General features: G+C 38.0%; 1 protein-coding gene across 2 annotated transcripts; it reads left to right on the top strand.

Annotated features, from left to right (window-relative positions):
* Positions 1-28231: 28231 nt before the first annotated feature.
* On the top strand, positions 28232-34165 carry bmp4.L (bone morphogenetic protein 4 L homeolog). Of its 2 annotated transcripts, NM_001088032.1 has the most exon segments (3): positions 28670-28817; positions 29492-29859; positions 32169-33186. In NM_001088032.1, coding segments are annotated over 2 exon segments (1203 nt in total). In that variant the 5' UTR covers positions 28670-28817; positions 29492-29498; the 3' UTR covers positions 33011-33186.
* Positions 34166-72089: the final 37924 nt, after the last annotated feature.

The following is a 72089-nucleotide window of genomic DNA, read 5'->3' as shown; positions in this document are numbered from 1 at the left end:
ACACTGGTTGAGAGTAGTGCATGCTCTTTATAATGTGGGGCAAAATGATTAGTTGAAGTTGAAGCCATGTCAAAGCTGCATTTCAACAAAACATTTCTGTCAACATTAAATTTATATAAATAAGATTCTGTTAACATTATTTTAAAGACCATTAGTTACTTCACATAAGATGCCAAAAGCCCAGAATCCTATTAAATAAAAACCAAATAAAGATTTTGAATTAAAAATCTAGGCAGGTCATAAAAATTATTATTATTGTTATCTGTAATTTAGCAGCACTGTAGATGGGTGTATACATCAAACTACATACAAATATGTTTTAATATAGCAAACTGCATAAACAAGATTTGCTTTGAGCATTTCATGACAAATTTTGACCTGGTTCAAGTTGCAGATGTTAAAGGAATAACTGCAGTAACTGCAATGTTATAACTGGATTACAGGGATCCAGCTTAACCTTACAAGATTTTGGATCTTCTCGAATAACAGTCAAATGCACACACACCCTTACTATAATAAATAACCAAACACATGAAAAAAAGGGATTTTCCTCTATTGTCTTTGCATCCAAATGTTTCAACTCTTTTCTGCTCCACTTATATCTTACCACTAGTCCTTCCTCCTTGTATATCTTAAAATCATCCATAGCACCTAGATGTCATTCTAAAATATATTTCTATTTTTCATGTCAAATTTTTGTCCTGGAGACGCCTTGTATACAGGCTCTAGTGCAATTTTGTCTTTTAAATTGACTCTTTGCTATGCCTTCCTTTCCTCGTGTCACCTAAGCCCCCTCCAAAAAATGCAGTAGCATTCCTGCACAGTGAGTATTTACTCTAATTTTAAAACCAGAGACCTAGTAATTATGTTGATTGTTTAGCTGCCAAAGGCAGGGACAAGTCAATTTCTATTTAACGCATACCTCCCGTAATATGTTCCATGAATCTTTTGAAATAACCATTTCAAGATATCAAAGAAGATTTTTTTTACTTTTTTCCGTAAATTAAGAAGATACATTTAGTATGAGGTGGGGGCATTTCATTGTGAAAAGGGATTTCTATTTTTAGGTGGAACATGTCACAAATAGAAATGCATACCTGCTGTAATCTCAAAACACTTTTTTTTAAAGGATGTATATGTGGTTTCCAAACAATATTGAAGAAGTAGTAGTTACAGAAGTAGATTGCAGTTCTCTCCCTTTTGCTACTTATTAATATTTCAGTGTAAACCATCCCTACTTAAAAAAAGTCAAATGTCATCTGCATTCCCCCACACACTCCTAATCTATCCTTACTGTTAAACTAAATTGCCAATGAATGGAGTGGAAGCAGCAGTTTGAGATGCACATGTATAAGTGCAAAATTTGTCATAAACATGCTAAACTAGAGTTTCCTGGAGCTCATTTGGCAGAACTGCAGTTGCTTAGTTTTACCAGTTGGAACATGGTCCAGCAATATTTAAAAAAAAAAGATGAATCCATTTTTGATGGCTTTTTTTTTTATTTAAGATAGCACATTTATTGCAAGTTTTAAAAAACTCCAAATTAAAATGAATAATTTAATTTTTCTCAACACAATTCCCAAAACTGACATTCAGATTTACCATATATTTAGTATTTTACATTTTTGCAATGCTTCCTGAAAAGGCATGCATAGTTAATAATGCCACAGAAAATACATGTATCTTTTAATCATTTAAAGGGAAACATAATATATAATTTGCAAAGTACATGCATTCTCTGCATATTTGCACTAATACTTATAAGATGTAATTACCATATTAATTACTTTTCCAAAGTATGAGTTCATATGTCACTAAAATGTACAGGTATCTGCTGCTGCAATACTGACAAAATGGCATTGTGACTATTGAAGTGATAATAAATGGAAGATGAATACTGCGTATGAATAAGATCTGATCTTTAGATAGCTTTGGACGTCTTTGGATCCCTATACAAATATATCAATCAAGCTTCTGATAATAAATCCTATTGTGCATGCTTTTACAAACATATGGCTGTTAAGTTGCAAAGATCTTGCAATTTTGACTGAAGATGAAGTGAGTAGTATGTGCAGTCCCTCTCAATTCCTGTCTGTTGTGTATTTGCATAAATTGTGTTAAGTTTTATAAAGTTAATTACTTTTGAATGATGTCAGAATGTTGCAGCCTTGGGAATAGATGGAGGAGACTGGGAAGCTAGTCTCTCTGTGTGTGTGAAAAAAGATGGTGAACTGATAACAGCCTGTCTGCATTACTGGGATATAACACTGTCAGCCAACGATCTTCCACATAAGAGATGGCCTTTCTGTTTAAAGCTTTCTGGATAATGGGTTACCACATAAGAGATGCTATATATGTAGTAAGCAGGCTAGGAAGCAATTGGATACGAGAATTATTGTTAACCCTAGGGTGAAACTAGAGCTTGCCACAGTCTGCTAGAATAAAATTCTCTATTCATTTCTGTGGGATTTGTGTGGACATATTTATGAAAGTGAGAGTTCACACCTTGATAAAAAACAAACTAAAAAAATAATAGAAAGCAGTGGAATTTCACTCTGTTGGACTATGGTGAGCTCTTGTGTCACTCTTTGGTAAAGATGCCACTAATTGTACAGAGGCTTAACACAGACGGTCAGCCAATTCAGCAGGAATAAAAACATTAACCAAAGACAACTTATTTGTTTGTCAATGATTCGTATGATGATTGTAAAGTTATGTTTGCAAAAAGATGTATTATCTAAACTGCAAAGGGAAAAAATCAGAAATGATGGCTGAGAGGATAACATCAGGGTTCTTTGGTATGAGAGAAAAAGCTTGACTACATATCTGCAGAACAAAAAGTCATCAAAGGGAACTGAATTTATCAGTTACAGAAAAGATATGCAAGGGCAGACAAAGCCATGGGCTAAAGCCTTGTGAGATTCTAACAAAGTATGACTGTGGGAAAATTCACTAGGATAGTCAAGAGTTGATTAGATATATTATGACCTAGGAGCAAGTTGTGTCACGAATATAGATTGAAAGGAATGTGCCTTGAAGAGGTTGGTCTTCTATTGAAAGAATCAGAAATATTCTGTAGAATAACCTTTAGACTTGGCAGAAGACGCTCATTACACACATTGGCCCATACCGTCTCATTAGAATGTAGAGGTTGAAAGACCAAGTATAAAGGGTCAAGTTAGGAGTTAGTGGAAAGGAAGTGATTTAAGAGGTTGTACACAATCTGCCTGAATGGCTTTGAAGTATAGGGCAGAAGAAAGATAGGATGATTTCTACGGAGAATAAATGGGTCAAGAGCGGGAAATCTCAAAAAAGGTGTGACAAATGCATGTTTAACAGAAAATGAAATTGTGGCATTTGAAAGAGAGATTAAAGAGGTGAAATATGATTGACATAGAGTGCAAGATAAGACATTTAGAAAGTGAGCGGCGATAGGATCAAAATAGCAGGCTGTAGGGCCTCATAATGGACAAGAGGGCCAGACACCTCATTCTTAGACACAAGGGCAATGTAACATAAATTACAGTTGTAATATTATATCTTTGATTAAAAAAAACATTGTCTTACCACCAGATGTGTAAAAATTTCGAAAAGTTTATTTGGAGATAGCCATATGCGTTTCCTGTTTCACAAAAAATGAATCATAGATGTATTAATCATATGATGTAGTGTTTGTGAAAACACAGAAGCATAAGGCTGCCTCCTTGAGTGTCTGACAATATGCCTATGGATATGACTGGAGAAAATTCAAATCCTTTATAGTGTATAATACACATAACACAACCCTGCATGTAGAACATTTATTGGTACTTTGTGCCTTGTTATTACCTCCATATACCACCATATGCAGCAATATTAACTCTTACTGGGAGTGAGAGAAGTGTAAAAAGTCAGGTTAGTGCTAATTATGTTGGGGTAGTGGTTGCCTCATGCAATTAAATGAACTTTGCAGGAAGTAGGAAAACAATCTCAAAGTTATAGATATTGGGCACATCATTTAAGTTATCACAACTGATATTTTTTTGGGGGCGCATTAAGCATAACCCCAGGTGCAAGCACTAGAGCACTATGGGGCACAAAATTGTGTTCTGGGCACTATTGAACACAAGATTGAACACAGAGCACTATATCTAATGGTGGTAGGAGCTAATTCTCACCTCCTCCTGATGCTTACCACTGTCCCACTGTAGAAATTAAACTGAGCATTGTTTTTTTTTGGTAAGGGATGGTATTCCTTTAAGAATGTATAAAGAATGGTGTATTCTTTCCATTATAATTATAAAAACAAATCTTGGGTGACCCCTGTGGCACGGTGGTGCCTTTAACAAAAGTATGTTGCAATAATGTTGTTTGCAGTACACAATCCCTCCCTTGGAACAATGCTGATCGTGAGAATCACACAAGGATTGTCACTTGCAAATGAAATGGGGTGATAATCCCTTTCTTTTTCTGTGCATACTAGGCCTCAGATGATTCTCAGCACTGTTTGGACTGTATGATGTTAGGCTCATTTCTAAGTGCAGAAGGGTAGAAAGTTGTGATGGGCATGGAAAAGATAGAATGCTGATTCTATATATATGCTAGAATTTTGATAAGATACATAAATGACCCTACAATGACTGTAAATATTCCTTTAATAGTCTAACCATGGTCACCCCCCTTATTTTACACTTTGTAGGCAAACTTAATTCAGCTATCCTTCTCGTCAAAAAATACTGCTGTAATTAAAGACATCCAAAATTAAAAGCTCTTTTTAATTTACCTTTACCAGGACTCCTCTGACAACAAGGTGGGATATTTTAGTCTGCTACAAGTCTGCCAGCAACAGTCAACTTGTGATCATCCACAAAGTGAAAAATATAAACCAAACCCAAGATTATATTGGGTTTGATTTTTAATCAAGTGGAACACAAAATAAAAATTCACCACCATGTGAATGCAGGGAAATCGTTTGCGTGTAAGAGCCCAAGATATAAAAGCATTAGAGATTACAAAGCGGAATCCTATTTAGGCTTGAAGCCCCCTCATAAAGGCACTGGTCTGGTCACTGTCAGGTTTGGCCATGTAATTGTGGAAATACATTACATTTGAAAAGAAGGATACTAGATTTTTAATACAAACTAATGAAAAAACTCACTGTGTTGATGGATAGCACTATGAGCAGCATAATCTGATTAATGTACCCAGGTATGCCATTAGCACCATTTAGATGCAGCACATTGGTTAAAAAGTCTGGTGTTCAAAACTGCTGTGTGGCCTCAGTACTACTAAATAAATTTCCATGTAAACTACCAATTAAGATGGTAGCCTGATAAAAAACATGGTGTGCTGGTTATGCTAATTATTTAAATACAGCACAACTAGAGTGGTCAATGGGAAATAATTGACTCACACCTTTGGTTTATGTTTATGTATAAAGGATGTCATGATGGGCGAATATGACCCGTTTCGCTTCGTTGAAAATTTGCAAAATGGCGAAAAAGTCAATGGGTGACAACTTTTTTTCACTTATAGGAGTCTACTGATGTTTTTTGCAACAAAGCCTCGCAAAAAATTCACTTATCAGTATGGGGCAGGTTTATCAAAGGTCAAGGTGAATTTTTAAAGAAATTTCGACCTATTTTTTGTGTACTTCGACTAGGAATAATCCAAATTAGATTGGAATTTGAAAAAAATCCAAAAATTCAACATTTATCATGTACTGTCTCCTTAAAAATTTGACCATTCGCCATCTAAAACCTGCCGAATTGCTGGTTTAGCCTATGGGGGGCCCCCTAGAACCTTTTTGGAGTCAATTGGTGGACTTTGAATTGAATTAGTTTCAATGCGATATTACTTCAATTCTATGATTCGAATTCGGCCGAATACAGATCTATTTGATCGAAAACTGACCTATTCTACAAAAAAAAACTTTGACTTAATTTCAGTTGGTCTTTTTGAATTAGTATTTCAAAGTTTTTTCAATTCGAAATTTGACCCTTGATAAATATGCCCCTAACAGTAAGTACTGTTTTTATCTATTCATTTGGCAATGATTACATTATGAAGTTTTGGTAGATACGCTTAGCTAAGGGAATATGCAGAATTTTTCTTGCAGTTTAAAAAATACAACTTTAGGCAAAACTGCTAAAAGTATTAAGTTAAAAATGTAAATTCAGAGCAGGAGATTGATTCACCATTTCTACGGGAAATGTGGATGATCTGCATATATGGGGTAGCTAGGGTTAAGTGTGCCTTTGAGGGGAGGCAAATAGGTAACTGTTTTGTGAACAGCTAGGTGTTGTAGAAGGGCAAAATGGCAACAGGAGGGCAAATGTTAACAGTAATAATTTAGATACAGTAAGTGCTACCCAATCTGCAGCCTTTAGCTGAATAATTTCCAAAACCATGGGTAAGTCAAAATTGCAAAAATGTTCCTGTATGTAATTACCCTTGTTGATTAAGTATCCCATCCATTCTTGCAAGTTGTGCTTGATTGGTGTGCTTTAAGCTAATTGAATTCACCTTCAGTACTAACATTCCCACTGAATTGTGTTTTGTCCTTGGAGGCATTTCCATACATTTACATATTCCCAGTGGTCAAAAAGGGAACAGGTTTGGTCAAAACATTAATGTTTAAAGTAAACTCACTTGTTAAATAGGCTCCTGCATACACAGAGCAAGTGAAACTTTTCTTGGATATTAAAAATCATTCTGGAGCTGTATTACTTTTATATACTCATGGCAATCTTTGGAAATTTGTAATATCCTTACTCTACATTTCTAAAGATCATTGACACTGAACTTTGATAAAGTTATATATCATATTTTATACACTATATTATAATTTTCCTCTTGACACAGTGTTCCTGCTTTTCCACATATTTGTTTTGATTATAATATCATTGCATTACTTATTTAAAAATCTTTTTTTAACTTGTGTTTGAGACAGCTTTACAAAGGATAAATAAAAAAGCAAATTACACTAGCATTCGGTGCTTAAACATTGTTATGCTCCCCGGTCCTCAGCACAAAACCATACCATGATGGTGATATCGTTACTTTCCTGTGTGTATTTTCAGCATTTCAGGAGCAAGGAATCATCACAAATGATATTGCATGAGCAGTGTCGGACTGGGACAACAGGGGCCCACCCAAAAACCTTAGACCAGGGGCCCACCAAAAGACCTTAGATCAGTGGCCCACTCTCAGTACTATTATTCTTCCTCTCCTCACACAACCGGTATTCTCTCATACTATAATACTATAATCTATTATTCCATCTATTTAGCCTGTTTGTTCTAATAGAAATAAAGAATGAAATAGGCCAAATGTTTAGCAGCATGAGGGCCCACTGACACCTGGGCCCATCTGGAGTTTTCCTGGTATCCCGGGGGGCCAGTCTGATACTGTGCATGAGTCAATTTGTGGTGTATGCCAGGTATGGAAAATACTATATATTGGTGTAGCATTTCAAAACATTGATTCCATATGTTTCTGGATGCAAGAATACTTATAACCAAGGAGAGTTCATGTAGATTCACCATTCAAGGAAAAACAGAATTATGGGGTATAAAATACTTTGATCTACTTGCTGGAAACACAAATGCTCTCTCTCTCTCTCTCTCTCTCTCTCTCTCTCTCTCTCTCTCTATATATATATATATATATATATATATATACACTGACGGGTAGGCGAGCAAAGCTCGATCTCCAGCTGTACTTTAACATAATGCAGGGTTCCCATGACACTTTATCATTAGGGGTGATACTCCTCTGCAGTAAGGAATGATCCAACTCCAACTGGCCCTGCTAATTTGTCTGTAGGGCTCTACCATAAGGGACAACAGGAACATGGGGACATTTTTTATTTTTATTTTTTATATTTTTGATATATATCTTTTTTAATTTTTTGCATTTGTTTTATAATTTTTTATGCTCCTGCACCACTTTTTCTTTTTCTTTTCTTTATTAATCATAGATACTGCTAGCTGCACTACGGATATATATGTTTGATATGTTTGGCATTAAGAATTACCACTATGCATCAGATGATGGAAATTATAGTTAAAGATTATAAAAAAACAAACAATTAAAAAAAAAAACAAATAAAAATAGTTACAAAACACATTGCCACATATCATAGGGTATCTTGATTAGGTAGTTACACTTGCAGGTGGCTGCTTTTCTCATTGGTGGATATATTGTATGTCACTTTACACTGGTTCACAGTATATAGGTCTTGTTCAGTGCGGCATGTTATGCATTACATATATTAGATTAAGAGCTAAATTATGTAATTAATTGGAGATGCCCAGTTTCAGTAATTTTGAGAAAGGCCTTGGATAGGGCCAAAACTTCAGACTGAAGTTCTGTAAATAAAGACCAATTTTATTCATCTATAAGTCCTGAGAGTGTGGATTCTTTTGGAGGTAAATATATATATATTTAAAATACTGTACCATGGCATTTAATAAATAACTGCTAATAATGGTAATGCTAATAATGATGTGTCATTTTAAACCTACCCCAGCACTGTTTTCTGCAGGTTTAGCGTACATTTTACAGCAGTTTTTAAGTAGGCAATGAAATACATCTCTGTACAGACAGGCGAGACTTTCACTAATGCAACATCAAGAAACCAAAAGACTAGGGGTGGATTGTGTAATGGATACTGAGAAGCAGTCTTGATGTTATCCTGAGATTACAGATGACTAAGTGAGTTACCACTGCTAATTATAGGTAAACCACAAAGTTCAGATGTGATTCCTTTACTGGTGAGCTCACGAAAAAACATTAGTCATCTCCAATCATTTGGATTACTCAAGAGGTGAAACAGTAGCTCAATGGGTCATTTGCTATGAATTCATACCTGGGTTTAATTATTATACAATGAAGGACTGATAATTTTAGAAGAAAAACCCTTTCACTAGTTTTAACGTTAACACTTAAGAACAGAAATTTCAGTCTCAAATTGGAAAGTAGTGCATCAAATCAATTAAAGTATTCAAGAGCCTCTAAAGTTGAGAGTGAAAAATAGGCTCAGGGAGAAGGTGTTATTGAAAAGAAAGATTGCCTGTACCTTAATTATAAAAATGTCTAATCCTGGTTTAGGAAAACTTTATAGTTATGGTGTTCCAAATTCCACAATCCCTATATTGTTGCACTATTTCAAGGCAAAATTTGTGACTACACATAAGTAAATTTAAATTCAACCTATTGCAGATTAACATCTGTAGTTATCTTTTATAAGCTAAAACTCAAAGTGAGACCTTAGGTATATCTTCTAGATATACCTAAATGCAAATTATATCAGAATCTACTGTGTATATTCACCATCCCTGTTTATTTAAAATTTTCAAACAACAACTAAGATTTACATGCATGTTCTCAACCCATTGTCTTTATTCTAAAAGTACTGAAAGATTGTAAGAGTGTTTAGTGCTATACTAATAGCTCTCTTAACACACACACAAACAAACTCTCTCTCTTATACACATACACAAACACACAAAGATGCACACACAAAGACGCACACAAATCTGAATATCCACACCCTGTGTTTAAAGAGTGCTGATTTGCCAGCATATATACAGGGCCGGCCTTAGGCCTATTGGACCAATTGGGCCCAATAGGGCCCCGCGCCTCTGGGGGCCCCGCACCAGAGGGCAGCACAGGTAATATTTCCCCCAGCACATGATGCAGCCTGGCCTGCCCCCAACTCCTCTCACTCTCTTACCTTGTCTGCCCCTTTCCTTTCTATTTTGTGCCTGTATGCCCTTATTTTCCTAAATACGGGAGCCAGCAACACTTTATCTAGGGGCCCCGCCAACATGGTCCCAATTGGGCCCCACATTTGATAGGACCAGCCCTGTATATATATATATATATATATATATATATATATATATATATATATATATATATATATATATATATATATATATATATATATATATATATTGAAGCAATACGTACAACATACATAAAAACAACTGTGCATGTAAATTATTTAATACAGGTTTGTTTGACAATTTACTGTAATAGTGACAAGCTTGAGAAAGAGTGGGCACTGCTCCCAAAACCTTGCATGGATTTGGGAATCTGCACCAATAAGTTTGATTTTTCATAATTACAGATGAACTGTCATCTGTTTATAGATGAGGATTTTATGTATTGATTCAATAAATGCTTTATTATTTTTTAGTATTAGTTTTATAGAGTGTGGCTCAGTTGAAGAAAATGTTGAGATTAGCAAATTGTCTCCTTAATGCTCCCTCAATTTAAAAAAAATTCTGTAGCCAACTATGTTTTACAGTAAAGTTATTTATATCATGACCTCCCTTTATAAAAAGAAAAAGACTCCAGCATGATTGTTATTCCCTCATTCACTCAAGAAGGAGCTTAAATTGATTTCTAAGTTTGAAATTCTTATGATACTTTTTTATTAGTCCCATTTATTTCACTAAAACCAATCCATGAAGTATTTCAGTAAAATATATTTATTAATAAAACTGTAACAATTTCACACTAGGGGCACAAGTATTGTAAATTGCTTATTTAAACCAGTGACATTTGTTTCTGGAAAATGTCAGTACACATTTTTGTGTGTGTGTGTGTAGCATTAAAATGATTGTGTCTCTTTATTATCAGAAAAAGCATACACAACCATTAGCCACACAACAAACAAATTCTACAGATACGGAAATAAATCGGGAAAACTTCTGGCGCAAATAGCCAAAAGACGCACTCGCCATACATTCATACAAAAAATAAAAACGTCAGATGGATGGACACACGATCCTAAACATATTACACACACATTGACTGACTATTTCAAAACTTTCTACGATAGCACTGCAGATGATCCCCACGATGGTTTACAATTTCTCAGGGAAGCCAACTTGAATAAATTAACGGCCCAGGACAGGGAAATTCTGGACGAACCTATAACAGAGAAAGAAATATTAGACACGATTAAACACTTAAAAAACGGGAAATCACCAGGACCGGACGGTCTGACTGCAGAATTCTACAAACTTCTGTCTCCCGACATAACCCCAACCCTAGTTACGCTATATAACGATACCTTGAAGGGCGTACCTTTATGGCAAGAAGCAAATGTAGCTAGGATAATTTTAATCCCTAAAGAAAGTAAAGACTTGACTGATCCAGCTTCTTATAGACCGATTTCACTCTTAAATCAAGATGTTAAAATTATGACTAAAATCATGGCGGATAGATTACAACAGATACTACCCAATATACTCACCGAGCATCAAGTTGGCTTCCTTAGGAACAGGCATCCAGTTAATGCACTTCGGAAAATCGTGACGGCAGTCTATTATAGCAACCTGGAAAAAAGAAAACACGGCATGTTAATAAACCTAGATGCTGACAAAGCTTTTGATAGAATATCACATGCACATCTACGACGTCTATTAAAATTCCAACATTTCGGCTTAAATATATTCAACTTATACAAAACTTTATACTCCACGCCCACGACATTTCTAACGGTAAATAACATAAATTCCGACAGATTCCCAATCAAAAGAGGTACCCGACAAGGATGCCCTTTATCGCCACTTCTTTTTAACATTGCCATAGACCCGCTACTTCGACATATAATTCAAAACACATCATTTAAGGGTATACAAATCGGCCAAACTAACCTCAAAGTTACAGCCTTCGCAGACAACATTTTTCTCTTCCTCGGGCAACCTAAAACCGACATACCGGTATTATTAAATATCATACAGAGATTTGGGAGCATTGCTGGATTCCAAATAAATTTAAATAAATTGGAAGCACTTCAACTTCACCATTCCGACCCCACGGACTGGCTCCCCCCACTTTCCCTTTAAAAAGACCAAAAATAACATAAAATACCTAGGGATCATGATTCCATCACACCATAACCGTCTATATGAGCTAAACATTAGGAAGATAATTGATGAAATACAACAGGAAACACTACAATAGAAACATTTACACCTTACCTTTCTAGGCAGAATACATTTAATAAAAATGATCATATTTCCAAAGCTTTTATATCCCATACAAATGCTACATTATTACATCAAACCCACAGATATCAAACGAATTAACCATATATTCTGAACCTTTATTTGGAACAGAAAACGACCCAGAATCAGCTTGTTCAAATTGGAACAACCCAAAGCTCAGGGGGGAGTCAATCTCCCCAATATTACAGATTACAACACCGCAGCACTACTACGATATGCAGGGAATTGGCTCTTCCATAAAGATCAATACGCAACACCATCCCTAGATCAATACTTAAGCAGAGACTACTCTCTTAATTATCTACTACACGTTTCGCCTACCGAAACCCCCTCATGCCTCCGTGACAACCCTCTATTCGCAGACACATACAAAGCGTGGCACACTACTAGGAAAAAACAAGGTCTATCACCGACTGTATCTCCATGTTTAACCTGGATAGGGAACAAACAATTTCCCATAGGCTTACATAACCCGATACTCTTACAATGGCGTAACAACGGATTTTCTATCCTCAAAGACTTATTAACGAATGAATACTCCCCAATTACTCAAACACAATTTCTAGAAAAGTACCCATACACTACGCAACACGTATTTTTGAGACTTCAACTCCTTCATTTCACGACCCACACCTTGCCTCACTTAAATGACAAAGATAAGGAAGACCCACTTTACAAATTATGGAAAAACACAATGATCAAACAATCCACGTAACAAATATACCAGACTATACGGACAATAATAGACACAGGAAATGAGGACAACCCAATCTTTAAATGGACCACGGATATCCCCGACATAACACAATCAGATATTTTAAACTATCATATGAGAACAATGAAGTTACTCCCAGCGAGTAGATATCAAGAGATGTCCCTTCAAATTCTACATAATTCCTATCTTACCCCACTTAGAAGGCATAAAATGGGAAATCTCTCCTCTGACGACTGTCTGCGCTGTTCCTCACCAAGAGCTGATTTACTACATAGCCTCTGGTCATGCTCGAAACTGCAAACATTTTGGCAAGAGGTAGTCACATACGGTAGTCAGATAATCGGGAAACCCCTCCAACCACTAATTGAATGGGCATTATTTATTCATACTACATACTATACCCAGCTGTCGAAGTCTGAGAAAAGCCTGATGGGCAGATTAGCTGCAGCGGCGAGAAAAACGATCTTACAACAATGGTTGACTGCGGAATCCCCATCTATTCCGATAGTCAAACAAAAATTACACCATTTATTCCATATGGATTGGTTGGAAGCAATGACCAGAAAAGAACACAATGCTTCAAAATTCTTTTACACCTGGATGCCGTACATAATATCACTCCCACATCACACTAGATATCTTACGGTCTACACATTTAGACAAACAACTTGGTACGATGAGGAAACGCTCAGGGAACACCCACTAGTGATGGAGTCATCCCAATACCTCGACAACTGGCAACGCGAACAAGACAGGCTGGTTTTTGCTCCCCCCAGGAGTCATCAGATAAACAGATTATTGGCAACTACCCACCGAGTCCCTCTTAAGATCTAATGTTGTATTTAGAGCTGTATGTTTTGTTAATATTGTTGAAAAATCATCTTTGAACACTGTTCAGCTTCCGCAATATTGGTTCTAGCTTATATCATTGCAACGAATGAACATATTTTATTTGTGTTGTAAATGAATAAAAACATGTTGGAAAAAAAAAAAAATGATTGTGTCTGCTTGGTTAAGGTCTACTGGGATTGATAAATAACCTTTACCACAGATTTAACTGGACCATATGAGGTATTAATAAACATATTACACTTCCTATTTAGATATTAAAGTAAAACTGTGAGAGCAGAATTTAAAATCCTACCAACCCTAAAAACTTCTTGTACATTGTGTTACAGAAACATTCAGTTTAGTATTACACTTTGTTAAGTATTTCCTACAGTATATTGTACTTTATTGCCAAAATATATAAATAATATATTTACATGTATAAATGCATATATGGAAGTAGTTTGAATGTTCTTCTCCTGCTTGTATGGGTTTCCTCTAAGTACTTTTGTTTTCGCCCATGTTACGACTACATACAGGCAGATAATTGTTATAAAATTGTTATAAAATTGGTGATACTGTGTGTATAATATGGACCTTACCTTACAACAGCTTCATCTATTTTCTGTATTTATTATTTATTTTAATTAATGACAATCCTTAAAAGACACTAAAAATGGAAATTTTTTTTCATTCATATTTCAGTATATTAAATGAAGCATTAAGTAATATAGGTTTATTTCTGCTATAGTTCTATAAGCCCTTGTCACTATTAAGAACATTTTTAGTTCTCAATTGCTTGACCCTAATAACCCATTTTCCTTAAGGACCCCATCTAAGTTTCAGAATACTTCCTTGCCTTAAAGGGGAAACTTGTCCTATGATCCATGCCAACAACACGTTTAAATTTCAATACTCATTAAAATCATTTTCAAACTCTGTGCTTAGTAAAAAAAAAAAGTGATTTGCAGTAGTTTCGCTGCAATACATGGGGTTACAAGATTTGCTATTACACAGTACATTTCCAGGGCAATATCTACCCTTTCACTGGCAAGCCTGTAACAAATGCACATTACAGTTCATTATTGTTCTGTTGAAAGGACAAGGTAATATTTCTAAAAACTTTGATGGTAAATTCCTGTGAACAATGTTCATTGTTCATGTTTCTATTTGTGTTCCTTGAATGAAAGTTTACGGCTCTTCTATTTTAGGGTGAGATAAATAATTTGTTGGTAATTGATGAAGATTAATAAATGATCCCCAACCAACTTTTGCCATTGTTACTCAAATGTGCATTGGCAGTTAAGGCAAATGGACAAGAAGATCTACCTTTGCTGATCTACCTTTGTTGTTGTATTACATGGCTCCTGTTCAACCTTCCCTACCATTCTGCTGCATGACTTCACTACTCTTTGTTCTGCTTTTTTACCAGTGGTGAAAATTGCATTCTTAATGGGGTTGTTCACCTTTGAGTTAAGTATTAGTATGATGTGGAAAGTGATATTCTGGATCAATTTGCAATTGGTTATTAGGTTTTATTATTTGTGTTTTTTTAATTATTGAGCTTTTTATTCAGCAGCAGCTCTCCAGATTGCATTTTTTTGCAATCTGGTTGCTAGGATCCAAATTTCCATAGCAACCATGCATTGATTTGGACAGGAAACTGGAATATGAATAGGAGGGGCCTAAATAGAAAGATGAGTAATAAAAAGTAGCAATAAAAATACATTTGTAGCCTTACAGAGCATTTGTTTTTAGATGGGGTTAGTGACCCCCATATGAAAGTTGGAAAGAAAAAAAGGCACATAAATCAAAAAAAGACACCAGTTGAAAAATAGCTTAGAATTATCCATTATATAACATACCAAAAGTTATCTCAAAGCTGAACCACCCCTTTAAGGTCACCATACTCGTGCCGACAGAGCTTATTGTGTATGGCGCCCTCAATGTGTTGATCAATGTGTTGATTGGCCAGTTTTAAAAATCCTGTTGGATTGAGGACCACATTGGTTCGTTAATGCAGTCCTCCCAAAGTGGTCCTCGATCCAACCGGCCGCATTCTCCAAGTTGTGAACCAATCGTTGTGCCCTAGGGTCCACGATCGGATCAGACCAATATTGGAGAGAGGTCCACTCTTTGGCAAGCTTGACAAATGAGCAGATCTCTGTATGTATGGCCAGCTGTAGGTTGGTCTGGGCTGTAAGCTTCTGGTGTTCATTATGGTGTATGCATGAAATCCCCTGCTGTTCCAAGGACCAGACCATCTAGTTCAGGAAGGAATGCAATTAGATAGACTCAATGAAGCTTTACTTTCTTTTTATAAACACATTATTTCAACTATAATTCCAAAAACTGTCCAGCAAGCTAAATATGAGCCCAAAAGGCTAATGACGCTGATGAACATTAACTTTCAAGCTAAACTTATTGGCCTAACATAAGAAATTGTCTGACTGTGAATTTTTTTAACAGCATCCAATTGCCGAGAGCCAGTCTGGCCATTCTACAGGCATGTCTGCCAACACAATTCTTGCTTAACACTCATTAGAGCACTGACAGTAGTTAGTGTTGTCTGAGTGACATATTTACCTAATTCACCAGCACAGCAGGATTACAAAAGGATGTGAAGAGATTACAAGGAGACAGGAATGGGAATTTCCAATGAAAATTGGAATGGTTTTGTCACATTGCACTAGCCTAAGGTTAGCGGCACACATATGGCATATTTATCAAAGTATAAAACTAGAGCTTGCCACAGTTCTCCACAGTGAAATGTTGCAATTCTTTAGTCATTTCTATGGGATTTTTAAAATAGTATTTATCAAAAGGATGAGCTTTCACTTTCAGCCATGGAATAATATTGCCCCAACTTTTACTCTGGCGAGCTCCAGTTTCCCACTTTGATTAATGAGCCCCTTTGCAAAAAACCCAATCTTCTGTGTGAAAATGTGTACTTTTGCAGTTCTGCACAGATATGCGCTCTGTGTGTGCCCTGACAGGCCAATGTCTGCTGGTCAGTGCACACAGGACATGAAGTGGATTGGCATATTCTCTGACTATGTTTACACAGAGTATGGCCTCTATAATTTCATACAACAATGTGTATCATTTGAATGTAACCTTTTGTTTTTATCAATGAGATGCAAGAATACGGTCACATTTTTAATTAAGTTATGAATAAGGATAAGTAACAAGGGAGAAATAAGACTGTCCAATAAAGTGTGACCAAATTTACAATGATACAAAGGTTTCCCCTCTACTTTTATACCATACCATAGGGATGTACATTAGGGTGCATACAGCAGTACATTTTTTCTGTGTTAAATATTCAGGTATTTATTTATTGTTACTAAGAATGCTAGTACAGGTATTGGATCTTATATCCAGAATGCTTATGATCTAGGGGTTTCTGGATAAGGGATCTTTCCATAATTTGTATCTCCATACTTTGTCTGCTAAAATTATTACATTTTTTTTGTTTTGCCACTAAGTATGGATCAAGTACAAGGTACTGTTCTATTACTACAGAGAAAAGGGAAAGCATTTTTAAAAAATGTGAATTGTTTGCTTATAGTGGACTCCATGGAAGACGGCCTTTCCGTAATTTGGAACATTCTGGACAATGGATTTCCAGATAAGGGATCCTATACCTGTATGTGCTAAGCTAAAGTTTTGAAACACATTATTTTTGTCACAATTTGTGAATGTCCACACATTTGATCTGAGATGTGTAAATACAGTACAGCACTAGTGATGGGCGAATTTGGGCTGTTTCGCTTCGCCGTAAAATTCGCGAATTTCGCGAAACGGCGAAAAATTCGCGAAACGGCGCCGGCGTCTCGTTTTTGACGCCGACGACCGTTTTTCCGACGCCGGCGACCGTTTTTTCGAAAAAAAATTTTTGACGCCGGCGAATTTTTGGTGCGAATTTTCACGGGCGTTTCGCGAATTTATTCGCTGGCGGCGAAACGCGCAAATTCGCCGCGAATTTGCGCCTGGCGAATAAATTCACCCATCACTATACAGCACTGAAAATCTGAGACTTGTCAATCTAAAAGAAAGAGTATTGTGTTGAGAATTTGGTATAACGCAGCTATTTTTATAGGAGTGTTTTGTAGATTAGTTAAAGGTAGAAAGTGAAAGTGAGGAAGACGTGTCAAAAATCAGTAGGTAACTTGCCCTAATATTGTGCTGTTATAAAAATTATTGATTTCTAGAGGTGGATAAAGAGTGGTTCTGTTATTCAAAATACTTTCATAGTCTTCCAAAGGGTAGGCCAGTATAGAGAGCGGTGAAGTCTTCCAAAGTGTAGGCCAGTATACAGAGAGGTGAAGTACTAGTCAACTGCAGTATATGTGAAGAAGTTTACATAACAGGTAATTTGCCCTTGAGTTGATGAACGGAGTATCAGGTTACTGATACACTCTCTCTGTATCACACTAAGGGGCACATTTACTTAGCTCGAGTGAAGGATTAGAATGAAAAAAACTTCGAATTTTTTTTTTTGGCTACTTCGACCATCGAACGGGCTACTTCGACCTTCGACTACGACTTTGAATAGAACGATTCGAACGATTCGAACTAAAAATCGTTCGACTATTCGACCATTCGCTAGTCTCTTTAAAAAAAACTTCGACTACCTACTTCGCTACCTAAAACCTACGGAGCACCAATGTTAGCCTATGGGGACCTTCCACATAGGCTTTCCTAGCAATTTCTGATCGAAGGAAAATCGTTCGATCGATGGATTAAAATCCTTCAAATCGTTCGATCGAACGATTTTTCCTTCGATTGTTCGATTGAACGAATTGCGGTAAATCCTTTGACTTCGATATTCAAACCATAGTAAATGTGCCCCTTATTATACTGGGTTATTAACAGACCACTTTTGCCTGTCACAGACATTCACCCCTTCTGCCAAGCCCTCTATACTAAATTCAGCCTCAGATGGCTGCCATGATTAAAACAACTGGTTTGGTATTAGCCTAAACCTTCTAGTTTGAAATGCATCAAGTTTGTACATTTTGCCAGTAAGCAGCCCACTGAATAACACTGTTATAAGCTTCATGTTCTAGTATCAAAATGTTATATTACTAAGGTGTGCCAAATCACAGGAAGGTATGGCTCAAAAAATTTAATTCTTTTCTTTTAAAGGGGTAGTTCACTTTTACATTTACTTTTTGTGTGTTATAAAATGGCTAATTCTAAGCAACTTTTAAAATTGCCTTTATTTTTTACAGTGTTTTAATTATTTGCATTCTTCTTCTTCTTCTGTTTCTAGCTTTCAAATTTGGTCAGTGACCAATTCTAAAATGCTCATTATCAAATCAAATGCTCATTATGGCTGCACATTTTAAGTTCTTGCTACTTTTTATTATTAATCTTTCTAGTTAGGCCCTCTCCTGTTTATATCCCAGTCTCTTATTCATACCAATGCATGCTTGCTAGGGTAATTTGGACCCTAGAAACTGGACTGCTGAAATCACTGGACACTGGAGAGCTGCTGCATAAAAAGCTAAATAACCCAAAAACCACAAATAATAAAAAATGAAAACCAAATTGCAAATTGTCTCAGAATATGATTCTCTACATCATACTAAAAGTTACTTTAAAGGTGAACAACTCCTTTAAATTGCCTGTCAACACTTCACATAGCAAAGTATAGGAAATGTTCTGACTATGGCAGATGCAAGCATTGACATGTAGACAATACTCAGAAACACAGAAACTGGCTAAAAGAGTGGAGGCCATCTGCCACCAAGGTGTTTCGATCACCATTGTTCTCCACAAGCACATGGTGATGGAATATTATAACACGTGTTACAATAAACAAACAAGGGTTATAGAATTAACAGTCAGAGTAGAAGATCCTGCTTGGAAGCACATAATTGTGTAGCCTGTGCATACAGTAGGCATAGGCATCAGGTCCCCTACTCTGGTGCGTACAGAAGATTTTGGGATACTGCAAAGTTCGCCTTAATAATAGTTTGCAAATGCTAGGCACCTATGCTTGTTGTGATTGTAAATTCAAAGACTGAAGTAAAAAAGATGTAGGAATATTTCTTGGAGTGACAGGTACCCTTTAATAGTTTAAACTTAATTCAAGAGGAAATTTAAAGGCAATGAGGGGTTTGGTGTAGGGAAGCAGTTGATTGGAGGAATGTAATATGAATCGCTATGAAAAAATTGCTTGCAATGCATTCACAATGCAAATAAGTTGTCTCATTGCAAACAATTTAGCCTTTGCGAACAATTTGAGAACCTTTTTCCAAGCACAACCGTAGAATAGCGTTTGCAAATGTTATAGTTTATGATAGTGTGCAGTGTATGTAATAAAACTTATAAAAAGTTATGTTTCCTCCAAATTTTACACCACCTTCAAGCAAGTCTTAAAAGTTTACAATGCGCAATTAAGATTCGCAATGCAATACAAGCCTAATGAAGAATATTACATTGCAACATGAAAACTTTTATTCTTATTTGTGCGCAAATTAGTTCTCTTTGCAAATGTTACATTTCCCCGATATGTCATAAGATAAGTGAGAAAAGTGAATAAGCCTAGTAGCTGCATTTATATCGGACAAGTTTTAAAAGACAGTAGATTTAAACACCTATAAGGGTGATGGCAGATAGGGTGATTTGTCACTCGTGGTTAAATATGCTGCATCATATCTCCCGAAAATGCTTTCCCATCAGCAATAAAGTAAATCACCAGTGGGAAAACATTTGTGGTGCTGAGGGGCAGATTTACATATGGTCGAATATCGAGGGTTGATTAACCCTCGATATTCGACTGCCGAATGTAAATCCTTCGACTTCGAATATCGAAGTAGAAGGATTTACCGCAATTATTTACCGTAATTAAAATCGTTCCCCATAGGCTAACATTGCTCCTCGGTAGGTTTTAGGTGGCGAAGTAGGGGGTCGAAGTTTTTTTTAAAGAGACAATACTTCGACTATCGAATGGTTGAATATTCGAACGATTTTTAGTTCGAATCGTTCGATTCGAAGTCGTAGTCGAAGGTCGTAATTCTATGGTCGAAGTAGCCAAAAAAAACATTCGAAATTCGAAGTTTTTTTTATTCTATTCCTTCACTTGAGCAAAGTAAATGTGCCCCTTATTTTCCAAAGAAGCCTGAAGTTTCCTCACAAGAAACTTATGCATTTGTGCTAGTGCTGGTATGGGATTTATTATCTGGAATGCTTGGGACCTGGGGTTTTCTGGATAAGGGCTCTTTTCGTAATTTGGAATTCCATATATGCCATAAATTAGAACTGTTGCATTGTGACATGACAAATTCCACTTTGCACACTGCACTTGCACTCTTCAATGAACCCTAACAATCCATTTTTCTCATACCTTACAATTTCAGTTTGCGGCAATACCTTTTTTCTTATCACTTTCACTAGTAGGTAAAATGATATAGTGATGTGAAGGACCAATAAGTAGGAGGAGTGCAGTGTTATGTATTGTTTAACCAAACTATAGCTTGTGTGTTGCACCTCCTAATGACCGTTCTGAATCAATATTGTATCCAATCAGGTGCAAGATTAACAAAAAAAAACATACCCAAGCAATAAGCAGTGGGTTTTTACTTTTGTTACACCACATTCATAAGGAAAGATAACATATAGCAATTTAGCTAATGCTGAGATACAAACCCAATCATTGAATAATAGCAATAAAAGGCTGAACAAGTAGGTACTGATTTAAATGTAATTAAATGTCGCTACTGGTGCCATTTTTGTATGTATCTACAGTTATCTAAATGAATAATACAATTTCACCTATGTGAAGATATTCTTAACTGTGTATACACTTTTTCTTTCAGAATACCAAATTGTATTGAGTATAAAATCTATTTGGTGTCCCCACAGGAGTTAATCCGACTCTAACAGAATCTAACTGATGTTACATTTTAGTCATTCTAGCCAAGTGAAGCGGATTTGAAAGCACAAAGAATGAGGTCAAAGTGGCATAGATAATGCTTCATGGGTTAGTGACCCCTCTTAATGTTGATTTTGGTCCCACTAGCACTTGAAGATTGCTCCATATTTTTGCAGTGAGTCATTGACTGTTCTGGTAAGTGGGGCACAAACTGAAAAGGCTAAATGTTAAACACCATTTCAGGAGGTTATGTAACAGCTCAGCGTCAGTCTCACTCCAGTTGATCGATTGTTTGTCTTGTAAATATGGCTGTCCATGATCCACAAAAGGATAAAAGGTGCTATCACCCAAGGTAAGATGTATGGTGTGTATTAATTTACAACTTTTATGTATATGTAAATAGATTTGAGTTTTAATAAAGGGGCAAATTACTTTCTACAAAAGCTGGGGCTATTTCTTTATAACAGCTCTAGAACGGTTGATGCAGAACTTTTTAAGGAATAGTGGAAAATGTGTACAGCACCCAAAACCTCCAGCAGTGTCAGTCTGTGCAGATGGTCTTGCAGAATAAAGGGGTCATTTACGACCTCCGAGGCAGTATACAAAAAATGGACACTTTGCACACTGCGTTCTCCTGTTGCAGAACTGCATTCAGAAATAACATGGCTTGCAAAGAACAGGATAAATCAACACAACGGGTACCAGTAATAAACATATAAACAACTCACAGTCAATCACATGAAAATGCTATATTTTACATCATATTATGAAAGTGATGCGTGTACATATTATTAAGAAAAGTGTGTGCTACAACTTGTGTGCAATTTAATGAAATGGATAATAATTTCCGTTCACACATCATGGTGTGTAACATGCTTCTAACTCTGGAATAGAGCATTATGGAATAGAGCATTATGTGTAAAAAATAAAACCCAACATATTGATTTGTGCCCAAATGTGACACAAAGAACAATGTTCTGTTCTATTTTGAGTCTTTACATTTCTATGATTTATACTTTTAGATTGTAAGACGACTCCTAACCCTAAAGACACTTGACAGAAAGTTTTCTTCTATTTTATCAAGATAATCTTTGGGGCAAGGTGGCTTACCTGTGACTATTTAGCTTTAGCTGAACTACAACACTGAAATACACTATAATCTTATTAGAAGACTAGAATATAATTTTTTTCCAGGGTGCCAGGGGCTACTAATTGCAGATTGCTTGAAATCCAAGCAACAGGTACGCCCTTTGCCCTGTTCAAAAAGCCTTTCAATACTGACATTTTCGTTTTATTTCTTTAATTAGTGGCATCCCCTGATGCATTTGAGACTTCTCCTGGGAAGGGATGTCACTTTGATCACTTAACACTTCTGCTGATGTCATTGAGTGGGAATGGCTTGATGTGAAAAGGGAGGGCTGCGTCGATGCCAATGGATAACTTTCAGGCAAGACAGAGCCTTCACTATATATCTTGCAACTGATGGGATTAAAATGAGCTGTCCTACCAGTAAATGCCCTCCTCCCTCCCCTACCTTACCTGCTGCATGCCTACTTTTTTGAAAGATGATGCTGGAAGATGGGGTAAGAATTTAGGTGTGCAGTATGCAACGTGAAATTTGAAGGTGTTGATTAAAAAAAACATGTATCTCCCTAGTTGTGATGGAACTACACCCAGCATTTGAGTATGGAAGACATAGATCAGCAACTGTTCTAAGCCATAGTTTGGAGATTCCATTCAAGAAAATCACTGCAACATGAAACCTTAGTGAAAGTCTGACTGCTTTTGATCCATGCCTTTGCTTTTCAAGCCTACAAGGATTTATGTGATCCAATGCAAAAAGGTATTAGCTATGTCTGTTTTGAATGGGTTAAAGCAGGAATTACAAGCAGGGGAGGGGATGTGATGCATGGGAAGGGAATGACAGACAGTTAACTTGTGTCATTACCTTGTGTATTATAGTCAGGTATGCACCAACATCCTCTCTCTAATGAGAGCACTTCTCTTACTTGTGATCTGCCTTTTTTACATATTTGCTTGGATTTTGTAACTTCCGTCTGCACACAGAAATGTTCTTAATTACTCAGAGGAAGCATGTGTGTGTGTGAGTGTGTGTTTTTTGATGTTCTTAGTATAGCTTTCAGTGTAAGATTTCAGCTCTCCCACAGTCCTATAAATCAGGTTTAGTGCACAGATCTCCTGTTGCATGTTTGCTAATCGTCATGTGTCTGGTTTGAATTCTTGCATACAGGAAACCCATGTTCTCTTAAATGAGGGAAAAGTAAAACTGATGTTTTAGATTCTTGATTTACGCATTATAGCCTGGTATTTTCATATGTTTGGAATGGAGTGTTGGTATGTATCATGATGAAGTAATTTATACACTGTGCATTTTATTTTAGAAAGGCAAGTTATGATCTCACACATATATATATATATATATATATATATATATATATATATATATATATATATATATATATATATATATATATATATATATAATGTAAACATTTTTAATCAATGCATATTTGGAATACTATATTTATATATATCACTATTAGATCAATAATTACTTGCACCAGGATAAATATTGCTGGATTCCTCACGTGTTCCTTTAAGTATCCTGTACAGTCCGATTATAACCGCAAGGAACACCATCTGATAATCTCACCTCCCTTGTAAATACTGTAGACCTATCCAACAAATCAAAACATTGCATCTGCTGTTTCATTCAAATGAAATGTAACATTATATTAATTGAAATTCCACAGTATATAAATATAAAGCTTGTAAGATCCCCATATACCTAAACCGTGGAAGGATCTTGAAAATGAGCATTAGTCAAGGCCTCCAATGAGCCCCTACAGGAGGGTATGTGGCTCTCTTGTTATGCTCCTGAAATCTGTACACAACCTGAATATATAGTGGTTCCCAGGAAAACTGTTTTAATCTATGTTCCAATGTTATTATAAAACTCACATTACACATTCTGCCTCTGGCTTTGCACAACAGATTGGCTGTAGTCTGCACCAAGAACCCAAACTGCATCACTGGGATTTAACTACAACTCCCTCTCCCAAACCAGGCTTGGGCATGCCACTGAACTGTGCGCTGGGTAGAATGATTGAAACTATGATTTCTTAAATGCTGATATTAAGCTTAAAAGCAGTGCTGGGGTCTTTTGTTTGTTTCAAAAGTAACATCTATGTCTGTGTCTATTTTTGGTCTGTTTTGTATGTATTGAGCTGCATTTATACACAAATCCAGATGATAAACTATTATTATTTTTTCTAAACGATGATGAACTGTCCCCATGATCAGTTTTCTTTTGTCTAATTTTGATCAACGCCATGCAAAATAATGTCATTGCAACATGTATATATCCTCCTTGCTCTAGATTATTCTGTCATTTTATATTAATCCAAGATTACTGAGACCACATTACTCTTTTATTTGCACAACTGCTTTATCATTTGTCGGTTATATGTTGATGTTATGCAATAATTTAATCCATTCTTCTATTATCATGTAGAAGAGCAGAGTACATGTTCTGTACTATATGATCTTAAAAGGTCAGCCTGATTGATAGTAATTGGTGTTAAGTTAAATATGTACTTTTTCATGTTGAGTTTAAAGTACAAAGATTCTGAGTGGTTTATATATATATATATATATATATATATATATATATATATATATATATATATATATATATATATATATATATATATATATATATATATATATATAAATATATATATATATATATGTTATCATTCTAGTTGTCATCCTAAAGAACATATTATTGGTCTGTATAATGTGCTCACTATACATGATATGCTATATGTGTTTTTGTTGTGTACAGATGTACAATGACCATAATTTAATTATCAAGAGCAAAAGGAACCCCTACCTATTGGTAACTAAATTGTATATATAGAGAGAGAGAGAGAGAGAGAGAGAGAGAGAGAGAGAGAGAGAGAGAGAGAGAGAGAGAGAGAGAGAGAGAGAGAGAGAGAGAGAGAGAGAGAGAGAGAAAAACTCTAACAATTGAGATAAAATATATATGTCCTTTGTTATTTTGTCTTGTCCCCTAAAGTGCCTCTCCAATGCTGCTGGGGGCCTGGACAAAAGTCCTCTTTGTTGTATCTAAAATCAGACCCTTTCAGCTTAGTCATTCCTGTCTGTTTGTTTACACAGAAAAGTGGACATTCAACCAAATTTAATAATTTGTAGGTCTATGGCACAACTGTTATGTGCCATAGGTCTAAGGGTAGTCAACGGCCTTATTGTATCAGACAGAATGTAGTATGCCGACTGTAGCTGTTAAAATTGATTTGCATCCAATATCCATAAGATTCCCTGGAGAGGTGCAATTTATGAGCCAGTTGGTATGACAGTACAGCTACTGAACTGTAACTCTTCACTGCAGTCACATTTTATGGTCTGTATGAATGAGCGATGCTGTTAAATATTCCTGAAAAACTTTGCTCTTTTGTATATGTGCGCACACAAAAAATATGAGGTTCACAGTGGCCACCGCATTAAACTTGATACAATGTATGTACAACGTTTCCAGGCAAGTATGCATTATTCAGTAACTGCTCTGAGCCACAGCATGTGCTAGAAAATGACAGAAGAATTTTATTACATACAGCTAAAAAATATCTACGTGTTGGCATTCCTTGATCTGACTACTTAATGGTCGTGGTTATATTTGACTGCTACTTTAGTAGCCAGTAATGATTTGCACAGATAATGCATATGTATGCGAGAATGAAAATAACAAAATACAAAGACATTGTGGCATGCTCAGAATGTTGCTTCTGTGCTTATCTGCATATAGAAACAGCAGCTGCAATACTGCTTACTTTAACTGACACATTCTCTATTAAACTCATGAAATTAGCGCAATCTATAGCTGATAGGACTGTTTTATTGCAGTCTATAAAGAATGCATCGGCTGGCAGTGGCACAAGAAGTACGGTGGCTCCCACGCATACAAAAAAATGAAAATATGTAGCACAGCATGTATGTGGAATGCGAACCATTGGTTTTAATGCTAGTAGTTACTTTACATTTGTTCTTCTAAAAAAGTTATGTCTCCCTAGACTTCTGTAAATCATATGCAGTGTTAAATGTAGTAAAGTGTGCTTCACAATCAAAATAAAAGTGATAGGACTGTGAATAGAAAAGGCAAGGGTGTCTGGCCAGTATAGTTAGAGTCAGTGTGAGACTGGAACCGAAGAAAAAGCAGATAAGTGGGAGGAGGTAAACAAGGTAAGCAACACAGATCAAGATTCTAGATGTAAAGTCAGAGAGAAGTCACAGGATGAAGATTTTTGTCTCCGGGACAAATGGCTAATTCCTAATGACTTGCCTAGAAAACCTGGTGAGTGACAGAAGGGTGTGCAGTGTGCTGGTTTTGTCTCTGGCACCGAACATTATCTACCTTACAATTCCAAGTATTGCTTCTTTTATACTGCCATAAATACCTGATGTGATGGGTTATGATTACTTTTCACACCGTTACAGTGAAAAAAAAGTAGAGGGCTATGCACAAGAAACGATTATATTCTCTAGGCTAGAGTGGTGTAAATCAAAGCAAAGGTGGGGGATACAGTATGTTAATGAGATTTAGCAGTGTTTTAAACAGATTATGCACCATTATGATCATTTGAACTTCCTATAATAAAAGCTATTTATTAGTTTGGGGAAGCATTTTTAAAAGAAAATCCATGTAATCAATACCTGGAAGTAATTGTGATGTACAGATATGGGATCTATTATCCGGAAACTGGTTATCCAAAAAGATATTAATTACGGGACGGCCATCTCCCATCGACTCCATTTTATCTGTCACCCAAATTTTTTATTATATCCTTTTTCTCTATAATAATACAACAGTACATTGTACTTGATTCAAGCGCATGTATTATTAATCGTTATTGGAAGCAAAGCAAGCAGATTGGAAACGCTTTTCTAGTAGACTAAAGGTATGAAGATCTAAATTACGGAAACAACCATTATCTGGAATACCCCAGGTCCCGAGCATTCTTGATAGTACTAAATCTGCCAGTATTATAATACAGATGATCTGTCAGTTCTGTTTAGCCATTACCAGATAATGTGAAATATGGTGGAATAAAATTCTTTAAAGGGGAATGCACTGGAACAACCAGACAGGAATGTGTGTCCAGTAGCTGATTGTTTCCCCATAGGTGACAAAGTCCTGCACCCCCTCCCCCATAAAGCTATACTACTGTATGTTAAAAATGACACTGAATAGATATCAAGGTGCCAATTTATTCACAGTATTCTTGATCTTTACAGGGGAAGGAAAATGTAGTTATATATAGAATAAAATAGCATGTTGCCCTCCATTCGGAGAACACCTTCCCCCTTAATTCTGATCCACACAGAATACAGTTTATAACCAACCTTATTTGGCTGGATGATAGATAGGCTGAAGTACTGGAATTTATTTCTATACTTTTTAAAGGGAGGACATGAGGGGGTGTAGATTGGGAGGGGACTGAGTAAGGTGTTGGAAGGAAATCGAATTTACAGGCATGATTGTTGCACATTGGCAGTAGTTGAAGAAGTGAATGGGGCTGATATACCTGGGCAAGGGTGATTGTATATGTTTGTGCTGGGGCTCCTGGTTATTAGGGCGAGATACTTCTGTGAGAATTAGCAGACGTGTTAAGGAGTCGGGTTAGCCCCGTTGTCATAGAAACTTCGAAGGCTGAGGTGAGCAAGGGGCGCCCTTGCATTACACCTTCATTTATTGAGCGCCCCAATGGCCCTTTAACTCTTTCTTGGTAGAATAGGATTGGCACGACCATTACAACGACAGCCTTAATTAGTCATACAGAAACATGCCAGGTGTTTCACGTGAGCGCTTTCACTCGCCCCGTGACACAGGCAAGCAATTGGTTGTCGCTGAGGGAAAGTGTAGGACAGTCAGGCTTTTATTACAAGCAAAGTACGCGCGATGGCAATTTCATTAACACGAGATTAAAGTAGAAGGAGCGCCGATAAAAGCGGAAAGTCGGCCCGTTCCTGGAATCACCACACGCACACTCGGACACAGCCCTCCCCTAATATAGGCCGCAAGGTGGGCCGGCCGCCGACTTGATTGACGGGTTCCCGGAGCGATTTGCCCCCCACGTGATCCGCAAAAGGGGCTGGGAGTTAAAGTAGAGTGTTGCTGGCTGCGCTCTCATTATATTCCAATATTCATTTTAGGAGCCAGTTCCTTAGTATCATCTGCAAACTGCGTCCCGAGCCCGTGCACTGAGCTTTTCCACCCATTTCTGTCCAAGATTGGCTGTCAAGAATCATGGACTGTTTTTCTATGCCTTGTTTTGTGTCAGTGAGTAGACTTTCTGTTCCTCTTGTATTTCTCATCTTCTCTGTTCTTTGCCTGTAGCTGTCCCCCTGCATAGGAACCCCCCACACACGGCTCTGGCTACTTCCTGCTGCCGACCCGACAATCAGTTGAGTCGCCCCGACGCGCTCTAGGACACAAGTGTGCTGCCCATGTACAACTGCAGGTGTTGGAGAACTACAAGTACCAGCATTCATTGGCCAGGCTCGCGGAATTAGGGGGTGTAGCGTGTTGTAGTTCTTTAGCAACTGGATTGCCGAGCGCTTGGGCTGCAGTGGGACTGATAACATGTATCACAGCTGGAGCGCGGACATATCGCAGGCTATCGGGTTGCAGCACATGATCCAGCTGCTCGGAGCGCCGGCACTTGTTGCACAGGGGCAAATGGCAGAGGCATTTCTATAGCGACTGCTGCCAATTGCGGGAGACGCTCTCAGTCAGATTAGCAACAGGATGGCGGTGACTATCTGATAATGAGGGATGTGACTGGACACAAGTTATAACTCAAGACCCCCCCCGCCCCGGGTGCCTCTGTGGAACTGTCCTTGTCCTATTATTTGCTTTCATCCCGCTCTATCACTTGATTTTTTTGTCAGTCTAATCCCCCGCAGATCCTCCCTATTTATTTGCATGTATTTTGTTTGTTGTGCACCCTCCAGAGACATCATGATTCCTGGTAACCGAATGCTGATGGTCATTTTATTATGCCAAGTCCTGCTCGGAGGCACTAACCATGCCAGCCTCATACCTGACACGGGCAAGAAGAAAGTAGCGGCCGACATTCAGGGGGGTCGGAGGTCCGCTCAGGGCCATGAGCTCTTGCGGGATTTCGAGGTGACGCTGCTGCAGATGTTCGGCCTCGGCAAGCGGCCGCAGCCCAGTAAGGATGTGGTGGTGCCCGCGTATATGCGCGACCTGTACAGGCTTCAGTCGGCGGAGGAAGAGGATGAGCTGCACGATATCAGCATGGAGTATCCTGAGAGACCGACCAGCCGCGCCAACACTGTGAGGAGCTTCCATCACGAGGGTGAGTAGCCGCACTCCATTCTCGCCCCACATAGGCAACTTGTTAAATAGGACGGACTGTACCACCCGCACTTACCTCTGACTCCCTGAGCTTCCTAACGCTTGGGTACCGCAAACCTCTCTCACTCCCCTCAAACTATTTCTCTCCCTGCCCTGAGCGCTCCTCGTTCATCTGTGGGGACCCCATTGCTTTACTACTATCCCTGTGGAGAACTCAAAGTCTAACATCATGTTTATTCAGGGCTAAACTTCCCAAACTCACCCTCTGTATTTTCATTCAGATTAACATGGTTCTTAGTCCAATATATTCCTTTTATACGTCTGAGGGTTTCTATTATATTTCTATATTATTTTCTGAACATATTTTATGTTATTGATAGAAAAGTTACCTCAACCGACACCAAATTATTTGCATTATCCATATATTCTGAATTCTAGTATAATGTGGGCTAATCCATTATCCATATCCCCTCTACATTAATACATTACCCCCATATGACAGTCACAGACCTGCAATTCCTTCTCTCTCCTTTTGCTTCTTACTTCACTCGCCTACATGGGATATTTCAGTTATTTCTAAAACTCGATTAACATTTTATCAGACAAATCTTTGATCACATAAATGCCATGAATGTGCTCCACATACGCATATCTAATTATCCCTAATTGTTCTTGGTAGCTTACAGTGCAAGGAGAACCAGCCTATTTCATTATATGTCCTTGCATTTACATGTTAATATGAATAAGGCTAAACAAACTAACACATAGTGCATTGTTACGGCCTAAAACAAAGGTGCACACATTAGCATTTGAAACACCTGCCTAGACCTTATTTTTAAAGCTGCCGTAAGGTGTGAGTCAGTACTTACACTGTGTAACATCCTTTCAGTCAGTTGAGTTTGCAAATAGTTTTTTTTGTTTTTCAATTTCCTATAAAACTATTATAGGGAACCTCAACATTCTCTTCTGACAACAGAAAGCCATAATCTTATATTTCACATGAAGCCGGCTTCCAGAGGGCAAACTGTAGTGCCTTATCTCGACCAGGGCATTTGGAAACAAATTATTTTAGAATTAAAGGCGACCAACGCCATGGCTGTAATCTTGTCCTGGTGTGGTCTCTAAGCAGTTAAGGCTTGTAAGCAGACTCCTGGGAACCTCCCTTACTAACTTGCTGTTTTGAAATGTACTAGAATTTTTTTTAATGTTCCTGCCTGGTTCTCCTATGGAGAGTTACGCTTGGACTGTGACCCATCATTCTGAAATCCATGACTCATAAACATGTTCTGCAGTGGGTTAGATGCATTAGAACAGCAAACTAAATGTGTAGCAAGTAAAGGCTTCAGATATTTATTCTTTAATCTCTTAAACATGTCCTACAGGTCTTGTCTAATCCTACTGTGAGGATCGGACCAGTTGGGTTGGTTTTACGTTAGACCATCTAATAGTAGTAATTAAAAAAAAAAAAAAACGTCACTGCAGCGAAATGGTGAAACATGACATTTTGTCAGTGCGTGTTTTTTTTAAATGGTCATCTGATACTGCTCCAGTTCTTAGATATTTGATATTGAAAAATCAGTAAGCCCTTAGCTACGACTATTAAACAGAAGCCTTATAAGGTAATACTTTATGAGTGATACATTTTATTGGTTATATCACAATAGGACAAAAAATGGATATATCTGCTAAATTTATTTTATAGGACTATTCTGAAGTTTTATGAGCCGTTTTATGAGTTCTCCTGATCAAAGGAAAAGGCGTTGCTGCCTGTTTTTCCACAAGTTTTAATACTCAAAGTACTTTTAGTGTACTTAATATTACAGCTGTGTGTTTGTAAGGTTTGTTCAATAGAGCCCTGTAAACTGATCCAAATGTTTCCTAGCGGATGTTTCTTTTCCAAAGTAAATCTGAGTTATTAATCCACAGCATCATTACTGTGTTGGAATTTACTTTTTTCCTTCTGTAATATGATCAACAAGGCATGCTCTATGTTTTCAAATCGCTGAAAATCCCAAGCAATACACTTCAAAAACTCAAAAAGAAGTGTTGTACACGACCTATTCAACTTTAGGTCTACCTACGCTGCCAAGTGAATTTGAACATGGAGTTAGTTAACGATGTGGTATGCATCACAAAAGAATAAAAAAATATTACCGAAAAAAGCAGAAACATGTTAGTATTTGTTTAGTTGCATGCAGTCATCTCTGAAGGTCTCTTGTTTCGGAAATTCTAGTAGGCCAAGGTAAATACATTTCTACGCTGTCAAAGTGGAGTTAAGAAATCTCACTTTGCTTTCTTTTTCTTTCACAGAGCATTTGGAGAATCTACCAAGCACAGCAGAAAATGGAAATTTCCGTTTTGTGTTCAACCTCAGCAGCATTCCAGAGAATGAGGTGATTTCTTCAGCAGAACTGAGACTCTATAGAGAACAAATAGACCATGGTCCAGCGTGGGATGAGGGTTTCCACCGGATAAATATATATGAAGTTATGAAACCCATAGCTGCAAATGGACTCATGATAAATAGGCTGCTGGACACGAGACTAATCCACCACAATGTGACACAGTGGGAAAGTTTTGATGTAAGCCCTGCAATTATGAGGTGGACCCGGGATAAACAGATAAACCATGGGCTTGCCATTGAGGTCATTCACCTCAACCAAACCAAAACTCATCAGGGGAAGCATGTAAGGATAAGTCGATCATTATTACCTCAAGAGGATGCAGACTGGTCGCAGATGAGACCACTTTTAATTACATTCAGCCATGATGGCAGGGGACATGCACTGACCAGGAGGTCAAAAAGAAGTCCAAAACAGCAGAGACCCCGTAAAAAAAACAAACATTGCCGGAGGCATTCTCTTTATGTGGATTTCAGCGATGTGGGCTGGAATGACTGGATTGTGGCACCTCCTGGATACCAGGCCTTTTACTGCCATGGAGATTGTCCATTTCCCTTGGCTGATCACCTAAACTCAACTAACCATGCTATTGTACAAACTCTGGTAAACTCTGTTAACGCAAGCATCCCAAAAGCGTGTTGCGTCCCCACAGAACTGAGTGCTATCTCCATGCTTTATTTGGACGAATATGACAAAGTCGTCCTTAAAAACTACCAGGAGATGGTGGTGGAAGGGTGTGGGTGCCGTTGAGTCTGAGATCCAAACAATAAACTGTTAAGGGCTGGACTTCTTTCCACTGAACATTCACCTTGACCTTATTTATGACTTTTATGTGCAAAAGTTTTGACAATATGATCATATATTTTGACAAAATATATTTATAACTACGTATTAAAAGAAAAAAAAATAAAATAAGTCATTATTTTAAACATAAGCTACTTCTTTGTACAATGTGTTTATAAATGTACATTAGGATGAATATGGATTTATATGGGAATAGAGTATTTTTTCTATAAATTACCTTGTGTTAATATTTATTGGCAATATGGCTTAAACCCCCGGTCCCCTTGTAAATGAATGTAAATTAATCTGAGGCATATTGCTGTCTGCATGTCACAGTTGGATTTAAATTCCCAGCTTCTGGGAATAGAACTACTTGACTTGCTAACCTGTGTGTATGTGTTTTTTTCTAATTCATTTGCATGGAGACTCTGAAACACCTATGTTGTTATGCTAAAGTCTATCATACCTCCCACCCTCCTGTTGTATAGTTTAAGTTCAAAGCTATGCATAGTTTTTTGTTTTTTTTTTTAAACCGAGGTTAGCAAAAGGGCTGTTAAGTAGAGAAGTACTTTGGAAAATTATTTTTCTTTAAACATCAAAGGTTACAGGATTCTTTTGAAGGTTTAAGCACATTAAAAATGAACACAGACTTGACAAGTGATATGTTTAAAGTTGACAGATGTTTTTATTTGTATTTTTTTTTTACCATAAAGAAAAAAAATATCTAGAAATTTCAAATAAATCTGAACTTATTTTCCATAGTAAGATGTTCGTTTTTTGGGGGCTTGGAAGTCATCCGAAAAAAAAAAATTCTGTCCCTAAGCTCTTGTGTATAAAGCCCTACTGTATAAGCACAGGGGAAAAGATTTTGACATTTGTTTGTTAATTATTAAACTTCTCTAAACCATAGAAACTAAAAAAAGGGTACAGCTTAGATGAAACCAATAAAAATTGCTAAGTGGAAAGTTTGCCAAAGCCTCAGCTTCCTGGAGAGTGCAGGTGGAGCGACCAGATTAGAGCCTCAGGCTAAGGCAACAAGACTGCCTGCTGCTTTTATGTTGTAACTCTTCAGAAAGGACCCTTTTAACTGTATTGAACTTAAATAAATTGTTTTAAAAGAGACTGAACTCCATTTTCCCTGTTTCTTACCCCTTTTCCCAAACAAAAATAAACAATTTACCATTGAACATATAAATAGTCTTTTCCACCAACTTCTGGAAATAAGCCTTAATCCAATGCCATATATATATTCCCCTTTATAGATGCACCATTTCCATTTATCAGAGTAGTAAAGAAGATAGTAAAGAAGATAAAAAGCACTGTTTTGTAGCTATTTGCTCTCTGCTGTTTCCTAGCTATAGAAGATATCTTTTATCAGGAAGCAAGATGCTCAGAATAAAACAATTCCCTCAGTTTGCTAGACACAGCAACTGGAGTAAAGGTTTATAAGTGTATGACAAGAATGCCAGACTTTTGGCCCTTTGGTTGATAAGAACTGGGATGTTGGGAGTAACAGCTGGTAAGCCTTGTGTTTGTCAGTCTTCCGCACAGTAATATTTCAGCATTCCAATGTATATTGTAACATGCTCATATAAAAACCAATGGCATATTTTAATTGTTGCTTTAATTTTGCTGTGTGGTTATTAGGCCCAGGAGCCGTAATATAAGGCTTTTTAGATGTTTCATCTGAATTATATCAATTTTTCCAGTGGCACTATCATAGAATAATTGAAGCTAACTCAAAAGAATATAAAGAAGACCGGGGTGTGAGTGTGGGGGGGTGTACATGGGCATTTATTTGTTTGGCACTTGACATCTTAATCTACTCTCTGTTTCCTTCCAAATTGCTCTTGCCTCATGATAACCATTATTCATTTTTATAAGTGATACTGAAGTCCTGGCAGTGGTGCAGAAATTATAATATGTTTTCTCCAAGTGAAATTTACTATTGATTAAGTGAATTCAATTTTAACACTCTTGTAATAAAATGTTCCTACTGCATTCCCACCTGCAGCAATCTGTTTCAAAGAGTCTCATTCGCATTAGGGCATTGTCAACGTCAGGGGTAGCAAAACTACCCCCGAAAAATCCCCTTTCATTGCAGGTAAACCCTTTAATTGTGTAATCTCACAGAAGCTTGTAAGAAGGCATTATCTCTCAATTGCCCACAGCAGGAAGGCATTTTTGGGCATTTTGTTGCAGCATCACAAGTAGAGCTGGTAAATGTTTTCATTTTACCCCATTTGCTAAGACGAAATAATGTGCAAAAATTACCTTTCACCGGTATAAATCACCCGCCTACAGTTATGTAGTCCTTATGGGTGTGATGGCAATGTTTTTTTAAGTACAGTTATGGGATCCGTTATCCAGAAAGCTCTGAATTATGGAAAGCCGTCTACCATAGACTCCATTTTATTCAAAAAATCCAAATCCTTTTTCTCTGTAATAATAAAACAATACCTTGTACTTGATCTAAAATATAATTAAACCTTATTGGAAGCAAAACCAGCCTATTGGGTTTAATTAATGTTTACATTCTTTCACATATGAATATCCAAATTACAGAAACATCCATTGTCCAGAGAACCCCAGGCTCCTAGCACTCTGGATAACAGGTCGTATAACTGTACCACGTGTGCATGTGTTATGTGGTTGCATCTTTGGGAAGGAGATATCCAAATACAACAATACAGTGGCATGTTAGTATATTTATTGCAGCTACTAATCTTTTGAGCTATTTATAATCCCTTTTAAATGCACATATATTTATAAGGTTTTATTAAGCCATTCAAACAGAATGACTGTAGTAACAGCCCTACTTTATAAAGAATGACATTTACAGGTAGATTTGCTTTATTTTGCGTAATGGTGAAAGGTAACATTCAGATCTGTGGCCCTTCACTTGCTGGCAGTCATAGTTTGGAGTAAACAGAGTGAGGGTTATCTATTCATGCTAAAAATATGTGATGCTTTAATAAGGTTTCAAACCCAGAACCGACTCTTCCCATATTAAACAGGTTGCTGGAAGTACTGAAATACCAATAACCCTGTCATAAAAGCAAAGTTTTTATTTTTACCTGTTAACAATGTGGAATAGATCAGTTAAAAACATGTTTTACTTTACTGCTGGAATAGTTATTGGCACTTGTTGTGCTTGCATGGGGAAATCCAGTTCCTGGAACTCTTGTCGGTTTTCCTTTCTGGCAAACTGCAGAAGGCCCATCTTGCTTAATGGCAGGAATTCCATGTATGCTTAAAGAATCAGAGCCACACAAGGCAAAGCTGGTTCAGTTAACATTTATCTGAATGGCATTTATGCACTGTTACTTGGAATGCCCGAGGCTGATTTAACAGTGAAAGCAAAAGAGATAAGTAAAAGTATTCATGAAACTTATACATGAAATAGAAATTTATGACACCTAAACTTGTTGTGGAAAGGACACCAAAAAGCTGTGTAAAAATGAAAATGTTTAATAAATGTGGCAGTATCCCTTTCAGCACGTTAATATACAGTAGGGGGGGGTTAACCTATTAATTGTTGGAAAATTAATCCATTAGGTAATGTATTATAAAATCTACGGGGCTGGAATAAAGTTCCATCAAAGGATATATAGATTAAAAAGTAATATAGGGTCAAATTAAAGGAGCAGCATAAACCCTTTTACAACATAAAATATAACTTCCACTTGAAAGCAGGTGTGCAGAGTGAAGCGAAGATCAGTTTGAAATGCCTGCTTTCATGTTTTTCGACCATTCTCTGCGTGCTTGCACTCAGGTGGAAACTGTACTTTTCAGTGCAGATAAACAGAGATGCGGAAGAGAGAAGATCTGCTTCTCTCCGCCTACAGAAAAAACTCAGGGTGACAGCAGCTGAGCCAAAGCTCTCTGTGCCCTTGCCCTAAACTTGAAAATGAAACACTTTTATTTTCTAGATTATAAACCACTTACTGTTTCTGTAGTTACTGATTAAGAGAAGCTAGTAAAACAAATTACCATAACATATAAGTTCTCTGTACAGTGCACTGCTTCTTATTTCAAAGCCTAACAAAGGCTGCATGTTACGGAAGGGAAAGGTTTTTTTTTTTATACAGAAATGATTATCTGAATTTCAACAGGAGAGGTGGGGGGTTGTCAGGTAAAAACAAAACAATTAGCAATTAGCAAAAAACTAGGAAAATATCTTGTAGTTAAAAGAATAGTCAAAATGATGCACACCCTCTGCACATGAAGCAATATTGGAAGGGGATTACAGATTGGTTATCAAAGTCCATCCGTGTGGAGGGAGGTGGCTCGCCGGGTGGCCTCTAAAGCAAATGAAATAACCCTGCTACTGCATGTGTTCTGCCATGTATACTTCCCCCGCCGTAGGGATCGTCTGCTAACCTTCATATAAAACTACACCCGACAGTCTTTTCCATGTCTTTGTAATGTATGCGTACATAATGCCTGTACTCTGATGTATCATTACTAATTAGTATGTATGCAATTTTCTGTTCCTACTAAATAAAACATGTCATTGAGCAAAAAAAAGAATAAACAAAATACATTTTCATCACGTCTATTCGTAATTATTGGGCTCATGTTGAACAGGTATATCTAGGTGTATACTGCCCCTATAATAAAAAAATATATGTTGTGGCATTTAATTATAGACATTAATACATAGTTAAATGTGTGAATGTATCTAGTCATGATACATCCTCATATACACACATGCTGTTTTTCATGACGCTGGGGAAGCTATTTTTCTTTGTACTCCTAACTTCTTTGTCGAGAGCTGTAATCTGTTATAAGAAGACAAAGAAGAAAGTGATAAGATAAAGCTTATCCTTAGTTTGCTGAATTGCACAAAAATGCAGTATAGTGTTTGAGTGGCTGTCACACATTTCTTTAAATATTAGGACATCACAGCATAATCTTTCATATTAAATATTCAGCTTTAAGATTGTGGCCATATAGGAGTTTACTTTCCACATATTTTACCTTAAACAAATAGAGCATGAGGATATTGCTTATTGTATGCTCAGGACATTCCTTTTCTGCATATTTACATTTATGTTTGAGAACTGCAGTACTTCTGAAGAAGAATTCTCTGATGATATTCATACATGACTCCTAGAGATCACAAATAGGTTGTGCAGTTGATGCTACAGTCTAATGAGTATTCTTCACTTTCTTCAAAGGCAAAAAGGAAGCAAACCTTATACATATTATAGCCATTTACAGAGGGCAAGGTGCATGTGTGAGAGTGCTAAATGCTAAAATCAATGCCCTAAGTGCCTCTAGCTGAAATCAGTTGCTTTGTATTCTGCAGTCTCCTCCAACACCAAGTTAAAAGCAGGTTGTGAGTACAGGGCTTCCTAACACTCTGCTTCCCACAGCCTTTCCTGGGTTCCGAACAACATGCATCTACGGACACCCATATGCCACATCCTATTCTTCCATCCATAGATGCAGTATGTTCAGCATCAATTATATTGGACAAGCTTCAACGTGCAAATGTATGTTTGATCCCATTATTTGCCCTTTGCAACTTGCTCCATTATTGTAAATTACTAATTTTCCCTTTAAAGGAGAAGGAAAGTTTAAAACTAAGTAAGCCTTATCAGAAAGGTCCACATAAATATAGAGGTAAACCCTCAAAGTAGTGTTGCTCTGAGTCCTCTCTCAAAAGAAACACTGCATTTCTTTCCTTCTATTGTGTACACTTGGACTTCTGTATCAGACTTCCTGCCCTCAGCTTAAACCTCCTTGCCCCGGGCGTGAGCATGCTCAGTTTCCTCCTCTTCCCTCCCCCTGCATTCTCTGCTGTAATCTGAGCCCAGAGCTATAAGTGAGCAGGGAGAGACTCAGAAAGGAAGTGATGTCACAGCAAGCTAATACTGCAGCTACTATCCTAAAGAAACAGAGAGCTTCTAAAGCTACAGAATAAATATAGCTTTCACTATTGCAGATAATGTATTGGCAATAAAATGTCTCCGTAGCTTTCCTTCTTTAAGAAGAGGTTAAACCATTTTTATACAAAAAAAAACAAACAAACTGCCTACTTACCATATATGGCTGTGTTGCATTTCAGAGTGCTAATTTTGTAATGCTGTCAGTCGTTACCATGTTACCAAGCCTAAACATTGCAACATACCCTTTGAAATTAAGGCAAGAGGGTGTCCTTTATGGCCAGAGACACCATGCAACCTTTTATCATTGTGATAATGATTCAGCCTTATACTTTGCAAACCTTTTGTCACGGTCGGCACCCTAAATTCAGAACCAATGCTAAGCACCCTGTTCTCGACTCCTGCTTCCACCTTTAACAGCCGCCTTCCCCCTTAGGGAGAAGCCCATGGCTAATTGGCCAGGTCTTATTAAGAGAGGTGCCAAGCGAGGGGTTCTGAATGAGCAAAGGGGGACGACGGTTAAACAAAGTCTTTTGGGCAGACGGTCACGGTACAAGGTGTAGACAGAAAGCGTAGTCAGATCAGGCCGGGTCAGGGCAGGCAGAGTACAAATGGAGTCAGGCAGGCAAGGGTCAAACCAGGAGATCAATCAGGAGGGATACTGAATAGAGGAGTCAGTTAGCTGGCAGGGTCAGGATTTCGGAAGTCAGGATCATCACAAACAGGCAGGGGTCACAACAGATAATCAGGAATCAGAAGCTTAAACAGCACAGAGGCACCAGGAACTCTTTGGAAGAAACCTATAATGGGCAAGGATTTATACACAGGAATTCCCTTTTATAGTGATTGAGTTTCACGCCAATGCGTGCTGGCGTCATCACACCAGCGCGACTGTGCCTTTAAATCTCACAGAGGTGCGCCATGCTCCCTAAGGAACCGGCACCTGAGGGAAGGAAGACCAGTGTGGTGGGCGTCCCCGCTGAGAGCGCGGCGGGCGTCCCCGCCGGCCCACTAAACCACCAGGGTGAATAACCCTCACATTAACCCCCCCTCGAGGAGGGGCCACTGGACCCCTAGGTTTCTCAGGAAATTTAAGATGAAATTGTCTCCTGAGACGATCAGCCCTTACATCACAAACAGGAACCCAAGAATTCTCCTCAGGGTCATAACCCTTCCATTGAACAAGATATTGCAACTTACCCTGCACAAGGTGGGAGTCAAGGAGTTCTTGGACTACGAATTCAGGCTGACCTTCTACCAACACTGGGGGAGGAAAGGATTGTTGGCGTACCTGTGTGGCTGGTTTTAACAGAGAGACATGAAAAGAATTAGAGATCTTAAAATTATCAGGTAGTTTGAGACGAACAGAAGATAATAATGATTATTTCAGTAGGGATATGGATATTAATAAACCTAGGTCCCAACTTGAGTGAGGGAACCTAAAGTTTGACGTTTTTTGTGGATAACCATACTGAGTCTCCTACCTGATATTTGGGTGCCTCTCTATGAGACCTATCAGCTGCCCTTATTTGAGCGGCCATAGCTGCAGAAAGAGAATCGTGCACCCCGGACCAAATCTTGGCAAATTGTTTGACAGAAGAATTGACAGAGGTTTCAGAGGATAATGAACCAGAAAAAGAAAATGCTTTGGGATGTAAACCATTAACAATTAAAAATGGAGATTGACCAGTAGAAGCATGAGTTGCATTATTCTGCCCAGGGTAATAGTTCAGCCCATGAGGATTGGTTGTTAGACACATAACACCTTAAGAATTGTTCAGGGGACTGATTAACCCTTTCAGTTTGACCATTGGGTTGAGGGTGGTATGCGGTAGAGAAAGACAAATCAATCCCAACCAAAGAGCAGAATGCTCGCCAAAATGTAGAAACAAACTGTACCCCTCTATCAGAAACAATATTGACCGGAAAACCATGTAACTTGAAAATATTAGAAATAAATAACTCAGCCAAAGTCTTAGCAGATGAGAGGTGTGGGAGGGAAATGAAGTGACTCATCTTGCTGAACCTATCCACTACCACCCAAATCACTGTTTTCCCATGAGATGAAGGGAGGTCAACAGTAAAATCCATAAACAGATGGGACCAGGGTCTGTCAGGAATAGGTAATGGCCTTAGAAATCACTGTGACAGGTTTCTAGAAGACTTTGACTTCTGACAGACAGGGCAAGAATTAACAAAACTTGTTTAAAAGAAGGCCATCACACATTGCGAGATAATAAAGACACAGTCTTAGAAATACCAGGATGTCCTGCCATTTTTGAATTATGAGCCTCACCCAGAACCCGTTCCCTTAAGTCCTCACTAATAACCTCCCAGAGGGAGTTTCTACAGGGGCAGAAGATTCAACTGAAGACATTAGCTTGGCAAGGTTGGTTATTGGATGCCTTTGAGAAAGGACCGCCCCGGCCCCAACCTCTGAGGCATCTACCTCAACAATAAAAGAAAGAGTGGTATAAAGGTGATGGAGAATGGGAGCAGACACAAATTCTTTTGATGAATTGAAATGAAATTGAACAAGTTTTTGATGAATTGACGATAGTAATTAGCAAAACCTAAGAAACTTTGGGTTGTACGTAAAGAAAGAGGCTGAGCCCAATCCAGTATGGCCTTAACCTTCCCAGGATCCATTTCTAGACCCTTACCGGAGATATTGAACCCCAAAAATTGAACAGAAGAAACCTCAAAGATGCATTTCTCAAGCTTCACAAATAAATAATTTTTCCTTAACCTGAACAACACCTCCCGGACATGTTTTTGATGGTCACTCAAGTTAGAGGAAAAAATTAGAATATCGTCAAGATATACCACTACGAATAACCCCAGCAGATCCCGGAAGATGTCGTTGACACATAACAGGAGGAACACTGCGGGGGCGTTGCAAAGACCGAAAGGCATAACTAAATATTCGTAGTGGCCATCCCTTGTATTAAAGGCCGTTTTCCACTCATCCCCTTCCCTGATACGAATGAAGTTATATGCACCTCTAAGGTCAAGTTTGGAATAGATTTTAGCATTCTTGACCTGATCAAATAGTTCAGAAATCAGTGGAAGGGGATAGCGGTTTTTGATGGTTATTTTATTAAGGCCCCTATAATTGTTACATGAGTGAAGACCTCCATTCTTCTTGCCCACGAAAAAGAACCCAGCACCAGCAGGAGAACTAGAGGGCCTTTCTTTGATGTACTCTTTCATTGCTTGGGCTTTGGGCAAAGAAAGAGGATAAGTTCTCCCTCTAGGGGGAGTAGACCCAGGAATGAGGTCAATTGGGCAGTCATAACACCTATGTGGGGGTAAAGTTTCTGCGGCTTTTTTTTAGAAAACACATCTGAGAAATCAGCATAAGCCATGGGTAGACCCTCTAGGTATGTGACTGCCACCAATTGAGGAACACTTATGCAAGAGCCCTTACATTTTTGACCCCATTGAAGAATTTCCCCAGTTACCCAATCAATATGTGGGTTTTGTACCTGTAACCAAGGTAAACCTAAAATTAGAGGAGAAGAAGAAGAACCCTCGATAACATAGAAGGATAACTCCTTAGAGTGCAAGTTGTTAGTGCACATGGACAAGATCGCAGTCTTTTTGGTTACCAAACCTGACCCCAAAGGCTTTTTGTCAACGGCTAAGATTCTCATGGGGGGACTTAAAGAAGTTAGAGGAATATTAAACCTTACTGCAAAGGCTGCATTCAGAAAATTCCCCGCCGCCCAGAATCCACGAAAGCGGAAAACCTTAACGGAGCCCGGAGGCCGGGTTAGATTAACAGGTACCATGATCCTAGAGGAAAAATGGAGAGAGGAAACTTCTCCACCCAAATGGAGCTCCCCTTCTCCATTTAGGCTTTGAAGTTTCCCGACCTCTTAGGACACTGGTTAAGAAAATTACCATTTTCTCCACAATAAATACACAGACCCTGAGACTGCCTGCGAGCCTTTTCCTCAGGGGTTAGATGAGTTATGCCCAATTGCATGGGTTCCTCCTGAGGTAGAGGCACAGAGGGGTTAGATGGCTTAATAATAGCAAACCCAGTAGGAAAGGAAGTTCACTTCTCACCCCTTCTCTCCCTCTGTCTTCTATCTACTTGGATGGCAATAGACATTAGATCATCCAAATTAGTAGATAGAGGGTAGTTTACTAAGCTGTTCTTGACAGTATCAGAGAGCCCTATCCGGAATTGGCTACGAAGAGCCATGTCATTCCAACCTGTTTCTACAGCCCACTGGCGGAACTCAGTGCAATACACCTCTGCATCCAATTTCCCTGGAAAGGTCTGATTCCAGAGCTGCCACAATTAACTCACCCGGAATGATGGGCATACACTCACTAGGTTCAGATAGGTTAGATTCAAAACTCCTAGAGAGTGCATCTGCCTTAGTGTTTTTGGAACCAGGCCTGTATGTGAGAGAGAAATTAAACCGGGTAAAAAAATAAAGCCCATCTAGCCTGCCTAGGATTCAACCGCTTAGCAGACTCGATGTACAACAGGTTTTTGTGGTCAGTAAAGACCGTTATAGCATGTTTAGCCCCCTCCAACAAGTGTCACCATTCCTCAAAGGCCCATTTGATAGCCAACAATTCTCTATTTCCAATGTCATAATTGGCCTCGGCAGGAGAAATCTTCCTAGAGAAGAATGCACAAGGATGCACCTTGTTGGTTATTGGATGCCTTTGAGAAAGGACCACCCCTGCCCCAACCTCTGAGGCATCTACCTCAACAATAAAAGAAAGAGTCGTATAAGGGTGACGGAGAATGGGAGCAGACACAAAATCTTTTTTGAGAAATTCAAAAGCTTGAATAGCCTCGGGAGGCCACATACTTGGATCTGCACCCTTTTTGGTTAGATCCGTGATTGGAGACACCACCAAAGAGAAGTTTTTGATGAATTTACGATAGTAATTAGCAAAACCTAAGAACCTTTGGGTTGCACGTAAAGAAAGAGGCTGCGCCCAATCCAGTACGGCCTTAACCTTCCCAGGATCCATTTCTAGACCCTTACCGGAGATATTGAACCCCAATGCAGTTCTCAAGTTTTGCAAATAAATAATTTTTCCTTAACCTAAACAACACCTCCCGGACATGTTTTTGATGGTCACTCAAGTTAGAGGTAAAAATTAGAATATCGTCAAGATATACCACTACGCCTACCCGGAATTGGCTACGAAGAGCCATGTCATTCCAACCAGTTTCTACAGCCCACCAGCGGAACTGAAATACACCTCTGCATCCCGTTTTCCCTGGCGTAATTTACGAATTGCGGTATCACAGATGATACACGATCCGGGTCATCGTAAAGTATCACCATAGTGTTAAAGAAGGTTTCAAGGGAAAACAGGCAGGATCAGAGGAGGGTAATCATAGGGCCCAAATTTGAGGGTCACCCTGTAATAGGGTCATTACAAACCTCACTTTTTCCTCCCCAGTAGTAAAGAAGTGAGGGAAAAAACTCAGGTATAGTTTGCATGCCTCCTGAAAGACAAAAAATGTGGTTCTATCCCCACTAAATTTTTCAGGGAAAGAAATTTTGGGTTCATGGGGTTTATGAATATTACCCGACACAGCATGAGGACCCACTTGGACGGCAACAGGAGGTGAAACTACTGGACTTGGCGTCTGTTGCGTAGCGTCCAGTCAGGTAATGAAAGCCTTGCATTAGATAATCTTTCTTTCGCTCTTGGTCTTTCATGCGCTGTAGCAGAGTAGTGAGGAGCGCTTCAGTGGTAGAAGGAGCAGTGGCAGCGTGACCTTCGTCTTCCATTGTGGCCCGTTATAATGTCAGGGTCGGCACCCTAAATTCAGAACCAATGCTAAGTACCCTGTTCTCGGCTCCTGCTTCCGCCTTTAACAGCTGCCTTTCAGCTCGGGAGGAGCCCACGGCTAATCGGATGCCGCCAGATCTTATTAGGAGAGGTGCCAAGCGAGGTGTTCTGAACAAGCAAAGGGGCACGACGGTTAAACAAAGTCTTTTGGGCAGATGGTCACGGTACAAGGTGTAGACAGAAAGCTTAGTCAGATCAGGCCGGGTTGGGGCAGGCAGAGTACAAATGGAGTCAGGCAGGCAAGGGTCAAACCAGGAGATCAATCAGGAAGGATACGGAATAGATGAGTCAGTTACCAGGAAGGGTCAGGATTTCGGAAGTCAGGATCGTCACAAACAGGCAGATAATCAGGAATCAAACAGCACAGAGGCACCAGGAACTCTTTGGAAAGAAACCTATAACGGGCAAGGGTTTACACACAGGAATTCCCTTTTATAGTGATTGAGTTTTGCGCCAATGCGCTCTGGCGTCATCACGCCATCGAGACTGCGCCTTTAAATCTCGCAGAGGCGTGCCGCATGCGCCCTAAGGAACCGGCACCTAAGGGAAGGAAGACTGGCATGACGGGCGTCCCCGCCAAGAGCACGGCGAGCGTCCCCGTCGGCCCACTAGACCACCAGGGAGAGTAACCCTCACACCTTTTACTGCTTTTTATCACTTAGTATGAAGCAAAATTATGTCATAGCAATTCCAGGACTGGATCATTATCTAATGCAATGAAGCTCCACATACTGTTGTTATATATACAGGGCCAAAGGTAACCATAGATATGCCATTATTTCACATCCAAATGGGACACTGGTCTCACCAAACACCACATACATTTCTTTAGCGTTTAGGGCAAGCTTGAAATTGTAGTTTGCAACAGCTGGAGGGTGTATAGATTGGAACTTTTTATTCTGGAGGAATCTGCTCTAACCTGGCCGGGTGTGGGCTGGCTTATCTCATTAAGCAAATGTATTTAACATAATAAGTATAAGTTTGTCATGACAAGCCTCACCCACAGTGTCCCCACCAAGTTGTCTGGGTAAATGGTTTCCAGTTATGCCCAAGGGCCTCAAGCATAACTTTCCTTCTACAGATTTTCCATACCCATTTGACATTATTAATCTAATCAATAACTTATTTCAGAAAATGAAGTGTATTAGCCTACTATACATTAATAACTTTTTTAGCGACTAATGCGAAAATAATATTACAAAATAACTTTAAGCATTATCTTTCAAACAGTTTCTCCATCCTTTTCTAGAATAGTGTGAGGTGGAACATACTAATTATTATTCCACTCCCACTTTAAATACTGTTTGTATGGAAAGGTAAAACATTGTTTACTATGTTTGTACTATATTGATAATGATGATAATGATGCATTGTGTATCAGGCTTCTATAATTCTGTGCACACAATGAACAGAGACCAATACTGGAGCTTATGAAGGGGATTCTGGCAGCGGTCGTTAACATGGAACCCTTAAATTATTTATGTTTTGCAAAGGAGACATTTTTCTTGTCTTGCAAGCATTGCATGCATGATGAAAGATCTGCTTGTAAAATTGTTTTGGATTTAAACATTTTATTAGTCAATGAAAAAAAATGGCAGCAAGACATTTTTACAGGGCATATATATGTTTTTCTCTTTTATCAGCTTTAAACCCCTTCCCCCTACTGCTAACATTGGGTCTTTAAGGTGGATGTATTGCCTGAGGGTCTGGTGGCAAACTGCTGTTCTTTCTTTGATGCTTGCATATCAGGCATAACCATGCAATAGAAAGAATTTCATTTTAAAGTGGCAATAAGCTAAAAGGGAGAGAGCTTTTCAGCTGTTTGACAGAACAATTACGTACCTTTCAACTGATCTGCTTAACTCCGATAACCCTGACTGCAGAGATAATTGTCTATTACCTTAATATTCCTGAACTCTTTAATTCCCTGCTAGTTTGCAAGTCAAAAATAAACAAACATGGCGTGACTGAACTAAACAGTTCCACCACATTTCATCTTTCAGCTAGCTGACTCAATAACGGTACTTAAAGTCAAAAGCTGTGACGCAGTAGGTTGTGTGAATTTTTATTTACCATCTGGGTGATTTTTTTTTGTTGTAAAGTACTTTGTGTTTTTCTCACTGGAAAAAATATAATATGACATAAGATTATTATTATTAACATGTATTTATATAGCGCTATCATATTGCGTAGCACTGTAAAGTTAATGTGATTATACAACTAAATCACATGAATTATATACATAGAACATATGGAGTTACATACATCACAATCAATACCGGTACAAAAAGGTGAGAAAGGCCCTATGCAAGGCAATACACTCTAAAGGGAAGGGAGTAATACACAAGGTGTGGGAGTGGGCAAGATCGAATTAAGTGGGTGAGAAATGTGGTACTGTATGTGGTGTTGTGTTTGGTAGTTAAGCAGAGTGAGGGTAGGCTTTTCGAAAGAAGTGCATTTTCAGAGATTTCTTGAAAGCAGAAAGGTTGGGAGAAAGTCGGACAGACCGTAGGAGAGAGTTCCAGAGAAGGGGTGCTGCACCTGGCAAAGTCTTGAATGCGAGAATGTGAGGAGGTAATGAGAGAAGAGTTGAGTAGCAGGTCAGTAGAGGAGCGTAGTAAGCGGTTGGGTGAGTATATAGAGATGAGTTCAGAGATGTAGGGTGAATGTCAGGGTCATTAATTTGAATTTGATTCTAAAAGGTAACAGAAATCAGTGCAGGGATTGACAGAATGGCGTGGCAGAGGAGGAGCGGTTGCTGAGGTATATGAGCCTCGCAGCAGTGTTCATTATGGATTGGAGAGGTGACAGTCTCTGGAGGGGAAGGCCATTTAAAGAGAGTTACAGTAGTCTAGACGTGATATGACGAGAGAGTGAATAAGAATTTTGGCAGCATCTTGGGTGATAAATGATAGTATTTTGGATATGTTATTTAGGTGGAAGTGACCTGGTTTAATAAGTGACTGGATATGAGGAGTGAATGACAGGGCAGAATCTAGGATAACCCCAAGGCACCGAGCCTGGGGAGAGGGGGTGATAGTGGAATTGTTAGCTAAGATGGATACTTCCGGGATGTTACTGGTGTTAGTTGGAGGAAAGAGAACTATTTCAGTTTTAGAGAGGTTTAATTTAAGGTAGCGTTGTGACATCCAGGTAGAGATAGCGGACAGGCAGGAGGAGACTTGAGTTAGGAGTTCTGGGTTGAGATCAGGAGATGAGAGATAGATCTGAGTATCGTCAGCATAGAGGTGGTAGTGGAAACCATACGAGTTGATTAATTTGCCGAGGGAGGAAGTATAGAGGGAGAATAGTAATGGTCCCAGGAAAGAGCCTTGAGGAACCCTGTCAGACTTACCGAACCAGGCGGAACCACGGATGAGGAGAAGCTGAAGCTGGCGTGGTACGAAGGCAACCCTTACGGCTCCCCCACTAATACACCCTTGGCTGGGGACTAGGGAGACCAATGGGGGTGTAGTATGGGAGCCTGTGGTTAGTGAAGTGTAGAGTCTTGTGCCGGGAAGTACCGTGAGCGAAGATTCAGGATACAAAAGTACGTTGAAAATGGCACAGCGGTTTGGGTGTAATGCCACAGGAGTTGGTATTTCCCAGTAGTGACGTGAAGACAGAAGTGGGTAGCCAGCAAGTAAACAGGTTCAATCCGGTCAATTTAACACGACTTAGTTATAAGCAGGCAGAGGTACAGACGCAACAGTCAATCAAGGGTTAACCACAGACCGTAATCAGAGGCAGGCAGAGGTTCGGCAACAGGAAATCAGTTCAGCAAGGCACCAGGGTTCAAGCAGAGGCGAGGTCAAACGAGAAGCAGAAGTCGGCAACAAGGAGTCAGAAGATCCAGCGAGGTACCAAGGGTTGTCACAGAAGAAGAGTCGAAAGCAGTAGCAAGGGTCAAAACCAGTATTTCAAGTTGAATAATTCAAAGGCTTCTTACAACAGCTTAGAGCGATGTCCGAGCACTGAGAGGAATTTGGAACGGACAGAAATACCAACGCCGGCGTCAGACGCTGCGCACGTTTGGCGCGCTTGCGTCGGCGTCATTACGTCGCGACGGACGCGCGCCCGCGTCGACGCGCGTCCTCCATGATGACGCTGGAACGCACGCTGGAACGCACGGACGTGCGCAAACGGTAAGGGCCTGACAAACCCCAACAGAAAGAGGTAGGGGAGAAGATGCTACTCCGTTGTAGGAGACACTGAAGGAAAGATTGGTGATGTAAGAAGAGAACCAGGACAGGGCTGTGTCAGGAAGGCCAAGCGAATGGAGGGACTGGAGGAGGAGTGGGTGATCTACAGTGTCAAATGCGGCTGAGAGATCAAGCAGTATTAGTAGTGAGAAATGATTGTTGGCTTTAGCGGTTAAAAGGTCATTAGATATGTATGATATTTCTGCATTGGTTGAGACTGGTACCGAATTAATGACATGTTACATTTTAATTTTCATATTGCTTGATATCTGAAGGCTACCAAACAAAACAGTTGCATAATTAAGAAACTATCCAATCTCTGGAGCAGCTTCTGCATTGCTTTATCTGCCAGAATCAAGACAAATGGGCAGAATATTTCTTTGTCTTCAGCCTGTGGACTCTTCTCCTTCTTTTTGTGTGAATGGCTCTTATCCGGCTGCTGGGGGCGGTTTGTAAATCACTTATATTCCTATGGCCTCTGGTTCCCAGTTCATCAGATCTGAGAAACTTGTCTTGTCTTCTGCCTACCATGGCTCTGGGCTACATTATCTTCAGGCTGTTCCTCATATTAACATTAATAGTCTTCCAGCAACACCTGACATAGATGGTCAATGAACTGCACCAGACAACAGTCTTTTCGACTGCTGGAGAGGATGAAATACAAGGGAAGTGGGGAACATGTTTGAAAACGTCTCTTGTATCAATATTGTTTTGTCTTGAACTTGATTTCCACCTTTCTGCTCTGCAGGTGGTTCCTCAGTTATTGATTCGTTTTCAATTTCTCGCCTGTTCAATAAAGCTATCTACCTGTGAATCATTTCAGCCTCCTATTGGACTGACTATATCTCCCAACAATTTTAGCTACTTCATTCTGCAACAATAAGATGACCTTATGTCTTGCTAATTTTTTCATTTCAGGTTATAATATACTGTTACCAGGGTCTTTGTTTCTTTTGTTTTCAATGCTTTGTGTTTTTCATATTGTTTTAAATTAATTAGATGTTTTGTCAGCCATACACAGGCCAATCCCAACAATATCCATCCAATTGCCCGCAAGCCAAATTTATTGATACCATACAGGGGTGTACAAACGTAATGGGTGCCTTTCTTTTGTTCTGTTCATTTAAGACAACATGAATGATCAAAAGTGAAGAGGAACTGTGGCATGTGCTGTACATCAAGGGAAAGCATTGGGATGCATGTCTGTACTGTTATAGGGCTGTGGTGGCTGGTACAAAAGTCCAAAATACAAAGTACATCATTTATTATTAAATTCATTGTTTAGTTTTAATTCTACCTTAAGGTTGAAAATAGAGACAATTGAATCATTCACTTGTAGCTGTTCAGGCCAGGGTAAAGCCTCATAAGTATGGAGTGCAATTATAAGCTTTAGACCTTTCTGGATAGAATTGAAAGGGGTCGGTTCCATCAGTATGGTTTGGTTCTGACATCTTCTCTATCCAGGTAGTTTCCCAGCTATTGAGTTGGTTTTCCAGCTCAGACCTGTTCAACAAAGTTACCTGCCATGCATTGGTCACTTATAAGGGGAACTTGAGAGGCAGGGAGCTACTTGATAGGGATCAAGTAGCTCCCTGCCTCTCAAGTTCCCCTTCCATTTCATTCCTGCTGCCCTTATCTCTCAACAGTTTTAGCTACTGCTACAATAAGATGACCTTATGTTAATATGTTAGCAGGGGCGATTCTTGCTATAATGCCGCCTGAGGCGGCCTTCTTTCGCCGCCCCCTTCCCTCCTCCCAGCACTAACCTTTATAGCGCCGGAGAGGGCAGGGGCGGTCCGCGACGATTCGTGCAGAGAGCGCAATAGCGCTCTCTGCGCTAGAAGAGCCGAATTTCCGGTTTGAAAACCGGAAATTCGGCTCTTAGTTACCAGGAGCGGCATTTTTGCCGCCCGTGGCAACCAGGGGGGCGCTGCCGCCTGAGGCGAGTGTCTCAACTCGCCTCATTGGTGGAGCGCCCCTGTATGTTAGACATATTTGTTAGTTCATGCAATGATTACATGTAAACAACCGTTACTGGTTTAGCTAACCAGGAACCTTGTTGGTTTTCGACCAATTTTATGATAATAAATATTTATCCTCTCTTTTGATTACACAATATATGTTAAGAATCCTCTTACCTGTGCAGCTTTTACCTTTTAAACCCCCTCTTGTAAAATATGAGGATATTAGAAGTCAATTTGAAGTTCCATAACCTGTATAAAAGCACTTGGCCTTGTGCTTTTATATGGTCATTGAACTCCTTGGTGACTTATAATACACAATAGCCATGAATATCCTGTAAATGATATCCTTATAAACGGTGAATAGTGATGTCATTAGTTATAAACAGTGAGTAGTGATGTCATTTTCTTCACATGACACAAACTTGTGTATTATAATAAATAAAGTACACCTTGTTGGAAAATATGAGGATATTAGAAGTAAGGATATTAGAAGTAACCTCGGAGTTCTGCCTCATGCTTTTATATGGTCATGGGACTCCTCGGTGACTTATAATATCCTTATATTTTACAATAGGGGGTACTTTATTCACTATATATTTTACAGTAGGGGGGGAGAACAACGGAAATTAATGCATGTAAATCTGCCGGCAAAATGGTGTGCATGTAAACAACATAATTTCAACCTATCCTTCCCTGCATCATGAAATTGGAATTACAGGAACTCTTTAGTGACACCATTCTATACTTAACTTTGCTCAGGGGTCTTCACATTTTTTCACAATCATTCCATTTAATCCAACATTGTGGGTTACATTAGCTCAGCTAAAAACTGTAAACTTGCCAGTGAAAAAAAGCCACTATTTATTATATTTTGAACATTTTGTTCATGAAAAATATTGTTCCCACTTGTAAGTAGAAGAGAAGGGGTTATGTCTAAATGAGAAATATCAAAATGATCCAACCTATGCAGGCAAATATTTTCTAACAGGTTTCTCATTGGTTTTGGTCTGTTTTGGATGCCAGTAAGGTGGTCGAGTGCTTGAGTTGTCTCTGACCACAGTTTCCCCACATTCTTTGGCAATGATAAAATGGAAATATGTGTAATATTTTTAAATCACTTGAGAAGTCAATGTGTACTTCTCTTAACATGTAACGTGAAGGCAAAATCTCTTACAAACAAATGTTCTTTGATCTCAGGGATTCAACTTGTAGTTTATGAAAGGGCTCCATACTGTTCATAAATGATTTAATCTTAAAGGGCCCATTTCTAAACTACTGGTATCCAGTGCATATGAATATAATACATAGCTGTAGGGAAAACACTCAAAAAGTGCTATATTGAGCAGTATTTAGGTGGTGCTCTAATAGCAGGTTGCAAATACTAAAAACTGATATCTTGTGCTTTTTTTCAAAACACGGCACAGAGTCTTAATCCAGACAGTACAGAAAATATGTACTTACAGTTATATTAACCTAAAATGTTTGTATTCCCCAGAAGCAAAACAATTTACCTAATTTCCCCTAGGTCTCTCCTGGTGATAGTTGCCCGGTGCTGGCTGGAGGGGTCGGCGCCTCTCCCAGAAATATCAGCAAAGAAGATTAGCCAAACAACACAGGCTGGTGTAGCGGGGATCTCCCCTGCACATTTATTTCGTCAAGTGATGTAACGTTTCGGGGGCGTGCCCCTTCATCAGACATGCAGATTCACTTTCAAACAGTGTTTAAAAACCCTTGGTGATTTGCATAATTAACACAATGATTCAAAATATGAGTGAATAAGTTAAGCAAAATGCATTGTGAACAGTACGTACTAAGTGGACATTTTTATCAAAAAACTTTAGAGACATTATAAGCACTTAAAAAAGCTTTTTAAGAAGTTTTAAAAGACATTAAAACTTTTTTTGAAAAAATGATTTATGTGAAAAAATAATAATTAGTCCCAATTTTCAAGTGATAAAAAATCCTCTTCTATACAGGACGATCCTTGCTGCAAAAATTCAACAGTTGTGCAAAAATTGTGCAAAAAAAGCTTTTTTATATAATAATTAATAAATATAAAGAAGAAGGTCCAAAAACCTAATGAATAGGGAAAAACATAAATACAATTGTGTGTGTTGCACAAAAACATTATTACAGTATAAATGAGTCCAATGTATAAGACTATCTTACCCTATCCATAAGCTGTCCCTGGATAGTAGGCTGTTCAGTGCAATTATCTATAAAAAATCAGAAGTTAGTGCTTCAAACTGGAAACATTTTATGTAAAAAATACAAAGAAACAATTTCTAAAAGCGTTAAAAATTGGATACATTCCAAAAGCACTTATAAGTTGGATACATTTTAAGCTACAGATAGCAGTTCATATTATACTCCTCATTTAACCCACGTGGATATTTAGTTTGCAATTGCCAAATCCAAAAGCATTCCTTTTGTAATAATTTTCTTTGTATTTCTCTCTCATTTTTTCCATATATTTTATCCAAAATTTGCCATCTTAACTGGGCTACCCCATGTCCGTTTTCCTGGAAGTGGCGTGCCAATGTGGTTTCTTTTTTCTTTTCCTTCCCTGTTTTATCCTTATATTCCTCTTTAGGGGGCTTGTAGTTACGTATGACCGATTTATGCTCGTTTAATCTAGTTTTCATGTTTCTACTTGTCTGTCCTATGTAGGCTAGCCCGCATGGGCATTTAATACAATAAATAATGTTGGTACTGTCACATGTATGGAATCCTTTTATTTTATGTTTAGTTCCCTTAAGTGGATGTTGTACTACCTCTCCTTGTATGATACCATTGCAATGGCTACATTTCCTACAAGGAAATGTTCCATTGACCTCATTGCATGATAGTATTCTCTTTTTGATCTCTTTGTTTGGGTTTTATACGGTCTCCTACCGATTTTCCCCTTTTATATGAAAAAAGGGGGGACTGAAAAAATATTTTACCATATTTTGGGTCAGCTTTTAATATTCCCCAATATTTGAGGATTGTTTTACGCACATGTCTAGCATTGGTGTCATACAAGGAAATGAAAGGTATTCTATTTTGTGCCATCTTGTTTCTGTCCTTCTTTATTAAGGTAGCCTGTCTTGGTGTATTAAATACCTCTTTGGTTGTATCTAGCAAATTTATTTCATCGTAACCTCTTTCTGCAAACTTTTTTATCATTTGAGACGATTCTCCTTCAAACAAATCATCATTGGAAGTGATTCTCCGCACTCTGGTTAATTGACTGCGTGGTAACCCTTTAAGTAAAGCCGGAGGGTGGAAACTGTCGGCTTTGAGCAAGGTGTTTCTATCAGTCGGCTTTTTATACAAAGATGTGACAAATTTACCCTCAGAGTGTGTCACATTGACATCCAAAAAGTGCAATGTGTCTGGATGATATTCCATAGTGAATTTGATGGTCCCATGGACCCTATTAAGGTGATCCAGGAATTTAAGTAACTTATCTTTACTGCCACACCAGATGAAAAACGTGTCGTCCACATAGCGCATATAGTGTCGAATATAGCCACCATATTCAGTATTAGCCAGGATATATGTATTCTCGAAGAAATCCATGAACACATTCGCATATGTGGGCGCCATGTTTGCCCCCATTGCGCAACCTTGCAGTTGCAAGAAAAATTCATTTTCGAATTTAAAATAATTTTTTGATAACACCATTTCGAGGAGTGTACACAAAAAACTAATTTTGTGATTGGGACAATTTGTACGAGATAGTAAGGATCTGACACATTCCACCCCTTCATCGGTAGGGATGGATGTGTACAGATCCTTAACATCCAAGGAGCACAGCAGAAATTCACCACCTGGCAGCGTTATACTTTTCAGGTTATTCAAAAAATCAGTAGTATCCGATAGACAGTATTTTAAACGAGATCTAACCTCCAGCAGTTGAGAGTCAACATAAATCGCTAAAGGTTGTAGGATAGACCCAATGTTGGATACTATAGGCCTACCAGGTGGAGTTTTTAAGTCTTTGTGAATTTTTGGTAAAAAATATATGTACGGTACAGTAGGATATTCACGACTTAGCAGGTTGGACATTTCATCCGTAATAATACCTTCCATGACTGCCGCATTCAAGTATATATTTATCTCTTTTTGGAAAACATCAGTGGGGTCTGCTTTTAGTTTTTTATAACTGACTTCATTATACAACTGTCTCTGTGCCTCTTGGATGTAATCGCACTTATTGAGGATAACCGTGGCTCCCCCTTTGTCCGCTCTGGTAATGATGATGGATTCATTTTGCTCCAAGGTAGTGAGAGCACATTTTTCTTGTTTAGTAATATTATTATCATTACCAGAGCGGACAAAGGGGGAGCCACGGTTATCCTCAATAAGTGCGATTACATCCAAGAGGCACAGAGACAGTTGTATAATGAAATGTCCAAGTCGTGAATATCCTACTGTACCGTACATATATTTTTTACCAAAAATTCACAAAGACTTAAAAACTCCACCTGGTAGGCCTATAGTATCCAACATTGGGTCTATCCTACAACCTTTAGCGATTTATGTTGACTCTCAACTGCTGGAGGTTAGATCTCGTTTAAAATACTGTCTATCGGATACTACTGATTTTTTGAATAACCTGAAAAGTATAACGCTGCCAGGTGGTGAATTTCTGCTGTGTTCCTTGGATGTCAAGGATCTGTACACATCCATCCCTACCGATGAAGGGGTGGAATGTGTCAGATCCTTACTATCTCGTACAAATTGTCCCAATCACAAAATTAGTTTTTTGTGTACACTCCTCGAAATGGTGTTATCAAAAAATTATTTTAAATTCGAAAATGAATTTTTCTTGCAACTGCAAGGTTGCGCAATGGGGGCAAACATGGCGCCCACATATGCGAATGTGTTCATGGATTTCTTCGAGAATACATATATCCTGGCTAATACTGAATATGGTGGCTATATTCGACACTATATGCGCTATGTGGACGACACGTTTTTCATCTGGTGTGGCAGTAAAGATAAGTTACTTAAATTCCTGGATCACCTTAATAGGGTCCATGGGACCATCAAATTCACTATGGAATATCATCCAGACACATTGCACTTTTTGGATGTCAATGTGACACACTCTGAGGGTAAATTTGTCACATCTTTGTATAAAAAGCCGACTGATAGAAACACCTTGCTCAAAGCCGACAGTTTCCACCCTCCGGCTTTACTTAAAGGGTTACCACGCAGTCAATTAACCAGAGTGCGGAGAATCACTTCCAATGATGATTTGTTTGAAGGAGAATCGTCTCAAATGATAAAAAAGTTTGCAGAAAGAGGTTACGATGAAATAAATTTGCTAGATACAACCAAAGAGGTATTTAATACACCAAGACAGGCTACCTTAATAAAGAAGGACAGAAACAAGATGGCACAAAATAGAATACCTTTCATTTCCTTGTATGACACCAATGCTAGACATGTGCGTAAAACAATCCTCAAATATTGGGGAATATTAAAAGCTGACCCAAAATATGGTAAAATATTTTTTCAGTCCCCCCTTTTTTCATATAAAAGGGGAAAATCGGTAGGAGACCGTATAAAACCCAAACAAAGAGATCAAAAAGAGAATACTATCATGCAATGAGGTCAATGGAACATTTCCTTGTAGGAAATGTAGCCATTGCAATGGTATCATACAAGGAGAGGTAGTACAACATCCACTTAAGGGAACTAAACATAAAATAAAAGGATTCCATACATGTGACAGTACCAACATTATTTATTGTATTAAATGCCCATGCGGGCTAGCCTACATAGGACAGACAAGTAGAAACATGAAAACTAGATTAAACGAGCATAAATCGGTCATACGTAACTACAAGCCCCCTAAAGAGGAATATAAGGATAAAACAGGGAAGGAAAAGAAAAAAGAAACCACATTGGCACGCCACTTCCAGGAAAACGGACATGGGGTAGCCCAGTTAAGATGGCAAATTTTGGATAAAATATATGGAAAAAATGAGAGAGAAATAAAAAGAAAATTATTACAAAAGGAATGCTTTTGGATTTGGCAATTGCAAACTAAATATCCACGTGGGTTAAATGAGGAGTATAATATGAACTGCTATCTGTAGCTTAAAATGTATCCAACTTATAAGTGCTTTTGGAATGTATCCAATTTTTAACGCTTTTAGAAATTGTTTCTTTGTATTTTTTACATAAAATGTTTCCAGTTTGAAGCACTAACTTCTGATTTTTTATAGATAATTGCACTGAACAACCTACTATCCAGGGACAGCTTATGGATAGGGTAAGATAGTCTTATACATTGGACTCATTTATACTGTAATAATGTTTTTTTGCAACACACACAATTGTATTTATGTTTTTCCCTATTCATTAGGTTTTTGGACCTTCTTCTTTATATTTATTAATTATTATATAAAAAAGCTTTTTTTGCACAATTTTTGCACAACTGTTGAATTTTTGCAGCAAGGATCGTCCTGTATAGAAGAGGATTTTTTATCACTTGAAAATTGGGACTAATTATTATTTTTTCACATAAATCATTTTTTCAAAAAAAGTTTTAATGTCTTTTAAAACTTCTTAAAAAGCTTTTTTAAGTGCTTATAATGTCTCTAAAGTTTTTTGATAAAAATGTCCACTTAGTACGTACTGTTCACAATGCATTTTGCTTAACTTATTCACTCATATTTTGAATCATTGTGTTAATTATGCAAATCACCAAGGGTTTTTAAACACTGTTTGAAAGTGAATCTGCATGTCTGATGAAGGGGCACGCCCCCGAAACGTTACATCACTTGACGAAATAAACGTGCAGGGGAGATCCCCGCTACACCAGCCTGTGTTGTTTGGCTAATCTTCTTTGCTGTATTCCCCAGAAGACATATTTATCTGCAGATTTGCATCTAGTCATTTGAATGGTAGCTGCCGTATTAAATGCTCTTTTAAGTACACTATATAGCATCCAGCAAACCCAGATTCAACCTCTACACTGCCAGATAAAAAAGTGTGATTCATCATTCCAACAAATGTATTTCCATTTCCCCAGAGTCCAGTTGCAACATGCTTCATATGACCACATTCCAGGCAATGTTTAGAACTGCATTTGGTGATTTTAGGTTTTTAGCAACTGCTCCACTATAGAAATCCAGTTTGTGAAACAAACAAACAGTTCAGTGCCAACATTGCTTTCAGGTGCAGTTTGGAGCTTGGCAGTGAGTGTTGCAGCCATGGACAGATCTTTTTTATGTGAAACACCTTTCAGCACTTGGTGGTTCCGTTCTGTAAACTTGTGTAGTCTACTGATTTATGGTTAAGGACTTGTTGCTTCTAGACATTTCCACTTCAACTTTATAGAATAATTGACTGGGCAAGGTATATTAGGACATATATTTGGCAAACTCACTTTTTGGAAAAGTGCCATCCTATGACACAGGCATTTGAACGTCACAGAGCTCTCCAGTACAACCTAATCAACTGTAAAAGTTTGATTGGCAGCGATTTAATGGCAATATGATGGATTTTATCATCTGTAATTAATGAGTATGGCCAAAATATCCAAACCCATTTAGCAGAAGGGGAACCCACATACCTTTGACCATGTAATGTATTGGTAAAGGAACAGCAACACCAACAAAAAAAACAAAGTGTTTTAAAACATTGAAAATATAATATTGTGTTGCCCTGCACTGGTAAAACTGGTGTGTTTGCTTCAGAAACACAACTGTAGTTCATATAAACAAACTGATGCGTAGCAATCATTCAAGGCACAGGTTACATAACAGATAATAGATGCACTCTGCAGAATACCATTGTATTACATTGTGTATTGCCATTATATTAAATTGTGTATTGCATTACAGAGCTTATCTGTTATTTGCAAAGTGACCTGTGCCTTTTTTCCTTTTTCAGCTTTAAATGGCTGCCCCTATTGCTTCACAGCAGCTTGTTTATATAAACTATAGTAGTCTTTCATTAGTAAACACATAACATGTACCAGTGCAGGGCAACAATACATTATATCTGAATTGCTTTAAAACATGTTCATATTTTGCTATTACTGTTCCTTTGAAATCAAATAAAACACCATTTTGTCCACCACTGGAGAAGTGCCTTGAAGAATTGTTGAATTCTTGCTTGAATTTACTGAGAAATATCTTGATATTGTTGTGCACATGGGAATATGTTTGTTTTACTCATAGTATGTCACTTGAAATCTTACATGAGAGAGATTATCATTGAGGTCTATAGGACTATGGCAAGTGGTGTATTTTGACGCTACCTGCATTTCTGTGTGAGTTGTGAATGAGTTATGTTATTAACAAGTAGAATATGAGAGAATATTTTATAGTGGATTGTATAATAGTATACTCTTCAAGGAAAGGGAAGATAGTATTCTATTGTTACAGGGACCCTCCACCATTTCTCATCACTCTAGGAACTGAAATGTCTCTAGTTTACAATATTTACTCATCAACACTCTTAGTCTGAGGAACATTAATCACAATATACATTGGTCCATCAACTTTTCCAATTTATAGGATTTGTAGTGACCATATTTTTTACGTTTTTGTTGTTGATAAATGTCCATTGTATGCTGGTTCAGGAGGTACTGAAGTTGGAGGCATTGTGGTAGATATGTGGGTTACAAGGGGGTTTAGGTTATAGGAGAGTTGCCAGGGCTTGTTCAGATTATGGATGGAGTTTTGGCATAATAACGCATGTCTGGGCTGATTCAGGGGCATGGCCATGCGTGAACCATTTTATTCTTTATTGGGCCTAGGTAAACAATGGGCTAATAATTGGGGCCCCCTGAGGATGAGGGCCCTGCTTAATATGGGACCCCATGCTTCCAGGTGGCAGCCCTGCCTGTATGTACAATATATATTTTCTTTCTATCTTTTTACAAGTTCTAATTGCTCACTCTCTGCCTTAGGCATGCTCATTCAATTAGAAGCACGTGCGTGCAAACAATCACAACATCTTGGATGGATGGACAGCATTCTCTTAGAGCAAGTAAGTGCATGAAAGATATTGCTAAAAAGAACAAAAATAACAGCAAATAAATACTGTGAAAAGAGATACACAAGACCATAAAATAAGAGGATAACAAAAGAAAAATAAAGTACTGCTATAACAATTCATAACAAAAAAACCCAGTTGCATGCTGCCAAAAGTAATGCACACTTCACTGCCTACAATAACCTAAATATAAAAACACAGGTGTTTCTCTTGAGCTCAGAAGTGAGCACTTAAAATACACAATGGAACATCTTCAGATTCAGGTACAATAAGACACACAATGAAAGAAATTCCTGGTACATAGTTTAGGTACATGAGTAGCTAGTTACATTCTAAATATATCACTGCAGTATATTAATGTATGGAAAAAAAATAGACCAGACCATGGGACTGCATTCATAAAGACAGTGGTATTACATTTAAATTGCAATGAATGTGATAGCAAAACACCTAAGGGAATTAGGTAAAAAAAAATAAGTTTGGGATCCTGAACATACTATTCCTGACTGATCCCGTTGTTGCTGACCCTTGTCTGTTTATTCTCGACTCTCTGGTTCTTGATCCTCGACTTGTTTACTGACGATACTACATTTCTTTCTGCCTGTCTTGACCTCAGCCTGTCTCTTGACCTGGTTTCAACATCTGATACTGTTAACTCTACAATGGAAGTTGTATCCTGTCTTAGGTGCTCTTGCCACTCTCCTAATGATCCCAGACTTCTACTCAGTTTCAGGTACTGTTTTTCTAGTGCGAGTTGTAGGAGAGGCTAAACCTCATCTCTACTGACTTATTTTTTTGTGTTGTGACAGTAACACAAATTCAGTCATCTGGGGAAGCTTCATCTATAGAATCAATTTCCCAGAAACTGATGGCCCTAACTCAGGCTGTACATAATGTGCAGAATGGTAACCAGCAGATGCAAGCCCATTTCCATCAACTTTCTCCTCCCTTAGTTGCACATTCTCCTCCTCCAGTTCAGCCTGGAGTTTCTCAGCTTTTCTCCATTCTAAACATTTTTCACTGCCTGACCACATTTCTGGTGACCAAAAACACTTTATTGAACTGCCAACTTCTATTTTCCCTTCAACACCATTCTTGTTCAACTCCCAATCTTTCTTAGCAAATTAAGTCAGCGTAGTAGACCTTGGCACATGGATTTCTGGACCAACAAAGCCCTTTACTCAGTGATTGCCAGATCTTCTTCCAAGCTACTGCTGTAATTTTAAATGACCTGGTTACATCTGATCTTGCTTACCCTACAGTGGGAGTTGTATCTTAGCCAAAACCTGTACTTAATGATAGGTGCTGTATTTCTAGTGGGAAATGTAAGAGAAGTTAAATCTCTCCTTGATGGACTCTTCATTCATGTTGTGACAGAGCCTCTTTTTCTTTCTTCTGGCCTCTTTTTCTTTCTTCTGGCCAATAAATCAGTATCTGCCTCCCTATCTCTAACCAACTTTTCACTTTCTAAATCTTTTTTGCTCCTAGACTCCATCTATTGTTGGATTATACAGGATCCTCTGTACCTGCACTATACATTCTTTTCCCATTGATTGTATATTGTACTGGTTCCAAACTTGCCCGCAAACTTCCATACACATTCACTACCAGTAACAAATTAATATAAAGTGCTGTATTTCATGCACGCACAATGCCACTTTGAATGAGGTGAATGAGGGTATTGAAGCCAGTGCTGTTCAGGGCAGTGCTGAAATGTCAGAGACACTTTTTACCATCAAATATAAATGTACACTGTAACTTTAACAAATGAGAATCAATGATCTTTAGGGAAAGTTGTGGGACAGTATTAATGAACATATCAGAACATTGCAAAGGTTGGATGCAGCTCTAAAAAGAGTCAAATAAGGCAGAGGAGTATGAACAAGATAAGAAATCAATGTAGAGATTCTTTGGCAAAATACAAAAAGTGCAGCTATAGACACTAGAGTTTAGTTTGTAAGCAGGGCTTTATAAACCTATGATCAGATCGTAATTAAGTCATATCATTGTGCCAGATACAATTTGATGTGAAAAAAATGACCTCCTAAATCAGTTTCAGATTTTCCTTTAAACCTTTTTTTCTTATAGAACTACACCTGGCACACTGTTTGGGAAGTAACTGGTGAAGTTTAGTATAATAATACAGACAGAGTATTACAAACCTGTGTACATATGGTAAATTGTTATTGTACAGCAGTTTTCCGATAACTGTGTCTCTCAATCATCAAATTAAGCAGAAAAAAACTGTAAAGATATAATTACTTTATAACAGTTTATTTTAGGAAGGACAATGCATAGGCAGTATGACCTTTTTTCACTGATAGAGAGATATAGGTAACCTTGTGATATATTTGAGAAATTATAATGCAATGTCTCCTTCTGTACATTTAGCTGCCTGTCACAAAACAACTGAACAGACAGCTTGCAGATTTAAAGTATAAATAAAAACAAGAATTTTGATAATGCCTAAAGACAAAGGGGTAAATATTCCTGATACAAACTGACTGTTACAGTTTGCCATAGAGAAAAAGAGGCTTACCAGATGGAATGTGCAAACACAGGTGTGGAGTTATGCTGAGATTTCAATTAGTTTAGGGCTATTCAAGCTTAAAATCTGTTTCTAGTCAGCAAACCAAGAGGACCGCTGTTTAGCTATGAATTCAAATACTTTTTGTGCAGCTGCAGGTTGGATTTTCCGGAGCATATTTTTGCTTTGTGGTATTGCTTTTCAGAAAAAAAACAAGAGAAAAGCTTAATTACACTAAAGCATTCAGGTTCCATGTTCAATGGGGATGTATTATTATATTTTCTATGTTTGTTTGTAAAGATGTAGATAATGGGGAGGTTGGTTGATGGAGCTTTCTTTGTGCCTGAGACAGTTTACCTCTTGGTTATCATGAAAAAAGGAATGGAAGGGGGGTAAGCCACAAAATCTTTGCAGTTTACAAGGTGCTTTGTGTTAATATTGAGCTTGGTTTCATAATTATTTTTTATGCTTCTTTTTGTATTTATGCGTTGTTAAACATTGTGCTCACTGATTACATAGAGACCACATTTTTAACTTTACAGTGAAATAGCTAACAAGTTCAGATTTGCAATTGATTTGCCCTTCTGGGACAAACCCAAGTAATTTTATGTATGCTTCTGCAGAGGAGGTGGGAGGAGAGGGTGACCTCTGGAAAGTGAGCTCATAATTGTGTGAGACACTTTGGTCCAGAATATAGAGGTATCATGCCTTTTCAGACTAATTAGGCTTTTCCAGTAATTACAGGTGGATTATTTAAAAATGTATTGATACACACTATTAGCTCCTTAAAAATATGAAGTAGTTTTGTAACAGAATTCAGAGATATCTCAGTTTAAAAATAAATCTCCATAACTTAATTGAATTATGCTAAATGCATTTGTATGATGTTTATCAACAAACTTCCCAAAATAGACTGTACTTTAAGGCCAGAGGTACAACAGTTTGTTTCTCTGCCCACATAGAAACACAGGTGGAGAAAAAGCCAATCTAATGAACCTTTTTACAAGGTCCCCTTAGGGTGGTTAAGCCAGTGGTTTGGAAACTGCTTCTTTAAGCCCTTCTGGAGTCAGGGGTCCTAACTTTCTGTAATCTTCCCTTTTACAGATCTTATCCTGATGATTTTGGTGTTTAGATTTAGTTACATTTAATATAACTTTTAAAGATTCTTTGCTACACTATGCTAAAACGTGATTTTAACTAAAACTATCCCTTTAACATTCTGGAGTCATGAATCATAACTTCCATTATTAGCCTTACTACCAAATGTATCTAGATGATTAAAGTGTGAAATTGGACTCAAAAATCAATGGCAGAGCCTGAAGGGCTATTCTCTTGGCTATCAAATTCATTCAGTGATAAAACTACAGTCTGTGTGGGCTGATCTCTCTTAATGGCTTAATGACGTTCCTCAAATAATCTTAGATCAATAAATATTACCCAAAAACTTGCTGGTGCACATTTTCAGTTATTAGTCACTGACCTAATGCTCCTTGTGGAACCTTCCACTGACATCAGGGGGGAGTGGCCCTTGGCAAATCCATGGTATTGTACTGTATTGTACTGTATTGTAAAGGATATGCTAAAAGAATGGTGAATATTAAATGCATCTAAAAAGAAAGGAATTATTTGGCATTTAAAAATATGTACAGTAAGTAGAAATTTCATGGGTAGCGTAAAATAAAAATAAAATAAAACTATATTAACATTTTACACAAGGAAAATGTAACGTTATACATAAATATATGATAGAGTGGGATAAAATGGAATACTTCTAATAGCAAGTTTTACATAATAATAATACAATACAGTAATACTTCAGGGAGAAAAAAGTGTCCCATGTATAACTAAAAGGAAAGCCTGATTTAAGAGGTTTCTATTAAAATAAAGACAATTTGACTCTAAATTACACCAGTGCAGTTACAAATAGCAATCAGGAATCCATTTGATCAAAGATCTGCAAGTTAAACTGAAGCAAACATCTGATTGGTTGCTATGGTTTACTGCACTGACGCCATTTAATTAAAGGAAAACTATACCCCCTAAACAATGTAGGTCTCTATAAAAAGATATTGCATAAAACAGCTCATATGTAAAACCCTGCTTCATGTAAATAAACCATTTTCATAATAATATACTTTTCTAGTAGTATGTGCCATTGGGTAATCATAAATAGAAAATTGCCATTTTAAAAAATAAGGGCCGCCCCCTGGGATCGTAGGATTCACTGTAATCTCAAACAAACCAACAAACCATACTTGTTAGGTCACATGAGCCAATTAACAGACAGAGTTGTGTCTTTTGCTTCCACACTTCTTCCTGTTACAGTTAGAGTTGAAGTATTTCTGGTCAGGTGATCTCTGAGGCAGCACAGAGACCATCACGAAATGGTGGCTCAAGGCAAGAGATGTAAAAGGGCAATATTTACTTAAATATATATTCCAGTTTGGTAAGATTCTTTAATATGCCACTTAATATGATATGAACTACCTGTTGCTTAAGTGTTCATTTTGGGGGTATAGTTTTCCTTTAACAGCTACAGTGACTATACAAAGTTTTTATCATTGACCTATTAGTTGTAATCATTCCTATAAAGCTTTCATAAATGGATTCTGCACTTCTGAGCTTTTAGCCCTTTAAATATTGATCTGGATGCCAAAACTGACTAAATATTTTTTGTTCTTCGCCTCAAGGCTCTTAACACAAATGTAAACAAACCGAACAAGCTTGTTAATGTCTGGTTGTGCACACTGCTAGAAGTGATTTATTTTCTCATTTTTTCCTGTTCTTGTCAGTAATTACAAGGCTAAAGACGCTCAATTATTGGTTTGGCAACAAAGCTACTTGAAGTGTTCAGCTCCTCTGAGCGTGTCATGCATGATTTAGTGATGTCATCACAGCATACCATCTCCATATATGTGCTTGTTTGTGTGTGCAAGTATGTTTCTAACTGGCAGGGGCAGGTCTAGGCACAGGTAACTTTAGAGCCAGAGTGTAAGAAAGCCATATTTCCCAGAACAAGCACCTTTACTTTTTCTCCTATCAGTCCTCTAGTGTTTGAATCTAATCTCTTGCAAAAAGTATGTATTCCTATTTAAGCTAGCAGCCCTTGTTTATTTTTATTACATATCGTTCTGTTGTTATGTCATGATAGTCACAGAAGAAGACTCCTATTTTTGAAAGAAGTCATGTATGCATGGGTATATGGGTTAGTCTATAGCTATTTGTATTATAATTAGTAGTCTGTTATAAGCACATTGGTTGTATTTGATGTATTTAATTCCACAGTAACTAATACTCATGGGTAGTTAGAAATGAATGTCCCCCTAAAATTCAGTGTCTCATCCAATATACATCTTCTGTAACAAGTATAATAAAACCCTCCTATGTTTGATATGATAATGGAACCACTTAAACTCTGTATCCATTTCACCTTTTGTTTATTTTTTCGGTGGAAAATATGTCTCTTGTTAATGACCAGAGCCAATTGTTTAAAACCGGATTGACTTGCTTTTCACATTTTATGGAGAAGCAAGCCAATCATTAGCGAGCAAGTATGCAGTGCTTCAAAGTAAATCCCTGCTTATTATCATACACCTACCCTCATTGTGATTTTATCTGCCTTTTAGGATGACATAGCACGTGTATTACAGTGCAAATGTCTTACCACTGTCGCCTTAGGGATGGTTTTCATTTTGCTGAGCTTATGGCAAAAATGTTAGGGGTAAATTCCTATATGTTTTTTCAGGCATGGTGCCATCTGCTTTAATGGATATCTTATCATAGTTAAAAATTCCAGTGCTGTAGGGCAATTAGCACTCATTAGCAAGCTTGTGCACACCCATTTGTTTAGCAGAGCAAGAGACCATAACAGGAATGTCCATAAAAGGGATTCATAGCGAAGGGCAGGAATGGGTGAACACATTATTTCTCTTCTCCTCTTCTAGCTTCTTTTAAATGTTATGTTTTTTATATGTATATGCCCTGCTTGTAGAAACTGCTTTTAGTTTTCACTGTCAGGGTTAATACATTGCAGTAGTAAAACCATTTGTGGGAATAGATAATTACACCAGTAGTTACACTAGATAAGACCCAATGTATCCATCTAGTCTCTATATTTATCTGACTACATTAGTTAAAGAGCGCTGTTATATGACATCCTCTAGACAGCCTAGGCATTTCTAAACTCACAAAATAAATCTTATTAACTGTTCTTATTTTGGTATAACTCTGTGATGCACAACAAGCAATATACAGTATATATATATCCGGTGTCATCTAATTTTATGAAAAAATGCTATAGAATGCTTCTTAAAAAAGGATTGTTTTGAATGTTAAAGTAGATAGCTCTCAGGTTATTGGGTGTCATTTCCTATTACAAAGTTACTATGTCCCCAGTTAATTAATATTGAATGAAATGCTAGCTGCCCATTGATTATAGTGCATTTTAGCACATATTAATGGGTATGCTGGCTTTCCATTCCACTATACTATTGTCACTCATGTCTGCACTGAGTGATGGTATTGAACTAAAGTTGGTCTTTTTTCAGCTGGTCTATAAACAAGTTATTTTTCAGGCAATAAGTAACTGGGACCAGGTTTTTTAGCCAGTACATGTTGCATAGAAAACTAAGTAACCTTAACCTTGAAAAAAGTTGTGTCATTCATGGATGGGATTTACAGTGTCTAGTGCCCAGAAAGGTAAGCAGTGCTTCTTGGAAGGGGTGTCATATTAGAAAAGAGTTTAATTGAACCATTTTTTTTAAGCAGGGTCCCATAATACACCAGTTCGGCTGAAATCATATGATAAATCCACGAATGCTGATTTTTGAGGCATTTTGTGTAACTAAATGAGACAAAATGTATTGTTTGCCTTTTTGTAATGAATATTGCTTCAAATTAGGTAAACTTGCCTTTATGGCTTGGTAGACTGTAATTGCAGCACATACAAAAAATGCAAGACATGAGGAGCTTTTGATTCACCTAGGACGGTAATGTCTCCCATATACAACATATAAAAAGTGATATCTTTTTAAATAAAACCCTCCAAAGTAAGCTATGCCTCTGTAATAAGTACTAAATGCTGAAGGGGTCATTTATAGCCACAAGGGCAGTCACACTCAGGCACAAATGTTGTGCATAATGATGCCATTTATCATTTAAAGTACTTGTGCCCAAATACACTACTTGGCCTTTAGCTGAGCACAATTGGAATCATCCAGCTTCTTCACATAAATTGTGCACAAATGCGCCTACTGATGTTGGGGAACCCTGGAGCTATTGCTCTGGGCTCCTCCTGCAAAAAAACTTCGGTGGGCCTGACACAAGGGCGCCCACTGACTCCAGCGCACACAGTAAAGCTCCCCCTCCCTGCTTTATGATGTGCATGTGTATGCGGCCTGCACTCCTGCCCGCTGTGCAAAGTTTGTAGCGGGCACTTGATTTAACAGGAGCAGTGAAGTTTAGAGGAAAAAGAGGACCCCACAGTCCAGGCCCCCCATGACCATAGTTATGCCACTGGCTACATGAGTAGCTGCAAGGTTGGCCACAACTTGCATACAATTTGCACAAAAACGCACACACAATTGCATGTTATTTATCAGATGTAAGTGCGGCACATGCAGGATTCTGGAAAAGAACGGCTGCATTTTGTGTTAAAAATATACCAATTTGCATCTGCAAACATTTTGCACTTTTATGTGGTGATTTCCCTTTTTATTTGAAGAGACTCACTGCCTATATCTCCACCCAAAGTCACCAAATAAAAACTAACTGATACTTCTAAAGAATTCTTTGAATCAGTGATGGGAGAAGCAAATCAAAAGCAGCGAATACTATTGACAATACACAACAAGTGTATTATCAGTCTTTAACATCAATTATGGTATTGGTTATACACCTGAGATATTCTCATTATTCTTACTATCAGATCTCAAAAAAGGTCAGTAGAGCAGGTTAAACAAATAAAAACAATAACATCAGTTCTTGATGGACAAGAAGTTCCAACAAACCCTCTGCTCTTCTCATGTCAACAACCACTGGAGCTATAATAAACAAACAGGATCAACAACTTATTATCTTGCTGTCTTCTGTATAAGCACTGTTCTATAGTATATGGATCTAAATCTCCCAGGATTCTAACCAGGAGACGGCTGTTTGCATATACACTGTTCTGGAATTTGTAGTGCAACAGCCTGCTTCTATTGCTCTGAGATCTCTGCCATAGCATACCTATATTTGCCTACAGATTCATAAGGCTTTGCCTTATGTGATGGCCCATTTATCAAAGTCCGAATTTATCTCAATATTATCTGAATAAAACTCAGGCCAAATCCGTAAAATTTTTTCTCCGTATTTATCAATACACTTGCCCAAAAATTTTGTTTGTGGAAAAAAACTCGAAAGTTAGTGAAAAAATACCTGAATGGTGCGAATAATTTGTACCAGAAAACTCAAAAAAAAATTTAGATTTTTTTCACAAAAACTTCGGATTATTGCACGAAACCCAGCACAGATCAAAGAATCTTTGGGACTTTTCCCATTGACTTATATGCAACCTCGGCAGGTCTGAGATGCCGAATTTTCGGATTAAGACTTTTTCCATCCTCGGGGTATATTATAAATTCCAAAAAAATTGTGTTTTTTTTTTTATTCCGATTTTAGCTTATGGAAGATTATTTTGTTTTTCAGTAAGATAAAAAAAAGCCCTATCCACAGGCTAAGGTCCATGCAAAATTGGTTTGCAGAGATGGCAGTGGAAGAACCTGACTTGGATTTACACCTGTGGGATACATTAGAATCCCAATACAAGCCAGGCCTGATCGCCCAACATCAGTGCTCAACCTCTTATAGGAGTACATTCTAAAAACAGCCAAGAGTAGAGGGTAATGGTTGTTTAGCAACCATTGGTTTTGCACTGAAATGTTGGATAGACAGGCCTCCAAACTCTCCACATACTTTTTTAACACTGAAATGTTTTTTTGGATTTCCAAAAGATTTTCAAGTAATGTTGCTTGAGTTTTTCATGCATATAAACATAACATGCCATAAGTTAATATATAATAGAGTACAATAAAGCAATATAAATTAGAACAAAATATCTAAAATGAAATGAAACAAGATAAAACAAAATAAAATAAAATAGGGTGGCTGGGTTACACATAATAACAAATGGATACACATAGGAGAACTGGGATCTGATGCCAAGAAATTTTGTTTTGTAGGTTACTATAGCAATCATCTCATACATGCAATGCTGAAAAAAGCAGAGGGTCATTCTCATATGCTAACCAAGGTAGCCAAATTCTATCATAGGCTTCCATATCATTTTGTAACATATACATAATTTTCTCTTTGGCTGCTATATCTATGATTTTTGCTTTTAGCATAGATAAAGGTATAGTAGCCTTTTTCCAGTTGCATGCAGTGATCAATCTTGCAGACTTAAGAATATGTTGAGACAGTTTATGAGCTGGGTTGGTTTTTTCTCTAGGAGCATAACGGTCGGATCATTAGGGAAATCATTATGCAGTATTTTAGATAGTAGGTTCCACTAGATATGAAGCATTTAACCATTTTCTTGGCAACCTCTAAAGCAGTGTGGGTCACAAGATGGATAGATCTTATGTAGTCGAGTTGATACCAAATAGGATCTGTGTAAGAGTTTTATCGATGTTTCTCTGTTCGATACACATGTGCTTCATTGGTTTGCTGTTAGACTGTATTGTGACCATTGTTTAGTTGAGATTGTGGTCTGTAGATCTTGTTCCCACTGGAGCATATATTTATGCTTAAAGTCTTCCCTTAGGTAACCGGTTTAGCAATTTATAAGTCAAGCTCAGTATACCAGGTGCCAATGGTGCCTGATGGCAAAAACTTGATTTTGTGAAAGAGTAATTGTGACATTTTTTGACCTGTTTGTTCACTTAGTGGATAAGTTGTGAAGCTCTGAACATTTCTTGTTGTGGAGGGTCGCCACCAGGCAAATGCCTGCTTAGAGGGTCCTGGCATAAGATCTGGATTCTTTATCACTGGGTTTAAGAGAGAGGGAAAGGAGGCCAGCTGATATTTCTTACATTTCTTTGCCATAGTTGTAGCATTTCAGTTGTGATTAGAGATGAATCTTCGAAATTCTGTAAGGGAATTTTAGATATATAGCCATAGAACTTGGTTGGTGAGATCTGGATATAGTAAATCATTCTCAATTTGGACCCACAAAAGGGCTTCCGGTTCTGTATGTGTTGAGGCCCACTGAGCAATTCTAGCAGCTCTATAATAGTTAGCTAAGTTGGGCACAGAGAGTCCCCCATTTTCTTTGATTGCAACTAATGGAGGTCAGAAATTGGTATAGAGGTAAGTAATGTTCTGAACAAATACAAAATCTTTGGTAGTAGCACCATTTTTACACACTGTATTCTGATAATCCATGAGATTCAGTGTTTGTCCCAAAGTAAGAGCTTCTGCGTTTAAAGTTGCATTAATGGGGGATAGTTTATCTTATATACTGTAGGGTATTGCAAGTATTAATTTCTTATACAGAATCCAAAATTCAGCTCTATCAGTTTGATCAAGGATTTGGGTATGTTACAGGGTAGCATTTCGGACTTCTCTGGGTTAATTTTCAAGCCAGATAGTATTGCAAAATATGACAATATATTTACCAGGTTAGGTAGAGATGTAAGGGGGTTAGTTACCTGCATAAGTAAATCATCAGCAAATAATGAATAGTTAGGCCCTTGATGTCAGAATTAAGTGCTCTTGCTAGGGGTTCCATAGCTAATGCAAACAGGGCTGGAGAGAGGGGGCAACATTGGCGTGTACCCCTTTGTATCTTAATAATACCTGAATTTTTGGTGGAGGGGAGGTTCAGTCGGGCTTGTGGGCACTGATAATATGCTTTTAGTGTGTTGGTCAGGTTAGCTCATAGTCCCACTGTTTCTATGAGAGAAAATAAGTATGTCCAGTTAAGCGTATTCAATGTCTAGCGCCAGTAGGCAAGTTGGAATTTTATGTTGATGATATTCAGAGCTTTCCTGATGTTATCTGGTGCCTGGCAGGTAGGGATGAAACCTATCTGGTCCTTGTGTATTGTTGTCATTAAAATTCTATTTAATCTGTTTGCTAATATGGTAGCTAGTATTTTAATGTCCAGATTGAGTAATGAAATTAAAGTTAAAGTAATTGAAAAGGTACAGATCCCTATAAGAGATGGTGACCCCTTACATTTATTGAACAAAGCCTTTTGGATTTTAATTTTTAATACACGGAATCCGTGTGGTCTTAATACTGGATTTGATATTTTGTACTATTTTTAGGTTGTACATTTTTCTTTCTTTTTCTTAATTATTATCTTATTAAGTGTTTTGCATTTTTTCACCTGGTCCGCTTTTTTCACTATGCAGCGATATATGTCTTATCAGATGATAACCAACAGAGGTCGCTATACTAAGGGACTATATGTATAATTTCCTTACTCACTGTTCCCCTATGCTTATGATTAAGGGTGCATGCGCCCAAAACACGTCAAGCTCATTGTGATGTACCTCCTTTTAACAATGGATTAATAAAGATTTTAGATTTTAATGCAAACCGGTGTGCGGAAATTCCGTTTCCTCTCTT

The sequence above is a fragment of the Xenopus laevis genome, chromosome 8L, assembly GCF_017654675.1.
Source record: "Xenopus laevis strain J_2021 chromosome 8L, Xenopus_laevis_v10.1, whole genome shotgun sequence".
Taxonomy (NCBI): domain Eukaryota; kingdom Metazoa; phylum Chordata; class Amphibia; order Anura; family Pipidae; genus Xenopus; species Xenopus laevis.
This window is presented reverse-complemented; position numbering and strand designations above follow the sequence as displayed.

Bases quoted from the DNA above. Each gene is read 5' to 3' on its own strand.
- bmp4.L (XM_018228698.2), top strand. From the start codon at position 29,463: ATGTATTTTGTTTGTTGTGCACCCTCCAGAGACATCATGATTCCTGGT. The intron at 29,860-32,168 runs GTGAGTAGCCGC...TTTCTTTCACAG, and splicing joins GAGGAGCTTCCATCACGAGG to AGCATTTGGAGAATCTACCA.